General features: G+C 36.7%; 3 protein-coding genes and 3 long non-coding RNA genes across 16 annotated transcripts in view; 2 read left to right on the top strand and 4 right to left on the bottom strand.

Annotated features, from left to right (window-relative positions):
- The window catches only part of eif4ba (eukaryotic translation initiation factor 4Ba), a 19,310-nt gene extending 16,568 nt beyond the window's left edge, over positions 1 to 2,742 (bottom strand). For all 4 annotated transcript variants that reach the window (XM_065286230.1, XM_065286231.1, XM_065286232.1 and 1 more), the window contains exon 1: positions 2,686 to 2,742. In XM_065286230.1, the coding sequence (XP_065142302.1) occupies positions 2,686 to 2,698 (13 nt within the window). In that variant the 5' untranslated portion in view covers positions 2,699 to 2,742. The remainder of the gene's footprint in view (positions 1 to 2,685) is intronic.
- Positions 2,743 to 39,816: 37,074 nt separating this feature from the next.
- Positions 39,817 to 46,827, bottom strand: LOC135775764 (uncharacterized). 5 transcript variants are annotated; one of them, XR_010543932.2, is made up of 10 exons: positions 45,777 to 45,886; positions 44,613 to 44,673; positions 44,329 to 44,487; positions 42,454 to 42,513; positions 42,313 to 42,357; positions 41,471 to 41,548; positions 41,307 to 41,360; positions 40,893 to 41,068; positions 40,680 to 40,783; positions 39,817 to 39,997 (listed from the first exon to the last, which is right to left on the bottom strand). It is a non-coding gene; the product is annotated as an uncharacterized lncRNA (long non-coding RNA). The 5 variants fall into 5 exon arrangements; XR_012335635.1 differs by having other exon boundaries at positions 40,680 to 41,068; XR_010543931.2 differs by lacking the exons at positions 39,817 to 39,997; positions 40,680 to 40,783; positions 45,777 to 45,886 and adding an exon at positions 46,785 to 46,827 and having other exon boundaries at positions 40,933 to 41,068.
- On the top strand, positions 40,150 to 44,472 carry LOC135775765 (uncharacterized). 4 transcript variants are annotated; one of them, XR_010543934.2, is made up of 7 exons: positions 40,150 to 40,274; positions 40,936 to 41,041; positions 41,298 to 41,380; positions 41,488 to 41,566; positions 42,466 to 42,531; positions 43,414 to 43,502; positions 44,342 to 44,472. It is a non-coding gene; the product is annotated as an uncharacterized lncRNA (long non-coding RNA). The 4 variants fall into 4 exon arrangements; XR_010543933.2 differs by having other exon boundaries at positions 40,177 to 40,274; positions 40,930 to 41,041; XR_010543935.2 differs by having other exon boundaries at positions 40,190 to 40,274; positions 40,945 to 41,041.
- Positions 44,965 to 50,004, top strand: LOC135775763 (uncharacterized). The gene is made up of 4 exons (XR_010543929.2): positions 44,965 to 45,287; positions 46,294 to 46,394; positions 48,317 to 48,402; positions 48,983 to 50,004. It is a non-coding gene; the product is annotated as an uncharacterized lncRNA (long non-coding RNA).
- A 2,086-nt stretch (positions 50,005 to 52,090) lies between these two features.
- krt18a.2 (keratin 18a, tandem duplicate 2) lies at positions 52,091 to 57,210 on the bottom strand. Its single transcript, XM_065286701.1, has 7 exons — positions 56,863 to 57,210; positions 56,101 to 56,183; positions 52,980 to 53,136; positions 52,713 to 52,877; positions 52,508 to 52,633; positions 52,200 to 52,425; positions 52,091 to 52,125 (listed from the first exon to the last, which is right to left on the bottom strand). Exons 1-6 carry the CDS (start codon positions 57,208 to 57,210, stop codon positions 52,201 to 52,203), a joined length of 1,104 nt encoding a protein of 367 aa, XP_065142773.1. The 3' UTR covers positions 52,091 to 52,125; position 52,200.
- A 1,878-nt stretch (positions 57,211 to 59,088) lies between these two features.
- Positions 59,089 to 62,431, bottom strand: krt18a.1 (keratin 18a, tandem duplicate 1). Its single transcript, XM_065249813.2, has 7 exons — positions 61,906 to 62,431; positions 60,642 to 60,724; positions 60,380 to 60,536; positions 60,134 to 60,298; positions 59,929 to 60,054; positions 59,602 to 59,822; positions 59,089 to 59,522 (listed from the first exon to the last, which is right to left on the bottom strand). Exons 1-7 carry the CDS (start codon positions 62,332 to 62,334, stop codon positions 59,408 to 59,410), a joined length of 1,296 nt encoding a protein of 431 aa, XP_065105885.2. The 5' UTR covers positions 62,335 to 62,431; the 3' UTR covers positions 59,089 to 59,407.
- Between the last annotated feature and the right edge of the window lie 9,658 nt (positions 62,432 to 72,089).

The raw sequence follows: 72,089 nt of genomic DNA, 5'->3' as shown, positions 1-72,089 counted from the left end.
AAGAAGGTGGAGTTATTGTCTACAAATGCCGAAGCGCCAGCTACAAACTACAGAGAGCGAGTGCGCGGCTGCGCGATGGTGAAAGAGCAACGCACGATGTAAGTAGCTAAAGCAGTGCTCACAGTATTGACACTTTTATATTTTAGCGTACCTTCACTGTCTTATGTGCCACCACTTCTCATGGTGCTGGTACTTTGCTGCAAAGAGTCAAAGAGCATTTCACTTTATGTGGCGCTGCGCAGGAAGTTCGGCAGCGAGGACATCAGAGTACCGCGAGAGCAAGTCAAAATGTTACAAAAGGGTCCGCCTTTACCTTTGCTATCGCGTGACTCTGATGTCATAAGCCGATCAGTCAGCGCCGCACCAGTCGAACACACAAAGCGTCAAGGTCTGGATGAAAAGCAGAGAATTGCCCGGATTCCACGCACGCAGATACCCTCAGAAAACAGCAATTTTAATCAACCATCACTCGCGTCACGTGTGTATGTTTGCAAGCAGTACAAGCCTGCGTGATGTTTGCGGTGACAGGTTTTAATAAAAGAGAAAAAGGTCAATTTATATTTGACATCTATAAACAATAATATATACGAAATATAATTATATGGTCTTGACGTACACATTATCTCTTGCTTTAGTTTAATATAAACTACTAATTTGGTTTATTTGATTGTGACAGTCCTCTATCACCAATCACAAATCATCACTTTACGCTTCTCTTTCTCACTGGATAAACTGAATCAAAGCTGCTGTCATCTGCAGTTATACATTTTACAGAGACCAGTATTCATTAGATTTTAAGAACTTTTTTGGCACTTTTATCAGAAGGAAAGCATAAGTGTATAAAACAATAGTAAAGACTCTAATCTCAGGCATTTAAACTCAGTAAAAGCTTTTATTTCAATTTAATTTCTAAAATATGATTCGATTTGTATTGAACCATTTTAACGCAGTCTTTTCCAACTATTTAACACAGAAATAGCTAAAATCCACACTATTATCAATTGGCAAATGGTTAGGACTTATATAAAAAATTATTACCACAACACCCCCCCCCAAAAAAAAAAAAAATCTCACTCCAAGCTGAACTCAGAAGTTGGCAGCTCTGCTTTGTAGGTGTGAGCAAAAATTGTTTTGGGTGTGTCTGTTTTGGGTGTGTCTTTTTAAATGCAAATGAGCTGATCTCTGCGATAAATGGATGCGCTGTGGCTGGATAGTGCAGATTAAGGGGCTGTATTATCCCCTTCTGACATCATAAGGGGAGCCAAATTTCAATGACCTATTTTTTCACACTCTTGCAGAGAATGATTTACCAAAACTAAGTTACTGGGTTGATCTTTTTCACATTTTCTAGGTTAATAGAAGCACTGGGGACCCAATAATAGCACTTAAACACAGAAAAAGTCAGATTTCATTATTTGTCCCCTTTAAATCTTCTTAATCCCAGCCTCAAGACATTCAGAAATAGCGTTTGTTGGTAGAATCTGTTAAACATAATTTTTTTAATTGAGTCCTCCAATTGGACGAAATGAACATGGCTGCACTTAAAGTGATAGTTCACCCAAAAATACAAAAAAGTAACGTTTGTAATCAAACTAATCGAGAGCCCCATTCACTTCCATAGTAAAAAAAAAGAATACTATGGAAGTGAATGGGGCTCATGATTGGTTTGGTTACAAACATTCTTTAAAATATCTTCCTTTGTGTTCATTAGAAAAAAGAAATTTATACAGGTTTGTAACAACATGAGAGTGAGTAAATGATGACAGAATTTTACATTTTGTGTGAACTATCCCTTTAAGAGGGTTTTGCAGCAAAAGACAGCCAAATTTGTTAAAATACCAACGAAATAATTAAAGTGACATTTGTGAAAATACGACATTTCAATTACTTACTAATAACCATGTCATTGCCAAACCTCCAAACAAAATAAATAGTGCTATAATATAACGTCACATATTGTAATCAACTGTGCAAGTCGCTTCGGAGAAAAGCGTCCGACTCTGCCAAATGCATATAAATGTTTATTCTGGGACAGTGAAGATGATCCAATAATTCAGTAGACAGCGCTAATAGCGCTGACAGTGCAGAATACCAAAAGTGAAAGCTTGTCGGGTAAAAATTTTGTTCCGGTGACTAATGAACTAGCAAAGTCAGTTAAGGTTAATGGTCATCTTATTAAACAAACGCGGTAAAATCTGAAGTTACAGCAGCCCCTCCCTCAACTCCGCGCTTGCGCTTCCTCGACTGTTTACATACGTTTAAAACGAGTGCTTATTTAGGTTGCTTAAAGTGCATGCAAATCTATTCTGCATTCAAAACTAAAAACTGAAAATCGTTACAATGCAATGCAAACATTCAGACACATGCAGGGCTGCACGAGCTTCGCTGAATTTCTGCTAAACAATTCGACTATCTATGTTTGCTGAAATGACACTGCTCCACGCTGACTGTAAAGAGAAAGTAAATAACCTGCTCCTTTTTGCCCTCAGCCGTTCACATACACAGCTGTTCTACGCAACTCAAGATAAAGCATTAAAATCCCGCCACGCGGCCAAATTACTCAATTCCCTTGTGCGATAATACACTACACACTTTTTCTGCTACTGTCACATATCTTGCTGGCAGAGAACACACATGACACACGCAATTTACCAGCCGGCCCAGACACAAATATAAAATCCTCACCTGACGCCGCCATGCTGGAGAACGAGTGCGTGTCATATCCCCGGATGTGGGCGTGGTCGGTTGTGTGACGCCATCACGCTCACGTCTAGTTTCATCCTTTCCATGTAAAAAATGTGCATTTATTTATACATATATTGTTATTTTTATTTAAATATTTGATATTTGATTTTGTATGTCTTAAAATGCATCATATTTGAGATGAAGAATGTTTTTCTGTTCATGTTTGTTCTTGCAATATTTTGTTTTAATTGCATATTTGTAATTTAACATTTTTTATTTGCTTAAACAATATTCTCTTTTTTTAAATAAATGCCAATAGGTTGGCTATTTGCTGTTTTTATTATAAGTGCATTTTAAAGTGTCCAAATACTTTTTGAGCCAGCCTTTATAGACATCTACATATTTGAACAAAACTGGATTTACATTTACCAGACACTTTTACCCTAAGCGACTTACAGTGCATTGCAAGGTAAACATTTTATCAGTATGTGTGTTCCCTGGGTTCAAACCCAATGACCTTTTGTGGTATACCACTGAGCTATAGGCTACAGGAAGACATATCATGAAAATCTGACTTTTCCATGTTTAAGTGCTATTATTGGGTCCACAGTGCTTCTATCAACCAATAGAAAAAGTGAAAAAGAACAACCCAGTAACTTTGTTTTGGTAAACCATTCTCTGCAAGCATGTGAAAAATAGGTCATTGACATTTGGCTCCCCTTGTGATGTCAGAAGGGGATAATCCCGCCCCTTAATTTGCACTATCCAACCACGGCACAGCCATTTAGTGTAGAAATAAAGAAAATAATTGAGTTTTTAATTACAACAAACCACCATCAGTGTTTGCCTTTCATCAGTTCATATGCATTAAAAAGGACACACCCAAAAATACTGACTGACACCTACAAAGTGGATAAATTATACCCCAATTATCTGTGGGGTATTTTGAGGTAAAACATCACTGGGGACACTAAAGATTTATTTTACATCTTAAAAAAAAGTATTGTGAAATGTCCACTTTAATTATAATACAAGTCATTCATTATTTATCCTTAATTTAAGGAGTTAGGACATGCATGTCCTATGCATGAATTTCTGTGCATTTTTTTTATTTATTTTTTGAAAAACATAAAGAATATACATAAATTCAGGGAAATAAAAGACAAGTTACAGATAGAGTTTAACTTGAAGACAATTGAGTAATAATACAAGGAAAAATGAAAACAAAAAAAACAAAACAAAAAAATCAATAATTGGTTTGGATAAGGTTAAACTGTATAACAGTTATAAACTCAACATCGGAGTAAGAAAAGTGCATAATTTAAATAAAACCTTTGAATAAATCATCATAACATTTCAAAAAAAGTGCATATTTTTTGTTTTTTATAAGTCTAAGAGATGTAACAATGGATCTTATTTCAGTAAGAAAAAGTGGAAAATACAAAGGGGATTTAAGCCATTTTTGTTTGTGTATGAAAAATTTACCATATAAAATAAAAAAGTTAACGGTATTTTCAAGAAAAAACTTCTTAGGATATTCATAAAAGAAGATAATATCTTTGATAGTGAAGCTATGGGTCATATTTACAGGGTTGAAAAGAAAGACACTTAAATCAATCCAAAATTGATGAATTTCTGTGCATTCTTTTCTATTTCAACCTGGGACCGACAAGGTGCACGTGTCGCCCAGTCACGTGCCTGTTGCAGTGAACGACACAGCAGACATTTTTGACATCTTACCAATGTAAAAAATATAAATACTACTCTATTAACTACTCTACTAAAATAATGAGAGTTTATTCCACCACACTGCCATTAAAAATACTGGTGAGTGTTCAGATTATGCCCAGGTGGGTCCTGATGTTTAATTTTGTAAAACTTTTACATTTTTTTGATTTGATCTTGACAAGTGACATTAAAGCACACCAGCACGACTTCGACTGATTCTTGGAAAACGCTGATTCATTCAAGAAAATAAGTCTTTTTTTTATTTTCAATTAATACCGTAGTGCTGCTCGACTACAAGCAGTTGGCTTTATTAGGAAATATTTTGTTGACGGGGCAGAAATTAACAAGGTTCGCTAATCTTGCGTCTAAAAAGTAAGTTATTTATTACTAACTTCTTTTTTATCGGACTGTTGTATAAAAGCAGTTTCAAATAAGTGTGTTGTGATTGCGTTAATTAAATTAATTTTAATTTAAACACATCCGTCGTTTTTTTTTTTAGATTTTTGGATTCTGGCTGTTGGCTGAGACCACCGAGGATAAGTTGAGGTAACGTAAAACACGATCATCACAAGATTTAATTTAGGATTTTAGGATATATTTGTTTATGTAATTTAAGGCTATATATTTTATTTTAATGACACTTAAAGCTTGTACGTTTATATGTTCCTGCAATGACCATTTCTAAATATTTTAAGTCTCTTATCTCTGAGGTAATAAGCATGTTCAGGAATGCATTTTGTTTTTCAAGCATGTCACATTTCAGGACACTAAAAGTCTGCCTTTGCTGTGTTTGAATGGCTGAAAGTCTAAAAAGTTTAATGAAAGATGAATTGTGTCTGAAAAAAGACACGTGGTGGCAGTGTTGTCATTGATTGGAAAGACATAGCAAACCGACACTGCAGTCCATTTGTGCTAGCATGAAAGCTAATATACAGTTTGATAGTAAAAGTGCAAACCAGATGTTAAGGGTACCTAACAAAGTCAATGAATGGCTGTACTAATATTTTATTTTACTACATCAAAAGACCATTCTTTCACCAACTCTAAAGTCATCCAAGATGGCTTACAATGAAAATAATTCACTTCTCACTTCACAATGATCAAGTTTTACCACATGACCATGCTTCATTTGGTTTAAAATGAACCAAACCACACAGGAGGAACCAGTAGAGAATAACCGGGCATGACTGCAGGCCTTTCCGCTTTCCTCATCGGTCTGTTGTCACCCAAACTTGAGAGCAGTAACCATAGCAACGGTTTCTTTATGCCTGATAAGTCACTGAAGGGCAAGGTCAGAGCACGTGGGAGGGTTGGGATGATGCCAAACTTCAGAGCATATCCCACAGTTCAAAAGTGATGAGGTGGGGGAGGCAGAGGTAACGCCCACCTCTTAGGTTTCATCTTTTTTTCAGTGCATAACCTCATAGACCGGATCTGAGAAAAAGCTGACCCAATTTGCTCAGTCTTTGTTTTTACAACAGATCCTGAATTAATTTCTATAGTGCAATGTGATTGGCTGATGGCAGTGTAATGGTTTCAGTTCCATTTATAATCTTTCATTCAGTGTTTGGTGTGTTATAGCTATGGCTGCCATAGGACAACTATTGTAGTAAACTTTAATATCTAGTATAGTAAACTGCATTATACCGTAGAATGTTACAAACACTGTTAATGTAGTCTACAGTATTCTGCATTATTAACTATAGTAAATACAGAAGTAAACTTTAATATTTACTATGGTAATGTTTTTATAGGGTATTACAGTAAATGCTAAAGTATACTACTGTATTTTAAGTAAATGTTAAAATTTACTATAGTATCTAGGGGGCAGTACTGCTGTATCTTTCCTCAACTTTAAAATTTACTATGGTAAAGTTCAAAAACACTGTAGTGCCAAGGAGGTTTACTATAGTTAATAAAGTTATAGTTAGTTAGAACTTTATTATAGTAAATTTAAAAAAACACTATAGTATCTATGAAGTTTATTATAGTAAATACTACTGCATCTTTGGTAAACTGTTATGTTTACTATGATAATATTCAAAAACTATAGTGCCCAGGCCGTTTACTTTAGTTTATTATTGTAAATGCTAAAGTATACAACTGTATCTTTAGTCAATTTTAATATTTACTGTGGTAAGGTTCAAAAACACTATAGCGTCTAGGAGGTTTACTATAGTTTATTGTAGTAAATGCTAAAGTATACCACTGTATCTTTAGTAAACTATAATATTTACTACGGTAAGGGTCAAAAACACTATAGTGCCTTGAAGGTTAACTACATATAGTTTATTATAGTAAATGCTAAAGTATACTAATGTATCTTTAGTAAACTGTAAACTACGGTAAGGGTCAAAAACACTAGTGCCTAGGAGGTTAACTACGTATAGTTTATTAAAGTAAATGCTAAAGTATACTACTGTATCTTAAGTAAACTGTAATATTTACTAAGGTAAGGTTCAAAAACACTATTGCCTAGGAGGTTTACTATAGTTATTATAGTAAATGCTAAAGTATACTACTGTATCTTTAATAAACTGTAGTATTTACTACGGTAAGGGTCAAAAACACTAGTGCCTAGGAAGTTAACTACATATAGTTTATTATAGTAAATGCAAAAGTATACCACTGTATCTTTAATAAACTGTAGTATTTACTACGGTAAGGGTCAAAAACACTAGTGCCTAGGAAGTTAACTACATATAGTTTATTATAGTAAATGCAAAAGTATACCACTGTATCTTTAATAAACTGTAGTATTTACTACGGTAAGGGTCAAAAACACTAGTGCCTTGGAGGTTAACTGTAGTGTATTAATGTAAATGCTAAAGTATACCACTGTATATTTAGTCAACTGTAAAATTTACTATGGTAAGGATAAAAAACACTATAGTGCCTAGGAGGTTTACTATAGTTTATTGTAGTGAATGCTAAAGTATACTACTGTATCTTTAATCAGCTGTAATATTTACTACGGTAAGGTTCAAAAACACTATAGCGTCTAGGAAGTTTACTATAGTTTATTGTAGTAAATTCTATAGTACTGTATCTTTAGTCAACTGTAATATTTACTACGGTAAAGTTCAAAAACACTATAGCGTCTAGGAAGTTTACTATAGTTTATTGTAGTAAATTCTATAGTACTGTATCTTTTGTCAACTGTAATATTGGTTCAAAAACACTATAGCGTCTAGGAAGTTTACTATAGTTTATTGTAGTAAATTCTGTAGTACTGTATCTTTAGTCAACTGTAATATTTACTACGGTAAGGTTCAAAAACACTATAGCGTCTAGGAAGTTTACTATAGTTTATTGTAGTAAATTCTATAGTACTGTATCTTTAGTCAACTGTAATATTGGTTCAAAAACACTATAGCGTCTAGGAAGTTTACTATAGTTTATTGTAGTAAATTCTGTAGTACTGTATCTTTAGTCAACTGTAATATTTACTACGGTAAGGTTCAAAAACACTATAGCGTCTAGGAAGTTTACTATAGTTTATTGTAGTAAATTCTATAGTACTGTATCTTTAGTCAACTGTAATATTGGTTCAAAAACACTATAGCGTCTAGGAAGTTTACTATAGTTTATTGTAGTAAATTTTGTAGTACTGTATCTTTAGTCAACTGTAATATTTACTACGGTAAGGTTCAAAAACACTATAGCGTCTAGGAAGTTTACTATAGTTTATTGTAGTAAATTCTATAGTACTGTATCTTTAGTCAACTGTAATATTGGTTCAAAAACACTATAGCGTCTAGGAAGTTTACTATAGTTTATTGTAGTAAATTCTGTAGTACTGTATCTTTAGTCAACTGTAATATTTACTACGGTAAGGTTCAAAAACACTATAGCGTCTAGGAAGTTTACTATAGTTTATTGTAGTAAATTCTATAGTACTGTATCTTTAGTCAACTGTAATATTGGTTCAAAAACACTATAGCGTCTAGGAAGTTTACTATAGTTTATTGTAGTAAATTTTGTAGTACTGTATCTTTAGTCAACTGTAATATTTACTACGGTAAGGTTCAAAAACACTATAGCGTCTAGGAAGTTTACTATAGTTTATTGTAGTAAATTCTATAGTACTGTATCTTTAGTCAACTGTAATATTGGTTCAAAAACACTATAGCGTCTAGGAAGTTTACTATAGTTTATTGTAGTAAATTCTGTAGTACTGTATCTTTAGTCAACTGTAATATTTACTACGGTAAGGTTAAAAAACACTATAGTGTCTAGGAAGTTTACTATAGTTTATTATAGTAATTGCTAAAGTATACTAGTGCATCGTTTCATGTAGGCTGTTAGAGTTTCAGATTGTTGGTTTATTTGGTTTGTGGAGTTTGTTTGTATGTTATGTTTTGATGTCACCCGGTTGCTACGAATGTTGTTTTCTCTTTCAGATTGACCTCGCTATGCTGCAACTATGCAAATACTGTAGGTCTGATTTCCATGTAATGCTTTGTCATCTCTCTCCCATTCTGTTTCTCCTAACTTGCATCTGAGCTTACTGACAAAGTGTATTGTTTTAGTGTTGTGCACACAGTGTAGTATAATTGAAACAAATAAGCGAGGGATTCTCTTGAGCCAAGACCTGCTGAGCAATGGAAAGTTTTAAAAAGCGTAAACCTTCTTGTTCCTATTAAAATGCAACCTGCTGTGTTAGATGTCTCCATGGTTGCCAGGTTGGTTGTGTACGGAGTCAGTTGACTGTTTACCCTCTGGGTTTTGTTTGACCACCTGAGTGCTTTGTCAATGCTGATGATAGGAACTAAAGACCTGATCATGCAAAAGAGATGACAGGCCTGTCTATAGAAAGAATACAACTTCCATCATCTATCACAAGCCCATTAAAAACGCACACATTTTGCTCTGACGGTTGAATATGCCAACAGAAAAAATAAAAGCGGAAGGTTGTAAGATCAGTGAATCACTGTCAGGTGTGTCTCTCCTGATCTCTTGCTGATCTGTGTACTATCTCTGTGTAAACAGCTGTCTGTCTGTTTGGTCTGCATTTAAAAAAGCAAGCACAGGACAAAGTGGTTTAGTGTAAAAATTGCACATGACACTATTACGTCTTTCAGTTCCTTTTTACATGACGTTTTTATTTCTTTTATAGTATCCGGATGACACAACCTCTTGAAAATGATGATGAGATAATGATGATGGTAGGACAGTGGGGAAGATGCTCAACACAATGCTTAACACACACATGACTGTAGCTTGTTAATAGCATTTGAGACATTTACATTTTTGCATTTGGCAGACACTTTAATTCAAAGCAACTTCAACACTTCATTCAAGGTTTCATTCATTTTTTATAAGCATGTGTGTTCTAGTGGAGGCCGGTGACTTCTTTTTCGAGGGCGCACGATGCGAAGCTTGTCACAACATGTGTGTGGCTCATGATTTCAAAATATGTGTTTGGTGCGTCATGTAAACTTACGTGCATCACGTCACGTGTCATGTCATGTCAAAATAAGTGCCTGCTGCAGACGCGTCAAAGGGGTTTATGATAAAAGAGACGCTCACATTTGCAACATACTCTCTTATCTCATGTGTAATAATCAGTGTTTAGTCTTAAGTTATTTTCTTGTGAGTATTTTGTAAACGTGAGCACCACTGGTGTGTTCAGTGAGAATCAAACCGCCTGTGCACTGCAAGCGCAATACTTTAAAAATACTTTATATTAAAACCTTGGAAAGAAGAGAGAAACGCCTTGACTCGTGTTTAACAGGTGCTTTTAGACGCGACTGTAAACGGACGCTGAATTAATTACATTAATAATCAAACGAATGCGAAAAGTAAATAAAAATCTTTTATAATCTTTCAGATTATGTTATATTTTTGACCACAAATGCGGGCCGCAGAGAGGTGGAGGGCGGGCGACGAATGGCCCACAGGCTGGGGAGTTTGAGACCACTGATTCATAGCAACTTCTCACTATGAAGAAAGTTAAAATTAATTGTAATTTCAAGTTGATTAAACTTAAAAATTTAACCTCATCGAGGAATTTTTTCAGTGTAGGTGAACTTAATTAAAAAGAAAGTGAAACATTGTATACTGCATTGTTCTTTTAGAGTCCACCACGGGGACAAAAGCAACTGTTGGTCAAAATATTTGTTGATGACAAATGTGTATAATGTGACATGGAGGCTGTTTACACTTGGCATTAACATGCGTTTTCGTAGATCGGTTCACAAGTGGACGAAGTTAATGCCAGGGGTGCGTTCCACTCCAGTTTTAGACACACACTCGCGAACTTCCCTAAGGACTTCCCCTCGGGGGAATCCCTGTCGCCATTTTGAAGTGCGTTCCACTTCGTCAAGTGGACGAGGGAAGTTTGTGTGGACAGACCCTCGCTCCCTCGATTTTGACAGAGGGAGCGAGTCTGCTTCATATGTACACTTCATGCAGCTTCATATCCCACAATCCAACACGATTGTGACGTCACTTCAGCAACTCGCGCTTTGCACATGGAGGGGGCGGTCTCCACTTTCCATGTGATCAAGGGCTTAGGGCGATCCATTTGAACCTACTTCAAGTGTTTCAGCAGTAGTGGGCACTCGTACAACGTAAGCAATGACGTACATCCGAGTGAACGAGACTGAGGGAAGTTAGCGAGGGAAGTTCATAAAAAAACGAACTGGAACGCAGGGCAGGTGTAAACGGTGTTCGAAACGTTTTGAGCTCGTCCACTTTCGACCACTTTCAACCACATCAGAGGTAGTTGAAACCACTTTCGATTGGATCGCTTTGGAGTTGCGGAACGCATATGTGGTTGAATGTGTTCGAACAGCCACACGCGACCGCCTTCTCTCCACCCATTTATCTAATCTGAGGTATTAAACACAAGTTTTACGTCTTTTTTTGACTTCTGGCGTGAACATACGGTGAACAGCGCTATTTTTAGTCTTTCATTGACTAAAAAAGCGTCTGATCTCCGTAGTTTTGTTTTGAAAAGCGTGTGAAAGTTGCGCGATCCTATTTCATCAATTGCGATGAAAATTCAGAGAAAGCTCTTACATACACACGTACAAAGCACTGTGCAGAACGTTTACTTGCTAAACAAGCAGTGGACTCCGACATAATATTAGTTTGCGTCCATATAAACTCATAATTACTCCCGCTCGCGTTTGAATGACAGCAGAGAGACTCGCCCACCGTCTTTCAGACCACCCCTCACAGTGTTCAGGACAGAAGCGGTCGAAAGTGGACAAAAGAGACAGATTTAAATACCAGGTGTAAACGCAATGTGTCTCTCTCGTCCACTTGTGATCCGATTGATGAAAACACATCTTAATACCAAGTGTAAACAGCCCCATGTATTTAGACTTCCGGACATGTCATGTGTCCTTGTAAACTAAAAGGCTTAACTTTTTTATGGTAAAGTTTCCTGTGAGGATTAGGGGTAGGGGATAGAATTTACAATTTCAGTCCCTCCAGAAAAACACGATTATGCGATCACATGATTCAATGCATAATCAGCCAAAGTCCGCATAATATGCAGGGGCCGCATTTTTTAAATATGCCGCACTTTTACCGCATAAATTGCAGATTTCTGCTCGCAAAATATGCAGGGCTTTGCATGATTTCATAATCCCCACATTTTTGTAGCAAAAAATGTTAGGAAGTGACTTAATTACGTGATGTGAACATCAATGTTAAGCAGCAGACAGTTTTTGCAAGGTCATGCAATTTTGGTAAGTTCCTGCAATTTCATCGCATAAAATTGCATAAATATCATTTATAGCATTTTTTCAAGAAAACGTGCCACAAGATCAAGGATTTTTGCCCGCAACAATCACAAAAAACTCCATGTTTTTCTGGAAGGACTGCAATTTGTATAAAAGTCATTATGTATATGCTCAGCAAGCAATTTTGTGTTTTAATGATGTCTGGTAATCATCCAAACACAGTTCAGAACAACAAGGCAAACTTTGGGCGTCTAACCATAGCCCAAAAATCTATTAAATTAAATAGATAAAAAATTAAACCAAACATCTTGTAATCACTGTTGACTTTGGAATAATGGAATATCATACACGTTATTTTTGCAAAAACGACATGCAACCAAATTCAAGCTTATTTTGGCTAGAAGTGAGTACTCCTTGTCAGACTATATCACGTCTAACCTACACAGTGAACTGACGGCTATTGCTTGCTAAGTGGGGAGTCTCCATAAACTACATATACAAGTGTGTGTGTGTGTGTGTGTGTGTGTGTGTGTGTGTGATCTGATCATTAGTTCGATAGAAGTCTTAATCTACACTTGAAATACCTGCAGCTTTGATGGTTTCTGGGATCTCTTAAGCTTATCTTCATCTCTTATCAGTAAATAACCCTACATGCTCACTCATACATAAACGGTTAAGCACATTTTCCCAGTAAAGCAATATTCACCCTCATAAAATAATCAAACAGCTATAAATGGATTTATTTGGAAAGACAGTGACATAAAAACGACAAATCATAAGGAAAGATTTAGCCTCTCGCCTTTATCTTAGACCCCTCTATAATTCACACGTTGACAGTTGTAATGAACACACAAAGCCCACAAATGTGATTGCTGTCACTGTCTTTTATTAATCTCACATTATGTAATCTCTTTCCATGTTTACTGAAAACAGTGGCTTTAGTAAGCTGTCTGTGGTTATTTCACTCATGCTCTTACCAATTAACCAGGGGTGGTTAACTGACATGGGTTAATCATTGGTCAGAGCCATTGTTGAAATCTAAACTTTTCTGACTTCAAGACCACCTATTGTACGCAACAATATTTGAATGCCCCACAGTAACAATTTCTACAATTTCTAGACTTTCACTTCGGCAGAACCCTTTAAAAAGGTCCTAATATGTACCATATAGGTACAGATATGTTTACATTTGGTAGCAGTACCTCTATGGTACTAATATGAACTCTTTAAAGGATTAGTAAATTTTCTTAAAAAAAATCCAGATAATTTACTCACCCCCATGTCATCCAAAATGTTGATGTCTTTCTTTGTTCAGTCGAGAAGAAATTATGTTTTTTGAGGAAAACATTGCAGGATTTTTCTCATTTTAATGGACTTTTTAATAAAACCCAACATTTAATACTTAACTGAACACTTAACAGTTTTTTTCAACGGAGTTTCAAAGGACTCTAAACGATCCCAAACGAGGCATAAGGGTCTTATCTAGCAAAACGATTGTCATTTTTGGCAAGAAAAATAAAAAATTATGCACTTTTATACCACAACTTCTCGTCTAGGTAACGACTAACGTAAATGTGTAGTGACGTAGAGAGGTCATGTGTTACATATATGAAACGCACATTTGCGGACCATTGTAAACAATAAACTACACAAAGACATTAATTTGTATCATTCGACATACAACAACGTCGGAACGGTCCTCTTTCTCAACACTTGTAAACACTGGGACGTAGTTTCGCATTCGTCCTCTGTGACCTCTTGACGTCATGACGTATTGCGTGGGGTCACGTTGGCGCATCACGACCGGACCTAGGCGAGAAGTTGTGGTTTAAAAGTGCATATTTTTTATTGTTCTTGTCAAAAATGATAATCGTTTCGCTAGATAAGACCCTTATGCCTCGTTTGGGATCGTTTAGAGTCCTTTGAAACTCTGTTGAAAAAAACTGTTAAGTGTTGAGTTAAGTATTAAATGTTGGGCTCTATTAAAGTCCATTAAAATGAGAAAAATCCTGCAATGTTTTCCTCAAAAAACATAATTTCTTCTAGACTGAACAAAGAAAGACATCAACATTTTGGCTGACATGGTGGTGAGTAAATTATCTGGATTTTTCTTTTAAGAAAATGGACTATTCCTTTAAGGTGTATTTCTAGAAATGATAAATACCACCCCAGTGACAGCTGGGACCATTTTTTATTATTTTTCTGACAGTGAATATTCTAATCTAGAGCTTGGCATATGATGTATTTATTAATAAAATAACCAACCATTAAGATAAAATTATTATTATTATTATGCTTGTTTTGTTTAACTTTAAATAATATTAAGTCATACTGAGGCCCCATAAAGGTTTGTTGCAATAGCTCATGGTGAAAACAACACCAGTACATGCAGCTGAGCTTTGAATTCAAAACCAGCATGAATGATTGTTTTGTAGTTGTGCTTTCTTTAAACCAGGAAGCTCTTTTGATCCAGATAGTAAAAGAAAAATATAGGTCATTAGAAAGGTTTAATGATTTAAAAGGTCTTACACTAACAATCCAAAGAAAATCCTTTCACCAGTAGATAATGCTTTATGTACTGTGAAGACCTTTTCTCATGCTCGGTTATTTGCATTTGTAATGTTGTGTCAACATCATAAAGGTTCAATCAACTCTATTATTATATGGTTACACATGCATCTCAGACATGCCAGGAACTCCACAGACATAATAAATGCCAACACAATCTCACGGCAGTTCATAACTATTTTATGAGGTGGCTAATTCATATGAATTTTGTACAATCTGTTTTTGACACAATGATATTAGGTGGGGCTACATTTACATGCGCAGTTTACATCATAGTTTTTCTGTGAGATCAGGTTGTGCACACATGGCCTTGCTATGAACTATGCATACTGACGCATTTCAGTTTAAAGACGTTCGTGTGTAAGGGTGTTCGTATTTCATGTATGTATCCTCCCGTGCTTACAGAAGCTTTCATTATCAGGAGAGATAGATTTCAAAACTGAGTCATGCACAAATGCTTACGTATGTGGATGCGGATCAGTTTACTGAAGTTTAGGATTTTTGTTAGTATTTAAACCTTTCAAAACACAAAAGGAAATTGAAATCGAATATTTTTATTATACATTATCATACATTGCTATGTAAAGGCAAAATTAGACAAAAAGACTCGTATTGACCTCTAGCATCTAGCAACAAAGGAACATCCTTTCCAAAACGATATAATGGCAGGACAATTTTCAACATGCCGTTATGTCATGATACAGATTTGGGTGGATTTAATGAGATCATGATCCACACCCTTGTTCAGGACAAGGACTAAGCTCTTTTAAAAAAGTTTAAATTCAAGATGATCCCACAGCATCGCATTACATCAGTTCGTCCCTATAGCCACTAAATCACGTCTGCCGCCCAACCCTTCACACCACCAGGATTTTACAAACCTGTGATGTCATAATATCGGATGTTGACATAGCATACTTCAAAAACAAGCATGATCTCATTGTGAAACATGGAAAAATCTTTTGTTAATGTAAACCCCAAAGGTTCTTACTATTTTAAAGGTAGATCAAGATATTAGTGTGATTAATTTGTATTTGGCTAATGGCTGATTCATGTTTCCACAGCAGAATTCCAAAGAAAACAGTTATGTCTATATGTGCAACTCAGTTGGCAACTCAAACACGTGCACTTGTAATTGATGACGGCCATTGAATTATTCGAAAATAATGCACACCCAAGCAGAGTTATACCGCGGGTGTGCATTATTTTCAAATTATTTTAAGGACTGGATTCAATTTTTCTGCTTATACCACAGTTACCACAAACAATGGCTTTGGTGGTTATTGTAAAGGGACACTCCACTTTAAAAAAAAAAAAATTATATATATAATTTTCCAGCCAAAATAATAATTCAGCCGATCTCTGGGTACCACTTTTAGCATAGCTTAGCATAATCCATTGAATCTGATTAGACCATTAGCATCTCGCTCAAAAATGACCAAAGAGTTTCGATATTTTTCCTATTTCCAACCTGACAATTGAAAGTTATCATGGGGACTATTTTCAGGTGCTGCATAATATCATTGCGCCTGCTGCAGCCAAGGTACGGCAGCAAAGTCCTTGCTTATTACGCCAGAATGAGAGTAGTTCCTAGCCATATCTGCCTAGAAAATCACAACTTTTAATTTTCCGTTGGTCTTAGTACACAATGTAACTACAGAAGAGTCAAGTTTTAAATAGGAAAAATATTGAAACTCTTTGGTTATTTTTAGCGCGATGCTAATGGTCTAATCAGATTCAATGGATTGTGCTAAGCTATGCTAAAAGTGGTACCACCAGACCCAGAGATCAGCTGAATGGATTCCAAAATGGTAAAACTCTAGGGAAGCTGTGAAATGAGCCTATTTTCAAAAAAAGTGGAGTGTCCCTTTAAGACATTTTAGAGGTCAGGTGTGCATTTTACATAAAAATATTCTCAACCAATCCGAACTAAGCATTCAACAGCCCCTAGGTATAAAATCTCTTAAACCACACACGGTCAGAGAAAATGGTCAAAAAGGACGCTGTCTATTTGGCAGTACTTTGTAAAAGGTCCCAATACATACCTTTGAGGTACTAATACACACTCTTTGGTACCAAAATGTACCTGAGGTATTAAAACAGTATGAACTCTTTTGGTGCAAAGGTGTACTTTTGAAAGTGTACCACCCCAGTGACAGCTAGGGATATTTTACCATTTTTCCCTAAACTAACCCTCAGTGACTTAAACATTCTTTAACTAAAACCTGACTCCTAATCTAATGCCGACATTACGTTTTTAAATGACTTCCACCTTCTCCATTTTTATAAATGCAAATGCAACAGGTCTGAAGCACCATAGCTTGGCACTGAAGGTCAGATGATATATTAACCAGGACTATGCCCCGAGATGGTTTGTGTAACATTAACAGATGTTTAAGATAAGATGTCATGATCTGTGTTCTAAAACGTTCACGCGAAATGTTAAAACTGGCCAGTGGAGGGTCAAACCTGAGAATAAGCATTAACACATGAATACTCCAAAGACGAAAAGCTCTTAGGTTAATCTTAACTTTTTATGACGGCATGATATATGTTTCTTATCTTCATCTACCTTTCTGTGTCACATTTTTACTTTCATATTTTAGCTTTGCTTCCATTGCTTTATTTAATCCCCATGTGATTTTCATTCTCTGTCTTATGAGAAACCCTGCCAGCTCTTAGTCCAGTTATACAACATTCTGTTAATGAGGCATGTGTACTCGAAGTAGTTTTGATATCACCATGACCAAGTTCCTGTACATTTGCCAAATTGTTGCTGAAGGTTCAATGAATGTTTAAAGTATTGATATCCGTAAACATGTGCGCAGACACCTGTCTCCTAAATAACTAAATATTTGCACACTCTCAATACCTGAGACACACACACATTAACTGATATCATCCAGACCTTACCCTTAAAAGGAAGTCAAAGGATACAGGCCATGCGTTTTATTTATTTTAACATGACTTTGGAATCTGAGTTTGAAACATCAGGTCATGAGGCTATCAAATCCATACAAGCCTCCACCTGCTAACAAAACTGCCAACTGAAAGTATCTCAGATGAAATTAATATGTATCTGATGGTGTTTCTTACACCTGAGACATAGCGGCACACCTTTGTTATATAGCTGGATGTGTTTTGTTATAGAAGATTTGTTGGTTCAACTTAAAAAAGTAAGTTACCTTAAAATTTTGAGTTAATTCAACTTAAAAACATTAGTTACCTATAAAAAGGATAAGTAATAATTGTAATCTAGTATTTTTAAAGGGCACCTATTATGCAAAATCCACCTTACAAAGTGTTTGGACATAATGTGTGTTGGCAGTGTGTAAACACAACCACCCTACGATGAAAAAAATCCCCCTGCTCCTTGTTTTTAATCTCCATTAAATCAAAGTAGTCTCATTAGGCATGCTGTTTTGATTCTCTAATCAATATGAGGTCACATTGATAAAGCCCCGCCCAATTACAGTCCTGCATTACCAAAGTTTCCACCCTCAGCGAGTTGTACTCTGTCCACTAGATACTATTGTTTTAAACTGTATTAATCAGATCTATTTTAAATGAAAGCACTCACTGTCTGTTTGTGAGGAAGTAAGGAGCTGTAGCTTATTTGCATTTAAAGGTACAGACATTAAAACGGCATGTTTTTGCTCCCACCCACCCAAACATTCTGGGCACACCTAAGACTTATAATACATATTGTTAAAAGGCCATAATAGGTGCCCTTTCAGTTAAATTAACTCAAAACTTTGAGGTAACGTAATTTTTTAGTTGACCAAACTTTAATTTTTTTAAAATGTACATTTAGAAAAAGGTTATTATTGTCATATTACTCAGCCAAAGTGCCGTACAATACACTTAGTGGTCGTTTACACAACAATATTTTCGAAACAGTAAAACAGTAACATTTTATGTGGCTTGTCTGTTCGTTCACAGGACAATGGAGTTTTGAAAAATGACACCTTGTCGTCAGGGTTTAAATTGGGCCGGGGCCGTCCGGGGCTAAGCCCCGGCACATAGGCTGAAGGTCGCGCTCTGCTCTTGCCAGTGTACCCGCTGCGCTTGTGCGTGTGTACTCGCTGCGCTGGTGCATGTGCACTGACGCGAAGGGAATAATGTGTTTTCATTCATTATGGGGCATACTCACCAACGCAAGTTCAACGATTTGCGTGAGCAGATTACATACAAAGTCAATGCAAAGACGCAACCAGGCGCGTCCTCCACAGACGCACGTCGGCAAACTAGGTAATGAACTTGCGCTCCCTGGGCGGTTCAGCGCAAAAAAGGAGGCGTGTTGCGGCGCAAACCATGCCTGATGCTATTTTTCAGTTTCAAAAAAATATTGCGCCACTGACCAGAGAAAAAAAGTTTAAAGTCAGTTGCGCGTTGCCCATTGTTCATTATGCTATTTTAATGGCGCATGCTTGACCATAATGTATAGCGTGCACAACGCGCATACACTTTGCATCTAATCTAAACAGATGCAACAGTTATTTTTGCAAATCATAAATTGTTACACTTTAAAATATAACTATTGTATAGTTTAATAAAATAAATGTATTTTGAATACACAAATCAAACCTAACTATATGATTGTTTTATAATCAGAGTAAGGACGTAATCTCAGTAAGATGTTTACATGACTGGAGCTAACCTCTTTAATCCTGTTTACATGCAGTTTTTATTTTCGGATTATTCACACATAGCCCAATGCAGAGCACAAATGATGAACTCACATATACCTTCCACTGTTTTCATTTACTTGTGTTAAAGCAACACTATGTAGTGTTTTTACCTTTAAATAATGTCTCCAAAAGTATTTCAGTGATAGAACAACTTTTAACTGGACAAATTGTACTGTTGCTGCAACCTGAGCAACCTCCTAGCTGCTACAAGCACACTCTAAGTGGCGGTGGAGGGTAGAGCACACAGCCCCGCCCCTCCCCCTGCCTGCAGAAGAGTGTCTGATACCAGGCACTGTTGCGCTTTTCAACCACATGGGGGAGCTGTAAGTCATATTTACATGGAAACTACATAGTGTTGCTTTAAATGACAAACACACTCTTATGGACCTATTTTGTTATTCAGCAATGCGAAAGAAGACTTTCTATGACAGTACCTGTAACAGTTTTATACGCTGCCGCGTTATTTGAACTGTTTCTGGATGAAGGTAGACTGCTGACAGTCATGTTGACAGAGTTCAGGGAAAACTTCCCAATGTCAAGGTTTAAATTTATTGCCAAAATCCCATTATAATCTCATTATGAGGGTGCAACGTGGGTGTAAACCTGGTCATTGCCATCTACTGGCCTGGCACATGTAATACATCATATTTAGTCGTCTTTGCGGATCCGTGTTATTTTTAGAGCATTGTCGTGGGACCTACATCGTTGTCTTGTAAACATAGCCTTATTTTAGAAGCAATCTCCGCATAGCAACCTGGAGTTAAGTTAAGGCTAAAGGTGCAATGTTAATAGTTAACTTTGCTACAAACATGTGATTTACCCACAGTAGCCACTGTTAAAAAATATTTTTATGTTATCTTTAATAAAGAGTCCTTCAGTCATACCGCATGTCCCAGGGTCGCTCATAAGTAAGTGTGTCCTTATTTATACAAGGACAAAACAGGCAGAGACTCTCGTGTCTTCCTTTCAGGGCTTAGATGGTCATCATCCTCCGGCAATTTCTCTTCTGCATTTGTCATAATACCAAGCCTTATTTGCAACATTCTTCCCCTCCGCCCCATAAGAAGTAATTTCCCTGCCTCAAAGCATTGTGGGAGGAGACCGATTCAGTAGCACTGAAATCCCTTTTTTGGTCAAATCTGTGCCAGATCAGATCACAGGCCAGTGAAGATATGACATTGTTCACATCGAATAATTATTACAGTTTGACCCGTGACCCACTACTGTGTCTTTTGGCTATAGCACTGCAGTTGGACTGGAATTTTATATGTGGGCCGAGCAGACGACTACTGAGAGCTGAGAGCTTCTGCTTGTTATGCCCCATGAGGCTGCGTTAAGGCCTGGCTGGGGTTGTTTTTTTACATAAGGGTGGGTCCTGTTGAATCTCTTTTTATAACCTCTGGAAAGCTGAATTTTATTACTTTGAGGGGAAAAAAAACAAAAAAGCAGAATTGGCAGTTAACTCCAGTAATCTTGATGTGAATTGGCTTGGGCAATAAGGAGCTTTCGCTTGTCAAAATCTAAAGATATATTGCATTTAAATTTTTTAATAGCAGAGCTATAGGGGTCAAGATCAGGATAGAAAGACAAAAGAAGATGCGTGCATATATAGATAGATATTTACAAGATGAAGGGATAATGGCTAATGGTAAAGATGTGCTGACAGATTATCAAGGTTGTTTCAACACTTCTATTAGGGTCAAGTGTTTGTAAAAGAGGTCATTCAGTGGTAATGGACTCTTGTGAGGCATAAACACCCTGAGGGAAATAAAGGAAATATAATATGACAGGAACTTTTAACATCAAGTGTGTATAAGTGAATGAGTCAAGAATGGACACTGTAAGTGGCCTTTTCACTTAATGTGGTAACACTTTATTTCTATGGTTCAATTTAGACATTTTGCTGACTATTAATTGCGTTGCAACTTCTTGTTAACTACCAGTTATACAAGTTTTAGTAGACAATCTGCTTTGTATCTACTAAGGGCCCTATTATACACCCGGCGCAATGCAGCACAATGTGCGACACAAGTGTTTTTTGCTAGTTTCAACTCTGCGCAATTGTCATTTTCACGTTTAGCGCCACGTTGTTTAATTGCATTTGCGCCCAATTTTGTACCCATAGGTGTTCTGGTCTGAAAACGAGGTGTGTTCAGGTTCATTGTTGGCGCGTTTTTATTTTGAGGAAACTAAAATAGATTACCCAATATTGTTTTTGTTATTTCTTGAGGGCATTAGTAATATGCGCCTGTAAATGGGGTGACAACAGGGCTGGATTGGGAAAAAAATTTGGCCCTGGCCCAAACCGGCCCACACTACATACACTGCAAAAAATGATTTTCAAGAAAAAAAATCTTAGTATTTTTGTCTTGTTTTCAGTAAAAATATCAAAAATTTCTTGAATGAAGATGCTTTTTCTTGATGAACAAAATGACCCAAGAAAATAAGTCTAGTTTATAGACCAAAAATATAAAATTTAAGTCATTTTGTGCATAAAACAAGCAAAAAAATCTGTCAATGGGGTAAGCAAAAAAATCTTGAACATTTTTCTTATACACTAAATGCAAGAAAAATTCAAGAAAAATTAGCTTACCTTTACATTTTGCAGCGTCTGCCTGAAGAGCCTGCTTCTTTTTGTCGCGCAGTTTTTTTGCGCCTCCCTTGCGTTTTCTCCATCTCTCTCTCTATTTTGACACGTGAACTGACCGACGATGCACGCTCGCTTGCACGGAGACCAAAGCGGTGATTGGGCCAGCTTAATGTCATTCAAAAAAAAAAAAACTAATGGGCTGCTACTGAGTGGGCCGGTCTATCTAGGAAAAAAGGACGATGACTGTGCTGGTCAGTCATTGGGCCAGCTTAATGTCATTAAAAAACAATAACCAATGGGCTGCTGCTTAAATGTCAGTGGGCCGGTCTGTCTAGAAAAAAAGACGCTAACTGGGCTGCTCAGACTAAGATAGTATGAGATGTATCGGCCCAAAAAGTATGGCGGCCCACTGGGAAACTGCCCGGTGTGCCAGATGGCCAGTCCGCCCCTGGGCGACAATGCGTGTTTGCTTATCACACACATGGATGCGCAGCAGCACACAAACGTTTATAAATATGAAAAATTAAAGGATTAAAATGTAAAAGATTATTATTGAGTCTCTTGGAAATAAATGAGGACCGATTATGAGACGTTAGAAGGCGATGCTTTTCACTCACAGCGCAGTCCAAGTGCTAAAGCGTTTCGGCTCTTCACGCTTGCAAATTCTTTATCTCCTGTTTGTTACAAAGAGCTGAGACTCTCATTTGTTTATTGCATGTTACGCCCAAAACACCATTACTCATTATCAAAATAGGAACAACCCTTTTAGACTGATTTAGACGATTTTTGTCGTCATTAAATTAGCAAAAGTGGATTCGGAAACGCGCGCTTACTCTTTATTGTGATAATCCCTTAACAGACATCTACAACTGTAAGTAACTACATGTCCTAACCCTAACTCTGCCCCTAACAGTCTACTAATACACTCTTAAAACGGTTGTGTTAAAACAACACATTTTGTGTTAGTTTAGGGACAACAAATTTGGTGTTGTTTTTAGCGCATCCTGTGTTGTCCCTTTTATTTATTTAAACATAAAATCAATACAAACTGACTATAATAATGTGTTAAAATGACTCAGCATAACACAAAAAAATGTAAAAAATGAACACATCCTTTCTTAGTGTACACTGATGGCCAATGGCTGAATGACCAGCATCCTAATACAAAACAATAGATTTAAAGCGCACGCTCTGGACGTCTATCCCTAACATACTTGGTTTGGAATCAACGTGGCGCGGACTGAATAAGGCGTATACTCTAGTCCAGTGGTTTTCAAACCCTGGGTCGCGGAAATTAAAAACTGGGTCGCCAAGAAAGATTTCAAAAAAATGTTACTAAAATAATTTATTCAATTTTATTATAAAAACTATAATAATTACAACACACTTGAATAAAAGCACAGTAAAATATATTTTAAATACACTAAATAAAAAAATACTCCACCACTGTGTCACATGACCCATGTGCGTGCGCAGCTTACTGTATTAAATTCATAGACAGCAGATTAAATTGCGCACGGGGTCACAGACATTTTTTAAATGATGCCAGGGGAAATAAAAACTCCTAAATAAAAATGTGTTTGGTCTGATTTAACAAAATATAAATTTTTAATGTATTTGATTGGTTTGTCAAAAGTGAGCGCGGAAATGTTTAGTTGTTTGCTAAGCAAAGCGCCACCGTTACGACACGGTTGAGTTTTGCAGTAAGACTGACACGTTATGGTTCTGCTGTTATCTTTGAACTATTTTCGCTGCTGAAACCACAAAAACAGTCAACATTGCGTCTAAATGTAAGTGGCTTAATATTAATTACTTGTTTAGTGAACTGTCATGAAATCTGTCACATTTTCAACCGTGATGTGATGCTGCTTAACTGTATCATGTTATTAAAAACTTCACATTTTTACCGCAGTATGTTTAACCCACTTTGTCAGTGTTAACTCACTTTGTGTTTGCTGCACTTATTTGTTTAACTTAGCGTTATTACATTATGCACTTTAGGTTGTCATTGAGACTAAAGGATGCAGAATCATTATCGTGTTTTGGTGATTGTTATTGGCGTTTTAATCTAACGTTACTTGTCCCTGATAAGCGGACAAGCATTGATGTCGAGCCCTGCGACGTGTTTTTAGACTGCTTCAGTATAAGCTAGGTCCAATCTTTAAGACTCCTCCGTTGTGTTGCGTATGTCAGTTCTTCCTCGTTTTTTGCCCATTTTCATAATTAATGATATTATGAATTGCAGTGAGGTTGATCTCATTTGTGCTCCCTGAAAAAATGAAATGCCCGTCCGTGAATTTGTGTCTGGCGTCGGGTCTGCTCATTAGGTAATACATACAGATGCGCGCGTGCACGTTTCACCGGGCTCACTCCACTATGACGGCTTTCGGCCCCGCCCTGCTTCATGCTACTAGGGGGGGGGGTAGAGTGTGGGTCGCATAATTTGTATTTTTTTAAATTAGGGTCGCTCCTAAAAAAGTTTGAAAACCACTGCTCTAGTCTAATGAGAGTTAGTTTACATCTACAGGGGGTGGACAAAATTATATAAACAGCCATTGTTATAGTGGTTGGGATTATTTGTGTAGGCTACTGTGAAAAACAAACATTGTGGTTACCTTTGTTACTTTATATTGTCTACTGTTTTGATTTGACCAAGTTGTGCTCATCAAGAAGTTGGTAACTTGTCAGGTTTCCAAAGGAAGGGGCCAAATCATGGAAGCTCATTTCACAGTAGCATCTGTAACCTTAACAACTTGACTGTTTGGTGTTTCAAGATCAACGTTATTTAGTCTTCATAATTACGAGAATTGTGAGAAGCAGGTTCAGTACTCCAAGCTATCTGAAACAACTGGAAGATGAGCCGAAGGTCTGGTGCAAAGTTATGTCCAGTTAAACCTTTTTAATTACAGAGATAACAGCTTGTTCACTGGTGGTCACATTATTTTGTCCACCCCCTGTAGTTGCAAAGTTAATGTCAAAAAGTAAGTAAATGTCTAAAGTGGACTCACTTTATCAAAATAAAGTGTAAACAAGATGCGTTTTGCATCTTAAGTAAATTTGTTATGTTTTTTACTGGAAACAAATACTGCTTTCGAATGTTAAATTATTTTATTTTAAGGTCAAAACATGTGTCTTGCATGCTCCCTAAAATGCATAAAAAATGCTAGGTTATTTTTTAACCCAGCATTGGTTTAAGAAGTTACGTACCAATAGCCTGGCTCCGCCCTCCTACGTGCTTTCACTTAATTTTCAGTACTACGTCTGGGACTCTTGTGTAGAGTTTCGTTTTCTCCTGCAAAAATCTGCAGGTCCAATCAGCGAACAGAGGGGGGTGGCTAAGAACGATGACGTTGAGGTCGTGCGTCAGTTTGAGTTGTAGTTCAGGAATGGCATGGGAGAAAGACGTGAGAAAAGCTATTCGGTCCGTTGTTGCAAAACTGCCGAATATACAGAAGTTAAAGCCGGAGCAAGAACAATGTTTGCTAAGTTTTGTTGGTCTGATCATTCGGGCTCGTTGTTTCCGGACGGTTTCGACGTATGACATACGTCACGACCAAACCTTAGCGATTGGTTATGGCAGATTTAGAGTGACTCTGGGCAGATCCAATAGTTTTAAACTTCAACAGAGGACCCTCCTTAACAGAAGTAACGCTTTGCAATGGAGCGTGGCCAGACTCTCTGTACAAATGAAATGAATGTACGAGAGTCTGGTTGGACCAGGCTAACGAACCAAACCCATTGGGTTGTAATTTAATCTATTATGGGTTGTAATTTCAACCCAAAATCCTGGGTTGTTTTAATAAATTTTTGGGTGAAATATAAACATTTTCTGGATTAATTTAAGCTAACAGCTGGGTTTGTCCCTTTTTGACCCAAAGCTGGGTTGAAAATAACCCAGCATTTTTTTGTGTATCAATGGTCCAATAATTTGAAAATCACACTTCAAAACTGATTTTCCGGCTTAGTATGTTTGCTTTGTTTAGGAGAATTAGACGTATGATAATGCAAGAAATCTTATTTATAAGTATGCTATCTTTAAGACAGTTTAAGATATTATCAGTACATTGCTTTTTTGAAAACGGGTCATTTTGAGGATTGCTGTGTGATAGATGTGAATACTGAGTATAGTTCTCCGCAGTTAAGCCCACAGAGTTCATTTGAGGCTTTGGCTAACAACACATTAAAAGTTTTTACAAAGATCAAAATAGCGGCTACTCATTTTATTACATAACAGTTCTTCATAGCATGTGCAAGTGCAATGAATATTCATCCTCATGTCATTAAGTTTGGCAGCTACATTAGTAATGACATTGTTTAAAGGGTTTCCAGGTTTGGTAGAGTAAACAGACTACCGCTCTTATACACATACCTCAATTTATTTTACACTTTGTATTGAGGAATGAGTCATATAACACTGCGATACCTATTTGTCAAATAAGGGCATAATCGTAAAATAAGCAGATTTGACATTTGACTTCTGTTTGACTGTTTGTCAAACGCCATATAAAATACATTCAAGGTTAATAATACATTTTTTAAGTCTTGACCCCTATTTCACTTTTGACTGCTTCACTCTCTAGATGGTCAGATATAGAAGTTGAGAAGCATGTTTTGGATTTTACTACAAACACAAGTAAATACTTTCTCTGTTTTAATATGCACAGATAAGTAACTCTCAGTATATGCAATGTGATAAGCAAATGTAAAGAATGCGATAAGTAACTCTAAATATATGCAATGGGATTTGGGTGCGGGACTATCTGTTCATAAACCAAAAAGGGGTGGAGAGAGGATTTGCTTTGTGGTCATACTATGAATAAGCTTTCCGTGATTTAAGAATAGCACTACCCACATGGAAAGAACCTATATGTGGATATATGTGCATATATGAAACCTATATGCAGCTTATATGCACATATATGCTGCATATATACAGCATATATGCGCATATATGAAACATATATGCAGCTAATATGCACATATATGCAGCACATATACAGCATATATGCACATATATACAGCATATATGCAGCTAATATGCACATATATGCTGCACATATACAGCATATATGCACATATATGATAATATATATGCTGCATATATGCAAAATTGAGGTGCATATATGTGCATATACAGGCCATAAATTATGTGAATTATTAAATAAAGTTATGATGTCTGCACATTTAAAACATTTACAAGATCTGTCTAGGACATGTATAACAAAATGGTTTAATTTAACAGCTACTGTTCAGTGTTATTTAACAGTGACAGTAGCGCAGATGGTAGAGTGAGATGTCTAATGATCGGAAGGTTGGAGGTTTGAATCCCAGCAGTGGCATGTGGGATTGCATTTTTTTTGGTGATCGGAAGGTTGGAGGTTTGAATCCTGGCTCCTGCAGGTGCAGACTGTCATTGGTTGGACCTTTATTTATGTTTAATTTATTAGCAGCTACAGATTTTAATAATTTTACCAATATATAGGTTAACATATATGTACATATATGTACATATAATATAGGAAAACGGCCAATTTTATATATGTCACATATATGTAAAACCTATATCAAAACCTATATTGAAACATATATGTTTATATATGTTTTTTCCATGTGGGTAAAACTATTCTTTATATTGTATGCGTGTAGTCCTTGCCTGTACAATGCTCACTTGTTAATGTGTATTGGGGGTTGCCAGGAGATTATGTGGTTGCTATGTAGTACTGAGTGTTTTATAGCATGTTTCTGTGTGGTTGCTAGGGAATACTGGATGGTTTCTAAGACATTTCTATACTGTGAAAAACCATCGTTAAAATGTTTTCCCAACAGAGGTAATAAAGTAACTCAAGCAATGTCTTAAGTAGGAAGAGAGAGTAAATACTCAAGTGTTTGTCGAAACAATTTAACATTTAACAAAGGTTTAAAAGTTCCCAGCATGCATTGTGGCAAGTTTAATTTGGAGAGTTTTTTTATATTACTTGTTTAGTGTTTACTGGCTAAATACATGGGTGTTGCTCCAAGTAAACATGCATTCAGCACCAACTGTTTGAATATTTATTTGACCAATGTTTTGGTCTCTCTTAAGGGCGATTTATAGTCGTGCGTAGGTCCTACGGCGTCGGTTTTCATTTATACTTGTGCATCGCCGTCCGCGTCGACGTGCAAACACACGCGAAACCGCTGGTTGGCAGTAATCACGCGTGTAACCACAGTAGCAGCAGAAGTCGTCACAGAAGAAAAAGCTAAGCAAGTTTACCCACAAACAAAGAAGAAATAGCAACTTGTTGTGTATAATTTGAGAAGACCAGCAATGATGGAAGTAAATAAACAGCGACTTATGTTGACTCCTCAACTTGGCTCATCTTTGTTTTCACCGTCTCAAACGGAAATACCTATGACGCAGTTTTTTTAGTAAAAAGCTACGGCGTAGGACCTACGCACGACTATAAATCGCCCTTAAGGCTACGTTTACACGTGGGCGGCTATTTTCATAAACGGACATTTCAACCTCTTCGGTTTTAAAAATAATATCGTGCACACATGTCAGTTTTCAGAAAAGCGTTCAGTTACACGTACCCGTGCATATATGCCGTCAAGAGAAGCTCAAGCCCACGTAAGCCAATCACCGGCGGCGCTGGTGGTGACGCGGACTGGTCCTTTGTGTTAAGGCCGTTTCACACGGTACGCGGCAAGCGGCAAAATCGCTTCAGCTTTTCTCTTGTATTGGAAGCGTTTTGTGCAGCATTTAGTGCAAATATGTTTATCTTCAACAGCGCCTGTCATGAAGTGCTGTGTCCGGAGAAGGGACAGGATTTTGGGTGCACAAGGAAGGCGTGTGGACCAACTCCGCCTCACCTCTGTAACCGCCCCCGTTTTGACGCTTTCCGCACATCTCCTATTGAAAAAGAACTAAACACTCGCGTTTGCCGCGTACTATGTGAATCGGCCTTTAGAGGGAGGAGTTGTTGCAGTAGGTGTTCGATGACGTCATAGTACCACAAGAGCAATTCGAAATTAGACCTCTACGTGTGATTTCTCAACTCACTCTTGCGGTACGTTGACATCATCCGTCTGTCGGTTCTTGCAGCGCCGCATGAAGTCAAACACGCGTAAAATTGCTGACCTCCGAGCACTCGTCTCTGCTCCTCGACATAATGGAGCAGCTGTATTTGCAAATACAAATACACAAAACGAGTTTGCACAAACATAAATGTGATCTTGGAAGCGTTCAGAGTCGCAGTCACATGTAAACATAGGTCGCACTTTTGAGGTAGGTGCGAGCTCTGGGGCATACTCTGTGTCGTTGCCTGCTTAAACATCCGTTTATCTCAGTTTACATGCGACCGTGCAACCAAAGATTTTCCAGATCTCCACTTTGGCCAGAGTTTTTAGAAACAATCGGTTTCAGAGGCGAGTTCTCGGTTTGCGTGTAAACGAGGGGCACAAACAAACTTAAATCTCTCAGTTTTTAAAAATAACCATGTACGTGAAACAGGGCCTTAGAGGGATAGTTCACCCAAAAAGTGAAAATACTGTCATTATTTAATCAACAATTAAATCATTTATCAAACTATCCCTGTAAGTTAGTATATAATAAAATAGCAAAGTAAAATTAAAACTTTAAATTAATTGTTTTTAATTAAGAAACAAAAAGATTAGTGTGGACTTTATATCCGTAGTTGAATAAACTCAGAAATGCACTTGTATTCATTTTTTGTATTGAACTTGAAACTACATTGCGCAATTAAGCAATAAGGTACGAGAGACTGTGCTGTATCGTGAATAAGTAACGGCTGAATGGCGTTGTTAGGCACGACGCGAAGCGGAGTGCCTGCAACCCCTTCAGCCGTTACTTATTCACGATACAGCACTTGCCTCGAGTACCTTATTGCTTTTATAAAACGGTTACCACACAATATTAAAGTAAAAAAAAATTTGTGCAACTTTCATGAAGTTAAATCAATAAAAGCATTCCTTCCGCTAGAAAAAATTGTCCCTGAATGCAAACAACAACATGGAAGCGCAAATAAAAACAACAAACTGCTCTCAGACTTTGTCTCATTATATGTTTATGTGTTGCTAAGGGTGTTGCTAAGGGCGCAGTGATATTAAATAGAACCGTTGGGTGAAGCGGTCATAGCAGTGTTTTATTGTGAATAAAGCACACCTATTGACCAATCAGAATCAAGGATTGGAACTAACCGTTTTATAATACTCAGTAAATTAAGTTTGGTAAATTACTTGGCCAAAATGTAGTAAACGTAGTCACAATGAAATTGAAATTAAAATCCTTTATTTTTATATTGTGTTTTCTTTTTTTTTTTACAAATGACTTATCTGTGAGCTTCATAAATGTATGAAAATACATGCGCCCTCATAATCTTAAATCAAAAATGCAAATCTCCTTCCCTCCTCTAGCGATGTGTCTTTTTATCTTCGGTAGTGAGGAATGCCAGGAGGATGGGGCCTGGGAAACGCTCCCAGCGATGGACGAATTTAAGTCCAGCTTTACCTTTTTTCCTCATTTCAGAAACCATTTAACTTGAATATAAGTCACGACAGGGAAAATAATCACTACTTCCATTTCATTGAGACTTTTAACATCTACTAAAGTTTCCTTGAAACTTAAACTAAAATATTTTTTACAATGTCATTTGTTTTTTGGGTTGGTTGCTAGGGCAACATCCCTATGAAGTTTTGGTGTATATGGTTTGAATCCTTCTAAAATACTTCTGCTTTGTTTATCTTAGTGTTGTCTGTGAGAAAATTCCCTGGGCTAATAATCCCAAATCTGTTCATTTAAGGATTTACAGTACGGCTTTGAACTTTCAGGCATGTGGTCCATTAAAATGCACTGATCATTTCAAATTATGCAACCTGCCTTTTACCCTGCAACCTGGCAACATGATCACACGAGACAATAATTTCACGTTGAACTCCTTTTAACCCTGTTCACACTAAACCCTTTTATTGATGGCACCCCTGGCATCCACCCAACCACAAACACATAACTTAAAGTCACTCTTCTGTGGAGGTGCACGATAAACAGGCCCATATTGTAAAATCCCCTTTCTGCTGTTAGAAGCAGGGTAAAACGCACAATGATTTATCAGACGCCACAGTCTAGTCTATTACTGATGTTAGAATGGGAAGGAATATTTTGTACACTCTAAAAGTGGGTTGTTTTAACCCATCTTTGGGTAAAATACAGTAAGCACTGGGTTTAAAGTCCCCCTGTAGTCAATAATTTCATCACTTTAAACTCATATTTGAGCATTATAAAAGCATATCTAATACATGTGACAGTAATTTCTTCATGCTTTAAAACAACTTGATTGTAACTTTACACCCTTGCCTCATTTATTACATGCAAATTAGCTCTTGCCTCTACTCAATTGTACAGCTCGGACCATAGATATGAATATGCAGATTAGTCCCTGCCTACATTCTTTTGTGCATAGATATATATGTAAATTGATGCTACATTCTGCAGTTTTAGTCCCATAACAACTAAGTCTAGTTTCACAAATGCCTATGTGAACTGCGTATTTGCAGCACTAATCTTTTAGCGCTGATGTGTGAGCAGCACAGAACCAGAGCTGAACAGCTGTGCTACAATATTTTCAGCGCAAAATGTATGCAGCATCGATAGATATCTATGAGTCGAAATACTGATCCACGCTTTTAACTGTGATGATGCAATCGGAGAAAATACTCAGCAATAGTGTTGAATGTTGAATTTGTACATGGTTTGTCTTAAAGTATAATAGTTGTGTTCGAGATCATCCGGCGCTGCGCAGACCGATCGGCAAAGTTTGCCGCTTGCAGTCGAGGGGGTAGCTGAAGACGGAGCCGTCAAGCCGGACACCTGCTGCTTGCCGTGTATTAAACAAACCTTTTAATAAAAAGTTACAACCAGAAACATTTTATATAGAATATTATAATTGCTGCTTATACTGTATTATTAAAATAGAGCTTAGTATTTTCATTTTTATTTTATTACACGACACAACATAACATATTTATGCATATTAACGTGTTTTTTTCTGTTATAAGAACATGAATTTATAATGTTTATTAGTGGAACTGAAGGTTGGATTAAACTTGAAAGCACGTGATCGTTGTCAACAGTGAGGCAACCAATCACGAAGAGCTGTGTTGTCATCACAACTCCGTGCAGCCGCTCTGGACAGTCATGTGCCTTCAGCGCCAGCTCAAGTCGGACAAAATTAATAACCGGCATGCACTGTTTCAAGTCAGCCGCCGATCGGTCTGCGCAGCGCCGCATGAAGTCGAACTGTAAACCGCACACCTAACCTGTCAAATGTCTTTAAAATAGGCACCAAAGCGATGTTTGTGGTAACCGTGGTATAAAAGGAATAACTGACTCCGAATTATGTAAGGAATATTTGACGACGGGCCGTTGAATTATAAGAAATTAAAGCAACACTATGTAGTTTCCATGTAAAAATGACTTACAGCTCCCCCATGTGGTTGAAAAGCGCAACAGTGCCTGGTATCAGACACTCTTCTGCAGGCAGGGGGAGGGGCGGGGCTGTGTGCTCTACCCTCCACCGCCAATTCAGAGTGTGCTTGTAGCAGCTAGGAGGCTGCTTAGGTTGCAGCAACAGTACAATTTGTCCAGTTAAAAGTTGTTCTATCACTGAAATAATTTTAGAGACATTATTTAAAGGTAAAAAAACTACATAGTGTTGCTTTAATGCACACCCAAGGTGGTAATGCGGCACTCCGCTGGTGCATTATTTTCTTATCATTCAACGGCCCGTTGTCAATAATTCCTCACATAATGCTTACATTAATTACATAATACTTAACATATGAACTTACTCTACATAATGTGAAGAACGATCTGTGAAAATATAATCTTGATATTCACTATTGACTGAGTACGGCCATGTCAAAGATCAAAAAGAAAGTTAAATCAAACTTTAATGCTACTAATCTCATCATCAGATTATGACACCTTATCTTAAATTTCACAGGCAGGGTCACATACTGTATTTCTGTGATAAATCTGTTTATCTTTCATCAGCGATTCCTCTCATTCACAAATCTGATGATTTTGCATAGTAACTGCAAATCATGAAGTCCCACAATAGTGTGGTTACTAAAATGCTATGCAGTAAAAAAAGCACAAGAAGATGAAGTATGACTGTATAATTTTGGCAGGAAATGCCCCACCCACTGTAGTTTTATATAGAGCACTTTTTGAATAAGCGAACTGTTAGTGAAGTACCAAATGCTGTCTCTTGTTACGCTATACGTCAGCCAGAATTTTGTTTCCATGGTGGCACCACAGTCTGGTTTCATGTGTTGCTGGTTGCCATGGTAACGCTTGTTAAAATTTCCTTTGGGTTTCCCCCCTAAATTAAAACACACGCTGCCAAAGCGGTTGTCTGTGTGCTGTTCTCCACGTTTCGCTCTGATGGTTAAAATGCACATAGGAAAATCTAATGACCATCTTGCTTTCTCGTAATAGCCACTCTTTCAAATTTTTGAAGGTTTTAAGCGGTCAATCCTATAAATCACTATTGAGAGATGCTGTACTGTAGGTCTTGCTTAATTGCACACTGTAAATATAGGTGAATGCTGTTTGTTTGTGATGCAGTAGTATGTTATTGGTGGTTTCAGAAATTCAGACGGCCCAAAAATGTGTGGGATTGTTTGTTTCTGCAGCTTAATTGGTATGTGCATTATGTAAGCAGTTCAAAGGTTGTGGGTTTGAGTTTCAGAAAACATTTACTGATCAAATGTATAGCTTAAATGCATTGAAAGTTGCTTTGGATGAAACTTCTCTTTTAAACTTTGGTTAGGTTCAGGTTAGGGTAACCTTACCTTTCTCTTTTGATCTTCACCATTGAATTTGGCACTTTAGTGAAATATGAGAAACTCCGAAATAAGTGGATGCAATGTAGGATGTACAGTAAAAACTGTATATAGGATTTAAGTATACATACATTAAGCTGTCCGTTGTGTGTGCACTGGAGCTTTAACAATGACTTAAACATTACTTTATAATCGAAGCTTTTGCATTATAAGAAGAATAGAGGGCAATGCCCATCTTGATCACACAAAAGCAAAAATGTGTGCTGAACAGGAGAAGAAAGGGGGCGTATGACTCAGGTCTTATGAAAGCTGCACCTGTGAGGGATATCTGATGGTAATCTTCTGTCCAGGGAGCCCAGACATGTGGAACTGGAGTTATGAGGGCTTTTATAAAGCTATAAAATCTTACTGAAACACAGTCCTGTTGTTGTTTCTTTTTTGTGTGTGTTGTTGAGCCTTTTTTTCAAAGACTAATGCACAGAGGAATCGGACTTTGTGAAATGTGAGCTTTAATAGGTGACACCTGCTATTATTTATGCTCAAATGTGTTAGGGGTTTGTTTTAAATTCTATGCTGCATTCAAGACATCATTTTAGGATACTTCCCATCTAAAAACTGGAAAAACGTCTGGATTAAGTTCAATTAAAAGTTTAGGGGCAGTTTCCCAGACCATTTTTAGATGAATCCAGGACTAGTCCTTAGTTATATTAGGACATTTAAGTAGTTTTTACAAACATATGTTCAAATTAAAGGAATACTCCACTTTCTTTTAATCTTTTTTCGTTAAGTTCAAAAGAAATTAAGTTTTATGAGGAAAACATTCCCTGATTTTTCTCAATTTAATAGTCAATTTTTGGACATCAACAGTTCACAGTTTCAGTGCAGTTTAAAAATACAGTTTCAAAAAGTTTTACAGTTTAAAATGCAGCTTCAAAGGTCTCTAAACGATCCCAAACAAGTCAGCCCAAACATACATTTTAGTGTGGAACTAAGCCCTTTCTGGAAGACCGCATCATAAAGTGTTTAGTAACATTAAACGAGTGCCGTTCCAGACTTTATTTCCGGGTTGAGGTGGAAAATATCCTAAATCCGAGTTGTATGGAACGCAGCATTAGCTGAAAAAAAAAATCTGAAGTATATTTATAGGGGTGGATTCCCGGACAGTGATTTGCTTAAGCCAGGACTAAGCCTTAGTTTAATTAGGAAATAAAACTACACTAACCCAGGCCCCTGGGTTTAAATGACCCAAATAATGGGCTGTTTTAACCCAACTGTTGGGTTATTGTTAAAGGTACAATTTGTAAGATATTTGCAGTAAAATATCCAAAAACCACTAGTCTGGTGTTATATATTTTTTCCAGCTGATAACTAACAAAATCTATAATGTTTTCAACTACTTGTAAATTATGAGAAAATTAAGAACGGGGCAGTGCAGTCGCCTGTAAATGACGTTAATATCTACGTTACCTTTTGTTACCGCCTTTACTGACGTAAAAACCACATGACAACAGTGTCGTGGACAAATGCGGAAGTAATCGCGTCTGTCGGGCCACTCACTTTTTTATGTTAAGTTTGTTCATCTGAACACTTAATTCTGTGCTGTGTTAACAAACCATCGTATTGGACTAATACTGTAACATCTATGACTAACAATTGCGTTTTGAACGTTACATGAAACCTTACATAATGAAAAAAGAAACGATGTCATCAACATTTATAAAACTTGATCATGTGTAACATGATTTCTCGTTCCCGTCTGATTGATGGGCATCAGCGTTTGAGTTAAAGACAACAAATCCCATCAGTCTACGCTGCTTTAGAGCATCATTAATCTACGTCATTGTTATTGATTTGATCTGGCGCCCTCTAGCAGCGCGGATTTTACAAATTGCATCTTTAATCAACCATATTGGAACAACCCAGCAGTTGGGTTAAAACAACCCATTATTTGGGTCATTTTAACCCAGCAATGTGTTCTGTCCAGTAGTTACCCAGCCGTGGTTTAAAAACAACCCAGCATTTTTTTGAGTGTAGTTTTAACAAACATGCCTTACTAAAAACATTACTTGCATGCATTTTAAGGCAAAACGAAGGGCACTGATGTATTTAAAGATATGTCAGTGCATGTTGTTTTCAGTTTGGACAGCTCTTACATTTATTTTAGTCAAGGACTAGTCTAATTCCTGTCCCGGAAACCACCCCATAGTTAGGAAAAGCATAGTTAAACTTTTTTGACTTTGGCCAGAAAGCAACCACATAGTTTCCACACTTGTTACCACTTAACAATACCTTAGCAACCATGCAACCCACCTTAGCAACAGCATAGCATTGCACTAAAACCCACACTGATAACCTTACTTGCAGCATAGCAAAGCCCTGACCATCATTTACAGCATTATAGTATAATAGCGATGTGTTTGCATGTGCATTCAAGCTTCTTTTTTAGCTTTTTTAATAAAATGCTAAAATCTAGCATTTTTAAGAGATTTGTGGGCATATCAAAACTTATGAGGGCATAAGGGAAAGAGACAATATCAAAACTTTGGTCATTTGATTTATCCATATGCATTCCTTGTGTTTAGGGAAGCATAACTGCACATTTTAAGAGTCACTTCAGTGTTGTAGAAATGCATGACTTTCCCAGAATTTAAAGTAAACAGAGGATATCAAATTGCATAACTAAACCATAAGAGAAAGCACACCACAAGGTCATGAGACTGCGTACAAAGTTACTTTACCATGTGCTCAGACAGATGACATAAAAACACTTAAGATTGCCTTAACCGTGATTATGTTGGTTTTAATTATATACTGTATTGCTCAATTGCTGTCTTGTGCAGATATAGTGGGAACAATGGGGTTTTGTGAAACTGTCTGGACAGAGAAAAACGAGTTGAGTGGGCAGCACAGAAGGCTAAGGATTCTTGTCTAAGCATGTGGCCTTTTCCAAATCTTTTCCACTCACCTATTCATTCACAAGGCAATGAAAAGTCAGGATAAGAGGGAATAAAGTTTTTAAATCAATCATATATTTTAGGTTTTTAAATTAAATCATTTTTAGATTTAAGGAATTATGCAAGTTTTATTACATTACTACTATAATTTTTTTTTAAACTTCTATTTGTATTTAGGTCAAAGCAGATCATTTTACACATCAACGCTGCTTTTCCATCTAAAACGTTGCCGTGGCTTCACGCAAGCCGGCAGGATTTTCCTTTGCGTAGTCTAGTCCAGCCTACCATGACGAAGGAGGACTTGAGTGGAAACAGTGTCTCACGGTTAGCCGCAAATTCCCACTTTTACAGGCCCACAGTGGAACTTTCTATACTTAGTCACTTTGTGCAGCCATGGGCCTTTTCATTTGATGGTTCATGGGGTTTAGCTCTGTAAGTTTGTAGAAAAATTATACAAACGTGCCAAAAAGTTTAGCGGGTGTTTACTCAACAGAAATAGGAAAATGTGGCATGGAGGGTTAGTCAGTAAATGCAGACTTACTGACTGCTGAAACACATGGATTCGATTACTCCTTATACACTGCACTGTAAAAGCTGAGCATCAAATGCAAAGGACGTTTGAAACTGAATTCGCTTTGACTTTTCTTGATTTTTAGTATTGTTTTCTGAAAACTAGTACACTTCAGTTGTATGAAGCTTGTTTGCATTACATTAAAATGGCAAGCTGATCAGTGTTTAATTTATAATGTTTTCAGATTCTAGACAGATGATGATCACTACCTACAATGAATATTACGTGTATATACAAATATGAATAAAGAGAACCTGCTTATATTTAAAACGGATGCTTAAACCACACAGTTTCCAACTTAAACTAGAAAAAATTTGTGTTTTGGCTGTTATTCATACACACAACAGTAGCAGTGGTGCCTTGAAAATGCACATTTTTGTAAATGGGCTTCAAAGTGCGAGTTTGCAAAACTACAAAAATGTGAATTTGTGAAAATGGTGACATCATGCGCATGCATATTATGGGCCAATTTGCAAATAAAGCACTATTCGGACGGGATTAGTTTTCCAAACAACGTTTGAGTTTCAAGGTGTCCCCCAGGACGTCTGTGTTTTTATGTACCGATTCGGACGGGATTAAAATGATGCAGGCTATTCCAGAGATGGGAGTGTCTGTTTCATGCATTTGGGCGTTGCAGAAGAGCACGTGCTCTGGATACACGTGTTTGCAATGTTAAATATTTTGCTTTAAATGTAAAATTATGACAGAACATGTAATTTATTAATTTAATTTTAACAAATCAAAATAAAATATACAAATCCTACTAAAGTAAAGTTAGCCTACATGTTTTATATTACTGTCTGCTTATAATAAACCCAAAATAATGAAGAAATAATGATTAATACAATTTAATATCTTTATTAATTAACATTACCATTCCGGAGTTGAACAACTTTGAACGGAGTTTCTTATAATGTTAATGATATATCAGTGTTTAGTCTTAACAGTGTTTGATATTCAGCTCGTCTTGATTTAATTATTTTATTTTGCCGAATGCGAAAAAACATCCATATCTGAATGAATGGGACTCAGGAAATACAATATACGCGCATTAGTAAGACCTTACGGCAGATCACGTTGGCCAAAACACGAAATGAACCGCGTTTTCGAAAGATATTGCGGGCAAACACAGACATTGCATCCGGACGGGATTAAATTTCTCAGAGGACCTCTGAGTTCGGCGAAAAACAGTAGGTAAATTGCTCTGGAATTCTTACGGAGGTCGTTAGAGAAAAACACAGACATGGCCGATTCGGACGGGATTAAAAACACAGAGGACCGATGAGAAGCAAGAGTTTCTCAGAGGTCCCCCTGTAAAACTAATCCCGTCCGAATAGTGCTTAAGTGTGATTTCAGAAATGTGCAGATGGGAGTGGTCATTTCTGCGGATGATTAAAGACGCACGTAAAAGAACACAGGCTAAAAAGTCTACCAAGAGCAAAGCAAATTTGCGTATCCCTTACGAAAATCCACCATGCTTTTACTACAGTTAAACAAAAAAAAAAACGTATCTATTATTTGTTCACATAATCATTCACATTATCATCGCAATGGATCGTAACAAAAATTTACATATTCGTCAGCTCTATTAATTAATGGTACAAATAAAAGTAAATTGATGAGTGAAAACTTGCGTGAATCACATTACGTGAATCATTTAAATACTCTCCTCCTATAACTTTTTGCGACTCATAGGGAAACTCTCTTATAAATGCATATGCAATAAGATCAGTCGCAAAAACAACGAAGTTTACGCATTTACTTATTTTTCACTGCATGTTTTTTTGTAACTTGCGTAGTCAGACTAAAAGGTCTGAAGACCATGGCCACTTTGAATGGCCCAGAACTGCCCAAGAGGCCATATGACCGACACGTACAGTACTTGTTAAGCAACTAATCACGTTTTGCTTTGTGCCACGTCATGTTTTGGGACGAGGAAATGTCTTCACAATAATAGACGGGTCTGAAACCAGTAAATTATTCATTCAGTCTCTGAAGTATGGCAAACAAGATAAAATATCTCTCTTAGATCCCAGATAGCACACGTACGTCTCAGATACGTATCTGCGAGGTAATCACTCAGATTTCCATTCCGTCTGGAAAACGTATTATAAAGGTCGTTTGCCCATATGAATTACCTATCTGAGACGTACGAGCCCAGCCGTTTTGAAGACGCTTTTAAGATCTTTTCAAGACGCTTGATATTTAGAATGATAGTTAGCAGATGTTTCTAAGATATTTCCAAGATGTTTCTTAGATCTTTAAAAGATCTTTATAAGAGCTTTAATCGAGCTCTTTCTAAGATGTTTCTGAGAGCTTTAAAAGACGATTAAAAGATCATTAAAAATAAATTGCTCTAAACTACATATTCTACACAGTTATACACACATATTATTACAATATATCATTGACAACAATTAAAACAGTATTTTCAATAAAACAGGCAGTTGATTGCGTAAAATTTATTAAAATTAGACGAAGGAAAACATTCATAAGATGCATATTTACACGAGTGTATGCAAAAAAGCAACGTTTTTCTATAACATACAAAGAAACACAATATCTTTAAATTAATCAAATGCTTCCTCGGGCAAAGAACATCTTTTCCCGATTTTCCGCGTCTCCTTCAGTGCTAGACGGACGGATTCTTCATCTGCAGCAGCTGCATTCTAAAAGAAACCATTACAAAAATAAGGAAAAATTAATTTTACAAACTATGTCATGTGTTTTCTTTGTTTCCTCAATATAACTCTGATTAGAATGTCAAACAAAGATAAAATCATCCGTATTAATAGTCAATATCGTGTATATTATTAATATGAGCGTCTTTGCGTTAAATTCGTGCTACACCACACCATGCACTTATATCGACGTCGCAATGCAAAAGAAGAAGGGCAAGAAAGAAACCTGTCCTGGTCTGGCGATTTAAGGGAACATTTGTTTAAGGTATGTAGTAATAATACATTTTAATAATGCTGGGTGTGGGATCAGTTAACTAGAAATTTCGTTGATAATAAGCAATGTATGTACAGTAACTAGCTAGTTCACGTTAGATATTTTATTCACGTGTCTGTGGTTATTTTAGGTTTTTGATAGTTAATTTCACTGATAGTTTGAGCCCGTGTAAATTTCTTAAAAAGCTGTAATTATTATTTTATTTAACATTATTATGTTTGCTGTCAAGACTGATATTTATTTATATATATATTTATTGACGTTGATATGTAAACTTAACCTACTCAGTTGTACTTGACTAATGCAATAATGACAGGTCCACCTGTTTAAGTATATTGTAAAACATTTGAACATAACAACATTTGGACATAACATACACACATTGGACATGCATACCTCGCTTGTGTTTCCGCCTGCATCAATTTAGTTGTATAGCTGCATTGCTGGTTAACACCTCTGGGCAGATTCTCCATGTTCTTCTTTTATGTGTAGCTGCTCACCTTAAACAGATACAGTACATTGAAGTAATGTTAAAACAAATTAAGCCCTATAATATTGTTTATGTTTACAATAATTGGTAAAAAGTTTGACGGATAAAATGGTTCTTACCATTCTCTATATAAGCCCCTCTGTCTGTTAACTTTAGTTTGAGCCTGTCTAGATCTTTTATCAGTCTAGAAAGATGTTGGAGAAAAGACATCATCCTCTTCTATAATCTCCATCTGTAATTGGACTAACAACTGGACCAGTGAATGCAGGTGACTCCAAGATTGTCTCGTTTACAGCTACAATATCAAAGAAATAATTGAATTGAGGCTTTTTATATACATTTAGTATTTTTTATTAAAATTCATAATGAGCATATGTATACATTGATTTAAAACAGTACTCAAGACTGTAGATTTACTGTGAGGTTTTGAATGTTGGACAGATTATCAGACCTGCATCTGCCTCAGACATGTTGATGTTTAGCTAATGACGATTTTAAATACATTTTTTTTTTTTTTTTTTTAGGCAACTTACTCTCCATTCGACCTTGCAGGTCACACCATGGTCTCAAGAGGGAAAATGAGTGCTCTATGGATTGAACAGAAAAGGTAGTATTAAACAGTGTTATGTTGTATTTAAATGCCATGAACAATGCGTTTATGTTTTCTTCCTAATTATGTCAACAAATGCTCTCTTACCTTGCATGGTACTTTAGGTGAATCAAAACTCCAACCATCTGTATGAGGGTCTGGATGGATAAAGGATGCCCACTGGAGCTGGAAATGATGGATCAGGTCATTTTCATTTGTCACATTTACAAAGAAGCACACTCTAAGGATTGCGTTACCCTTTCTGTGACAAATACACTAGACAAAAGTATTGGGAGGCCTCATTCTAATAAACATGTTTATTTATTCCAGTATGTCCAATCAAAACAAATATAAATGCTATACCATATAATACCACTACAAAGAATTTTGATTTTTGTTGCAACAGTTTTGTAAGTGCCTTTTTCTGTTCCGAAATGACTACAGCTTCTTGTACAAGTCATTTATAGGTTTAGGTGATGAGTTTTTGGCTAAAAACCTTTGAGTCATATCAAAGGTGTTAGCTGAGTTAAGGTCTGGGGTTTATTCAGACCAGTCAAAGTTCTTCAACACCAGACTGAATCACTAATTTTCTGTTTGAACCTTACTTTGTTTGTAGGGTCATTCTTAAGTTGGTATTGAAAAGGGCCCTGCCAAAACTCTTGCTATAAATTTAGCATCAAACGGTTTTTCTAGAATATCATATGCTGTAGCATTAAGATTTGTGCTCATGGAAATAAGTAAAGTATTTAAACCTGTTTATTAGAAGGAGGTGTCGCAATAGTTATGTCTATATAGTTTATGTTTAACAAGCCAAAATAACTAGGGCTGCTTCTTTTTAAGAACTATTGGGTATTTTTAAATCAACCAGAGGAATAACAGTCCTTAAATGTATAATGTACTGCAATAATTTTGTAATGATCAAACGTGAGGTCAGATTCTTGTTAACCTACTGTGTTCTTTCTTGATGGTTAGCCGAGTGTCCCAGGACAGAAAATCTGTTTCGTATGGATCAGAGTCAGACATTAACATCTAATATGTAATATCTAGTGATATGTTTTCTTAGATAATGCTGTGAACAAATGCTCTTTTACCTTGAATATTAGGTGGATCCACACTTGAACCATCTGTATGATGATCTGCACCCACTGGATCTGTAAATGGTGGTGCAGGTAAGTTTCACAAGTAAACAAACTCAAATCCTATTCAGACCATTCATGATTCCAGCAATAACCAAGTTTTTTCGTAACAATAAGACTGCATTTACAATGCAAATCTTAATGCACAGATCACATTTTTTTGACTATATTCATTTTTTGTTCTGCTCTTTTTATATTTACATAAGACACTATTCATATCTGATATCGGTGTTACAATAATTTTTCAAAACTACAGTTAATATGAGTGTCATGATTTGCACTTGAGTTTTGTATCGACTTAAGCCAGGGTCACTGCCAATTTAGGCATGTTTTAATTATGACACTTAAACAATTGTATATGTACTTCGATAAAGGTTTTTGCAATCATGGAAACATAAGTGAATCGCAGACAGCATTCTTCTTTTACGAATGTAAAATGGCTGGAGTAGTGATGTCACTAGCTAAATTAATTTTCATTTGACCTCCCCCACAGAAAGACACAGCATATCATTATATCGTTGGCTCCGCCCACTGGTGTTCAGTCTAAAGTAGTAGTTGTTGACAATCATAAAGTTGTAATAACAGTAAGATTGTGATGTCAGACAAACATTGTGCTGTTGCTGGCTGTGGGAAATTAGTGTCTTTGTAAGGGTCGCAAATAATTTGAAAATATTTATGTTTCAAAATATGCCCCCCTACCATGAACTAAACTGGACTGTTGCAGAGACCAAGTGTAGTAGGGTACGGAGCGCTCACACTAGTAACACCAAACTTTGGAGGTAAAACATACTTTGGTATGATACAGTATGCATAGTGTGAGTACCCCATAATTTTACTGTAAACCATGCCGCTCCTTAGAGCTTATTTCTATGTATATTTTAAACATTCTTCATTCTCTTGTAATTATTTTTGCAGGTTTCTGAATTGATGTCAGATGCAAAGCAGAAGCTTATTTTCTGCCAGTTTGGCTTCATTGTGGAAAAATGCTTGAAACTAAAATGCAGGTGACATTCTTTTGTTTATTGAAGCTATGACAAATAATTTGTCTGTTTAGTTAATGTTTTATACAGTGTAACTGTACCTAAACATTGTTCCTTGAGGTCCTCTGCTATTCACATTTTGTATGTCTTCCTTATTTAACACACCTTATTCAAATCATCAGCTCATTAGTAGAGATCTTCATGAACTGAACTGAGGCTGTGACCAAATGTTCACACTTGTTGTCTTTGCACTAGACTACTTACATTACGGTTTTTTTGTATTTGGCCTAGGTATTCTAGTGGGCGTGAAGATCCCAAGCGTGCATGTAGAATTATTCATCCGATGGGACACACTTAGCATGTGTAAAAATTTCAATCCAGGTAGTGCCAGCAATTTGCACCAAAATGTATTTGTGTTTTATTTACTACTTTTAATTTATATTCAACATTTTTACGTTTTTCTGTAAATAAAATGAACACTCTGAAATGAACATTTGCTTATATCAAACTTTTAGATGCAGAATTCTTTGCTCCTGTAAAAAAGCTCTTTGTTTTGAGTATGTAGATTTATTAAAGTGTATTATTTATTCAGTAGTCCCTAAATAAACGACACAATGTTTACAGATGTCTCACAAAATGCATAACAATAATGCAGTGAACACCATAGAAATGTTAACATACAATTAAAAGTCTCATGCTTTACATCCAGAACATGATGCACGATAGGATGCACAAAGTGATATTTGGACGCAGCCTCAGTCTGTCAAATCAAAGAGACATACAGAATGCACAGAGCAGTGGGACTCCATGAACAGAGTTGAGAACCACTGCTGTAACTCATTATGCTTACCTGACTCATGCAGAATTCTGGCCTGGTGTTTGGTCCCCCTTTCTCTGGCTTGTGTCTCCATCATCATTACACTCTTGTCAGTGTAATAGTATCGTCGTCTGCGTACCAGGACTTTGTTACTCAGCTGTCCCTTCTCCTTCAAGCTACATTTTTGTCAAGCTGCAACAAGTTGGAATACATAATTATTAACGTTTAAGGATTTTGATGTATGAACTATGTAACAAAAGCAAAAAATGTATAGTCATTCTATTAAGAAATTACCTTTTTGTTGTTTGTTTACTGACCTTTCAACCATATTGCATTTATAATTGATCATCATACCTTTGGTCTACTGTTAACAGGCTACTGTAGAAAACAAAGTCAAACAAAAAAGAGAGAAAAAAATTATAAATGCTGAATGTGTCTCATCTTAAATACATTGTTGTTGTTTTTGTTTCATTGAATTTGGATGTTTTGATGATTTAAGGAAAATTTACGTAGCATATATATTGATGTTTTAAATCAGAGTTTGTTAATGACACTTAATCATTAACAAACATTTAAAAAGCTTTATTACAATACTAATTGATAATATTAATGTAATAATATTGTTTTGTAACACCCTAAATCACTGAGCGCACAAACCCTGAACCCTGTTACAAGCATGAGTGGTTGACTTCATGCAGACATGCGCAGACATTGAAGTACCGCGAGAGTGATTCAAAAGCCCACGAAACAGTGTAATCACGCGGTACTGTGATGTCATACTGGTTAACGCTAAGCCACGTGAAGCCGGACACAAGGGCTACACTAATCTTTGGGCTGGAGTAGCCTGTGGTTTTTAAGGCTTCGTGTCTCATCGCGTTAAACGATCGCAGAACGATTTATTTCTCTTTTTCACCTCGATCTTTGGCCTCGTGTGATTTACCAAAACCAACATGTGAAGTTACAACGCTGACGAAGGAGTTTCATCAGTAGAGGTAAGTAACCAACATTATGTTATGCATGTAGTGGATCTAAAGATTGATTGTCGTATATGATCATTCTTTTTTTGGTTTGTTTGTTTGTAACGTTTATCAATGCAAACCAAAATCCATCTGCAAATCCTGAAGGCAAGGCACGTTGAACATGTAGTTAACCGTTTTCTCAGCGGTGGTGGGGTAAACATTTGCTAAGTTAGCCTAGACCAGCCCCTGTTTAACTTAAAGTTACTTGAGTTATAAAATGTATCAATCTTCCCGCCCGACTTGCTTGGAGTAAGTTAACGTTATGTAAACGACCGGTATTCACAAGAAGCCTTAAAGTTTTATAGCGAAGTGGTTTGATAATTAAGTTAATATATTTTATCAGTTGTATTAGCTATAAAGTTATTTATATCTGTGAATTAATTCGTATTTTTATCAGTTTCTAACAACACGTACATGACAAAAGGCTAGCGTAACGTTAATAACGTACGTTAAGTTACTTACCAACACGAACAAACTGAGTCTGACAGACAAATTAACTTAAAGCCAACAATTAAAAAAAAAAACATTATAAATTAACATAAACGTTATGTTTACGAATTATATTATTTACATGTTAATAATGATGTTAAATGCGAAGAAAATGTTGAAGTGTGCCTGAGGGAAAACGGTCATTGGATGAAAATGGCGCTCACGTGACGTACGAATGGCCTCGCGACCACTGTCTATGCTCGCGACCAGCTCGCATTTGCGCGACAGAAGGGTTAACTTCCTGCTCCAACCTGCAACCATTTGAATGCAGGGATAATAACAAATAACCAAAGTTTAATAATATTGCTGGATTTTTTATAATGGTTAATAAATGATGCGTGTAAATTTACACATATTTATTACGTCACTGACATTGTTTTTTATTGCGTTTATTTCTTTTATATTGATTGAAAATGAAAACCTTATTTAATTTACCTAAAATTTGTTTGTGTTTAACACTGATTTATGTTGTTTTTCTGTTTAATATTAGTGTGTCCTGGTAAACGTGTGCTCGGAAACATGCAGATTACAGTATTTACAGAGCCGACCTTGAGTCACCCACTGATGGATAATCTGTTTACCTAAAAACAGGTAATGTGAATTCATTATATTTGCAATGTTTATACAAGTATATAATTTCACAAATATTAAATATTATTAACAATTATTATTAATAATGTACATATTAAATTATATTATACATGTTCAGTTGTTCTGTTAAGTTATTTGAAGGATATGCATGGTAGATCAATTAGATTATCTTTCTCACTAGCTATAAGCAGCATGCTATATAAATGTTCCACTTAAAGGTGTAGTGGAGGATTTTCTCAAATTTAAAAAAAAACCGCCGTCTCCGCTTTAAAAAAAAAAATGCAATTGCGCAACACTCCAGATTGACAACTAGGAGGACCAATAGTCTTGATGATCCACCCGGAAAACCTAAATTCTCTGCAATACCTTTAATGTTTAATGCTCTTTTACCTTGATTGTTAGGGTGGTGTTCATACAAAGCAACTTATTGCTCATCTGTTTGAGAGAAAGTTACTGCTGGGGCTCTCCTGCTAAAGTTGTCTTAATTCTAAAAAGAAAATAAGTCATTTAGGCTTAGGTCATAGCAAGTTTTGAATGAATGACTTCACAATCTGTTTTAATAATGTTTATTTACAATGTATTTTATTCCACTTACCTGAATCGTGCAGAGGCTTGATGTTTAGTCCACCGGTTGTCTTCTCCAACCTCTGAGTGAAGCCACCACGAGTGGTCGTGTTAACCAATTTTTTTTAATTTTAGTGCACAGTGAGTGTGTCTACATAGTCTAAACGCTTAATAAACTGATAACGTGTAAGGTCATTTAAATGCATAAAATGGTTTTCTTTTATAGGGTAAAGCCCATAAATGGCAAAAACTGATTTGCACAGGTAGTTTTTTTGCTCTTAAACCAGATTTTAACGTCTTTTTTGCCGTTTCGTATGTGCGTATGTCTCCACCTGTGATAGATAAACTTCACAAATAAAAGTAAATTAAAACGCTTGAAACATGTTAATGTAATAAGCTGATTTTTATAATATCATAATAAGATAATTGTCCTCTTATTATGTGCATGTAAACATACTCAATGTCTTTGTTTATCCTTTGTCTCAAGTCACACTGAGTGTGAGAAGTCATTTGTCCAGTGCTGTCGGGAAATCTATTGATAACTGCAATTCCTTCAGTCTAACATGATGGTTGAATTACACACAGATAAACTCCCACTTTATAGACCACAAGATTTGAGTTCAGGCAGATTAAGATAGTTGATTGAGTTTAGTTGACAACATCAGCAGCCATATCACCCTGTAGCCCAAGACAGCTTGCCCACTGAAGCTAAGCAGGGCTGAGCCTGGTCAGTACTTGGATGGGAGACCACCTGGGAAAAACCAGGTTGCTGCTGGTAGAGGTGTTAGTGAGACCAGCAGGGGGTGCTCACCCTGTGGTCTGTGTGGGTCCTAACATCCCAGTATAGTGACGGGGACACTATACTGTCAACAAGCACCGTCTTTCGGATGAGACGTTAAACCGAGGTCCTGACTCTCTGTGGTCATTAAAAATCCCAGGATGTCCTTCGAAAAAGAGTAGGGGTGTGCCCCGGCATCCTGGCCAAACTTGCCCATTGCCCTACTAATCATCCCTCATACTAATTGGCTATATCACCACGTCTCCTCTCCACTAATAAGCTGGTGTGTGGTGGGCGTTCTGGTGCAATATGGCTGCCGTCGCATCATCCAGGTGGATGCTGCACATTGGTGGTGGTTGAGGAGATTCCCCCATTCATATGTAAAGCGCTTTGAGCACTGGAAAGCGCTATATAAATGTAACGAATTATTATTATTAATTATTATTAGTTGTTATTGTTTGGCTGTTGGCTCATATTATTATTGATTTTGACAATTTTCTTACAGCCCTTGTCTGTCAAAATAATGCAACCTCTGGTTGTAAAGCACATTTTAAACTGATCTTCTTCATTCTGTCACTAGCCCACCACAATCCATGTTTACCAGCTGTGAAAGTGCAGGCCAAAAATCTTCCTTCACCTGTGGGCCTCTACCCACATGTAGATAAGGTAATGAATTATTTGATTACTGTCGCTGTTTCTGTCACTGGGGCAAAATAACTGCCCTAGAGAACATGAAGAATAGCCAAAACTGTGGTATTGCGAAAGCCCTAAAAATTTGAGAATCTTGATGTTTCGAACACATGGTACAACCGCTTAGTAGGCATGGGCCAGTATAAGATTCTGGCGGTATGATTACCTTTAGCAAAAATACCACGGTTTCACAGTGTTGCGGTATTCCCATTGCTACACTAATTTTTTTTATTTTTAAATGGCAGGTAAAAATAAAGCCTTTAAATTATATTATATATAATATTTTCGAAATGTATATTACATGTAAACATCAAATCAATCACAGACCATTTTAGTGGTTTTGTAACCTTGACTGTTTAAAACCACGGTGTACCATAAAACTGGTAACCAGCCCATGCCTACCGCGTAGTATCTATTATTAAGGTGGTTGACAGGTCTGTTTGCATGTTATTGCATTGGTAATAATTTATTGTTTATAGTCCAATATTGATTGTGAGAATTATTTAAATTTCCTTAAAAATGTTCTAACATCTTTTCCTTTCTTTTCTTAATGCAGCACTTCAGGAGAAACCTGCCTGTGATCTGCTAAGATGCACAGATTCAACTCTGGCCCATTGTTATCCCAACACCTCATCTGCCATCAGTTTCGTTTAGTGTCGGTCTATTGCAAAAGTTCTTATAAACTTTAAATGAGACTTTGTGTTAAGCAGGGGTTTCCAAACTTTTCATTCCACAACATATTAAGCCCAGGATACACAGCAGGATTTTTGCAATCCAATAAGACCTTATCACACTGTGTGACAAGGATTGTTTAAACTTCAGCAGTAGACTGTCGATGAAGACACCTATTGCATCTGAAGCTGCGACATCTGTCATCAACATGCGCTAGTGGTAAACAAATACAGGTATGCAGGTCGTAGAAGCAAACACATTGTTGATGTGCGATGATCATGCTGAACTTCTTACACTGTCATAAAACTATCGTAGGTGTCTTTGGTCCCAGGGCTGGGAAAACAGACGTCTTTAAACCTCTCACACTGTATGAGATAGGACCACCAATTAAGAGCCACGATCACAGAAATCTCCACAATTGTTTCACGATTGGTAATCTTTCATCTGGGACAGCCAAAAATCGTGCCGTGTATTATGGGCTTTGGACAGGTGTAATCTTATAGTATATCAAAACCATTGCTAATAATTAATTGGACAAACCATCACTACAATGCAACACTCACTATCTTACGGTGCGACCCACAAGTGGGTCTTTACCCACAGTTTAAAAACCCTGAGTATGAGAAAGAGTATGTTGTATTGTAATTAAAGTCACATCTAAGTGTTATGGAACAGTTTGTCATTATATTCACAGTATTACATGGTTCTTTCAGCAGTTACTACGTTACAGTGCTCTCAAAGTGTCCTGATCAGCTTTGGGTCTTGTGAAGTAATGTAATGAGAACGTGATCAATAGCTTTGCAGTATTTTGTTACACTGTGGCTGTAATCATATTAACACATAGGTTAAACATTTTATTCAAATTTGGTAAACAAACTAGTCAATATAATTCATGCTGTGATGCTGGATTAAAACTGGTCAAATGATTGTGTATTGTGTTTTCATTTTTTTTATGAGGTTTCTTCATCTATATAAACATTCTCAATATCACCTATGGTTTGCTCAGAGTTTGTTCAGATGATTTTTAAAACTAAATGTTGTGAAAATGCAAGGTGTGTTACACAATTTCAATGGATGGCGTGGGGTCAAAAACTATCAAAAGTTTCAACCTTAGATATATAACTGTTGACAAACACACTTAATGTGAGTCACACCCAGTAATTATAATAAGCAGGAATTGCAGTAAGCAGGGTCACCTTAAGATAATCAGCTTGTTGGCAATTGTTTTATTTAATTAAATGTATAACTTTTTTCATTTCAGACTGATAAAACAGTCAGAGGGGCAGTGGCTGTTGGCAATGATGTTCTTGTGTGTTTTGTAATTGTTAATATTTTGTAGTCAGAAAGAGTATGAGATCACCTTTTCTTGTGCATGGTGCTTTATCTACGGTAAGTGCCTTTTTAACGTTTTGGATTAAACGCAAAATGTCTACATTGTTTTTTATTATACGTGATATGGGCTTTTATTAATTATATTTAATTATATTTTTTGTTTCAAAATTAATGCCAACCCTTAAAAACATGTTGACTATATTTTTTAAACAATTAAACAAGACATTTATTTAAAAAATGAAATGAGTTGGAGGTCTTTGCTGATTCGTCTGCGTTTGATCGGATTCAAGACCAAACGGAGATGCATTGCAGGCAGGTAGGATTTAGAATTTTTTTAAGATCTTAAATACGTCTTGTAGAGATATGGAAGACGTATTATTCAAAGACGATCGTCAGCAGATGTAAAGATCTTTACAAGACGTATCTGAGACGTACGTGTGCTATCTGGGATTTCACTAATTGTATCAAGCAGAACTCTTGGATGTCTTTTAAAGACTTTGTGCTGTGAACCCTGCCATACTTTCTGGCTTTGTGTTATTACCAGATGGATCATTAAAGATCGCAACACGCACGTCTCCCGGAAATCCTGTATAATTCAACCAATCAGAGGACGACTTTGGAAGCTGCTGAAGTTTTTCCAGAAAAGTGTGCGATATGCATAAGACGTTCAGCCAACGGTCCGAGATAAAGTCGTTTTTTTCAGATCCATGCGAATGTAGATCGTTTTGATCGTTTTGTCGCCTGTACCCGAAACTTTATAAACTTACCACCTTAATGTTTGTATTACTTGTAAGCTTTCGGCAGAATGATTGGCATCCCAACCGAAAAATCTGTAAAATTGGCAGATTGCTGTTATTCACTTGGAACTTACTTACCTTGGAAATCTGACCCATTGTGCCTTAAGGCAGATGCATGTGAGACTATGAGAATGATTCTTGTTTAGTCTGTGAGCCTTCAGTTTCGCATTTACAGTAGATAGACTTCCAAGAAAGATTTCCAGTCAGGAATTAAGGGGTTATCAATCATTTCTTTTAGCACCTTGCTAAAACTCTTTTGAGATTAGTGTTATAAAAACAATGCTTAATTGTGTTTGCATTGTACCTTTTCAGCTACGCTGAGTAAATGTTCTTCAGAAATGAAAGTAGAATTGGTTTGCTGTGCTGACATGTTAAAATGCTTTTTAGACATTGAATGCCCAATTTGTCACGCCATTGAATGTTTGACAAATGGTAAAACATCAAAGCTGAGATTCTTGTATGGTTTGAATTATGATGCTTGTTGCTTTCCATCAGCATGAAATGTTGTACAGCACTACTGAGACACCTTTAAAAGAGTTGTTTCAAATACAAGATGCCAGATTTCAGCAGAATGCATTAGAACAATAGCACAATTGTAGCCATAACTATTACAGAAGCAATAAACACGTAGGGGCAACAGTTTATTACCAACATAAATCCCATTACATACTGGCACAGATACAGAGCGTAAAGAACAGTGATTATACATAATTGAGTCATTTCAAAAACATTAAGGCTTATGAATGGTTGCCAGTGTTGGAATATAATTCATTTATCTTCATGAACGCCAGTGCTCTGATTTGTGCTTAGACTACATTTTCCTTTGTTTTGGAGCTTGTAGACACTGATTTCCCATCCACCATTCACCTTTATCTTCTTCTGTTCTCTGCTTTGAAAACTGGTAAAAGATTGATTTAACATCAATACAAGGCTTTCAAAAGTGGAAATAATAGACAAAAATGCATCACTCACATTACAGTAAGTCTTCTCCATCCAGGAGTCTCCTATAGGTGGCTATCTCAGCCTCCAGCTTCATCTTTATGTTCAGCAGGGCCTGATACTGCTGGGTCTGGTTTTGGATGTCATCACGCAGTTGTCTGAGTTCAGCTTCTCTCTTGACAATGATGCCATTGTATTGCTTCACCTGCATGGCGTAACGCTGGTTAATTTCTTGGAGGGGTTCTTCGAAAGATGATCTCTGTAAAAAGGCCAAGAGAAATAAGCTAAAGCTTTTTCAGAAGTGAACGGCTCCTTTAAGATTTTCAGATGGACTCTCTTACAGTTCCAGTCAGAGACTGCAGCTCTACTTCTAAGGACTGCATTTTCCTTCGGCTCTCGATGGCTTGTGTGTTGGCTTCCTTCAATGCAGCTGTGTTTGCAGACACTTCAACCTGCACCTCATTTTTCTACAGTACGTAGGAAGAAACACGTCGTCACACTCCTTAAAACATCCAAGATGAATATTTGTATTAGAAAACATCCTACTTTTGTATCATGCCAGGCTTTGAGTTCCTCCTGGTTCTTCAAGGTGATCTTTTCATACTTTGCTCTTATCCCCTCTATAATTGCATTCAGGTCCTGACCCTGAGGAGCATCTACTTCTACTCGAATTCCAGTCTGTGTGATTTGACTTTGCAATTCTTGAACTTCCTAAAAAACATCAGCTTTATGGTTTTACAGTACTACAACCTCTGAGCATATCAAAGTAGTCTAATTTAATCTATAGTTGACATAGTAAAGTGTGGAGTATACCAGTTGATGGTGTTCACGTAAATTAATGAGCTCGGCTTTCAAAACTTCAACGTCGTTTTCCATATGCAACTGGACCACGTTTGTGTCATCACGTATTTTCTTTAGTGCAATAATGTCAGCTTCAACACCCTGTCTTTGGAGAAGTTCATGTTCAAACCTATAAAAACAGAACAGTAGGTAACACTTTACTTGAAGGGGTATGCATAAGACTGACATGACACCTTCATAATCATGACATGACACGTGTCATGAACATGAAGGAGATTTTATGCACGTTTATAACAACTGTCATTAGGTGTAATTTGTTCAATTATGTCATTTTTATTGCAAAGATGACATTGTTTGAGATGTCTTTGTTATGACAATTTGACATAAGCCAATACATCATAACTTGTCATAAATCTGTCATAAACATGACATAGCAGAATAATGATCAAACTTAAGAAACTACTCAGCTTTATGGGTTAACATTACATTAAGCTGTCATTGAAATATCATTAAGTGTTAATACTATGTCAAATAATTTTAAATACTTTAACAAAATGCGACAGACATGTCAAAAGATTATACTTAAATTTATGTATGTGCACAATACATAAAAAACTGACAGCTAACATAACTTTTTATTCCTCACACAGAGGGTTATGAAATTTTCTGACATAGAAGAAAAAACTAACAAAACATTTCATCAATTTAATTGACCCAACGCTGCATGGCTTAATCCATTACTGTATTGTTTTCATTTAATTTTAAGTAAATTTTGGTCTCCAAATACAATTATATATATATATATATATAAATTTTAATTATTATTATTGGATTTTATTTCTTAAACCCATGGATATATATATATATATATATATATATATATATATAATTTTATCAACTGTAATTATTATTATTATTATTATTATTTAATTATTGATTTTATTTGTTAAACACATGGAGGAAACTAAAAAAATAAAACATTATGAACTGAAGAATATTCATGACTTTGTTCTAAAACTATTTGACAGAGTATTAACACTTAGTGACATTTTAATGACAAATTAAATTTGTATCACTTGTAAAAAGTGGTCAGTTATGTTGTCTTGGTAATGTCAAGTTGTCATGACAAGTTATGATGTATTGGTTTATGTCAAGTTGTCATAACAAAGACATCTCAAACAATGTCATCTTTGCATTAAGAATGACATAATTGAAGAAATTACACTTAATGACAGTCAGAGGTGGACACTACTTGATTTAGTTACAATTTCCAAGCATCTGTGCTTTATCAGAGTGTTTGTCTTGGGAAAAAAATCACTTAACTAAACAATTTTCACTGTATTCTAAAGCATAGAATCATACTATGTATTCCTTTTATATTGCATATTAAAATTGATTTAATACCTAATTACATTAAAGTTGTGTACTTTTACTTTTCTTGAGTAAAGTACAAAAGTACTTTTTACTTAAAGCTCACGTAACACATGCTGTTTCTGCATTTCTAAAGTTAATCTATAGAGTAGTATGACATCCTTTATATCTCCGAAGAGTCTTTAGTTTAATCAGATTTATAAAAGAAAGATTAGCTTTACCGAATCTTTCCGATAACGTACGAAAAAATGAAGAAGGAGGAGTTGCTACCGCAGGAGGAGCGAGTACGAGTCATGCAACACTATACAACACTTATAACTTATGATTCACTACATGTTCTTGTCATTTATATAATATGCACGCGCCTATTTCCAACATAAGACAGAAGTCTTACTTACCGCATGCAACTCATGACCCGGTTGGGAAAATCCAGCGCATCAAACACACAAGCAAAACGCCGCTGCTACCCTGGATAATAAACTATATCCATTATTTTCATAAGGCTGACTTTCATCTCCTTACATCCAAAAACACAACTTCATCTTTCTTGCCATTGTTAAGTTTTAACAAAGCTGTCGCATGATATGATGTTTGCAAGTTCTAGCGTCTCCCGCTGATTGACGGGTGCGCAGGGCCGGGAGAAGTGCCCATACAAAAAAGTGATGCGTATATAAACCCCTGAAACGTCAGCTGAACCTGTAATCGAAAAAAAACGTTCCGAAACTTGTACGAAGCCTGGTGAAGTGCATTCGGCACAGAAATACTCTGTAACGCACCCAACTGCTTTTTTGACACTTTGCCTACGTTTAGCATGAGGAAACAACTCTATAACTGTGTTAATAAGTCAGAATGCTTGATATACCATTGAACCACCCCTTTAACTCTTTCCGCGCCAGCATTTTTCATGATTTTCACAAAACTTTAATGCCTTCCAGAAAATGTTCTTCTTTAAATATATAAACAAACAATATATCAGATGAAAAAAATGACATTCTTTCTCTTTCACGTGAGGCGCTACTTCCGGGTTGTATAAGTTGGATAATAGCGGTATTGCGGAAAGACGGAAAATCTCGGCATTGGCTGGGAAGCGTTTTCTCTTAATTGACGAGATAAATCGTCAATGGCGGCGAAAGAGTTAAGTAAAAGTAAAAAAATTACTAGATGTTTAATGTACTTAAATATTAAATATAAACCAAAAACTTGAAATTATGAAATGTAGTGGAGTAAAATTTTTGATGATATGCTCTGGAATGAATGTTTTACAAAGAAAAACACTGATAAAATACAAATACTTGAAATGTACTGCTATGTAGAAAGTAAAACTACTTAAGTAGTGTCCGCCTGATGACACTTGTCATAAACGTGTATAAAATCTCCTTCATGTTCATGAAAGGTGTCATGCCGTGATTATTAAGGTGTCATGTCAGTCTTATGAACACCCCTTCAAGTAAAGTGTTACCAAGCAGGACATTATTGATGTATACCCAATTACACATCCACATTTAAGCATATGCATATTTTATATATATAAATACTTAATTTTGGGCCCTGTTAAATAGCTTGACAAAGTCAGTTTTCTTGTATGTCCAATAGAAAAGTTGGGGCAATCGAAGAACTTGCCCTTTGTTAATGCTTCATGGCTATTGGTGGTCAGTAGCAGGTGGTATTAGGGTGAGGAACATTAACCTTTGCATTTAAAGGTTTATTATGTCAACACATACATATAGATCAGGCTACATGGACTAATAACGACCAAACTTACTTGATTCGGAAGTCGTCAGCAGCCATCTTGGCATTGTCGAATTGAAAACCCAATGTAGCATAACCTAAGGTAATCTCCATGATCTAAATGAACATATAAGAATAAATAACATCTGGCTCTGTGCAATACAACACAAGTACCTCAGAGGTACACATCAGTAGCGAATGTACACACATCTGTACCTAAATGGTACACCACAATGAAACCACCATTGACAGCTTGTGACCATTTTTGACAGTTTTTTTTTCTGACAGTGAACCTATTGTTAGATTATTATATTAATGCATTTGGCAGATGCTTTTATCCAAAGCAGTACATTCAAGATCTGCATTTAATCAGTATACTGTATGTGTTTTTCCATGCGATTCGAACCCAAATGCTTTTGTGCTGCTAACGCAATGCTCTATCAGTTGAGCTTCAGAAACACATTATTACAACAGAATGCCTCTAGTGGATGCTCCCACTGAACGATGCAGTGATATGTCCCAGGAGAAACGTTTTTAAGGTTATTCAGAAATGTAGGCAGAGATATGTATGGCGAAAGACCCTTTGTTAAAATTTTCCATCGATTTATTCTGTCATAATTATTTCTGTCATTTCGATTTCAATTTTTTTAGAATATGTAATTGATGTTTAATAGATTATTCAATGCAATGTATATTACAAGCTGTATATTTAATTTAATCATATTCAAAATTTGTATTTTGTGTAAAAGACAGTGCAGAAGACCATACGTTATAGATGAATAAGTCATTAGATTACCTCCTTGCGTAGTTTTTCAATAGTGACATAATAGTGACTATAGTCATGAGCGTCAGGACCTTTTTTCTCCAGAAACTGGCGAATCTGCACCTCAAGCTGACTGTTGGTTTCTTCCAAGCTCTTGACTTTCTCTAAATAGGAGGCGAGGCGATCGTTCAGCATTTGCATGGTAATTTTTTCATTGCCGACTCCATGGCTTATTTGTGCGGATTCAGATCCAAGAAATTCCTTAGAATAAAAACCTCCTTTCCCGGCACTCGTCCACCAATCCAATGTTGGCCTGAAGATGCTGGGATCATCTGAAGCCATTCGAATAATTTTCCTATTCTGAAAGTCGTCGTTTTGCATTTTAGGTTATTTTTCTACAAAGAAGAGATCTGTGAAATGGAGAACAGATTCAACTACTGATTCGGAAAGGAGTCTTAATGGGACACTTGTATATGTACCCAGGATGTAATTGGTGTTACTCATTTTATCTTTAGACTCTGGACTTCTGCCCCACACACAGTATTATTATAGCCAGGGTATTAACTAAAATAAAATAGAAAAATTCTAATTAACTGTGCCATAATTTCTGATTTCAAGTGACCAAAGTGACTTTGACCTTACTTGATAACTCACTGATAGTAACCTTATGTGTTAATATTAAATAAGATCAGGCTGTGACAGAGTTAACTGAAAGTTTACCCAAAACTTTCCTGAAAATCTTTCCCTATTTTAAATCACTCTTATGCCGTTAACTGTGTTTGACTTTATTTTTACATGTGTCACAATCAGTGTTTTTTTTTGGTCATTAAATGTAGAGTAAGTGAATGAAGACAGGACCTGTCAAACTCCAAAATGAGCACCACAAAAGTATTATAAAAGAAATCCTTATTATATTCCAAGTTTTCTGAGTCATACAGCTATTCATTGATGTTTAACCCACAGCTCTTTAAAACCCGAGAGTTTTCAAACACATATTACTGAAAATGCGTCCCTGGATCTGTCCGGGATCATTTGATTTTGGTTCATTCAAACTGCCAATGATTTTCCGGAATCTGTGGGTGCATTAACACACATCCTGTAAAGATCCCGTAAAAACACATGTCCTCATTGTTTTATGGGACTTTACTAGTTTTCATTTTGAAGCTTGGCAGTCCCAGTATTAATTTTTTGTTTAAATTTGTGTTTTCTAAAAATGAAAGAATGGTAATTTTTAAAGAAGCATTTATTTAAGTAGCCATTACCCCTTAAATGCATAAATGTTGTAAAAGCCATCATCATTACATATTTGGGTATTTAACAACCCGCAATGTATATCTAACACCGATCTCTAAACGTCCTTATTAGTAAAAACTGTCCTTATAACCCATTAACAATAACTACATGATAAAATAAAGCATATGTTGTTATTTTCTGACATTTTATTTATAAAAAAAATAGTAAACATTAAAATTATGCACTAATAACATTCCCGGTCTCTAATGACCTGAAATATGCAAAGTGAAGGTTGAACCAACTTAAATTACTTAAAGTAGTAACATCTAAAAAAAAAAACGTTTTAGTTGATAAAGCTTAATTTTTTTTTAAGTTTTTCACCTTAAATTTTTCACCTAAAGTGAGAACATTTAACATAATTTTTTAAGAGTTATCAATTGAGTAATTTTCTTAGATAGATCCAACTTTTTACAGCTTCTGATTTGTCAGTTTCTACTAAATAATTATTTAATTATGTATTTATTAGGGCTGGGTATAGATTAATCTAGATTCATCTCATACAAAATAAAAGTATTTTTTTGCATAATATATGAGTTTGTTATGAGTGTAAATATTATGTATATTTAAACACACACAAACATATATTACATTTATATATAATTTAGAATATATGAAAATATAAATAAATATATATACACATGTAAATGATTCTTAAATGCATACATGAATGTGTGTGTATTTATATACATAATAATCACACACAGCACAAACTCATATGTTGTGCAAAAAACCCAGCTCTAGTATTTATTGTGATTTAATTTAATGTACGTAAATAATGACACTTGGGGCGGTTTCCCGGACAGGGATTAGACTAGTCCTGTACTAAAATAAAAAGTCCTGTTTTTTATTGGTCCCCTGTCCAGTTATTTATTATTCGTGACAGGTTGATCTATTTGCTATTCAGAAACATGACATAAATTTCCGTAGTTTCCATAGTTTATTAACATTAATGACAAGAAACAAAGATTTGCTAAAGATTTTATTCTTTTATTGAAAAGGACAAGACCGAAGAATTTCAACACAACATAGAAACTAAATGGGACAATGTGGTGATTGTAAACAATCATTACGAAACTAAAGTTCCAATAAAGTTATTTGACCTTAAAGTTTGGCATTAGTATTTAAAATTTTAGAGTTTTTATAAATTAGCTTTGAAATGTTCATTGCCTAACTGCAATAAGACACTAACTGTATATTAATGCACTTTGGCCTTAAAAATATCTAACTTTTGTTTAGACAATTTTAGTATTGGCCCATGAGGTGTCTGTGTTGTATTGTCTAGTGTTCAGAGGTTCCTCTCCTTGGTCTCTGTGCTTGAAGACACCACCTTCCCGTCAACCAGCGTCTGTGTGACAGTCATTACTTTCACCTTCTTCTGCTCATCGAGAGCATCCTGAAGTCTAGAGAAACAAAGAGTTAAAAAAAAATGCAAATTGCATCTACAATTTTTTTTACTTTAGCGCATCTCTGTAGGCTTACTTGAAGTCTCCGCCATCCAGGAGCCTCCTGTAGGTGGCAATTTCTGCCTCCAGCTTCATCTTGATGTTCAGCAGAGCCTCGTACTCCTGCGTCTGGTGCTGGATTTGGTTGCGCAATTGCGTGAGCTCAGCTTCCAGCTGCACGACGATGCCGTTAAGATGCTCGATCTCCATGTTGAAGCGTATTTCTGTGTCACGCAGTGTGCCCTCCAATGATCCTTTCTGTAGGATTAAATAGAAAAATGGAAGAGTTGATGGACGTTAAATTCAGAACAAGTGTGAGAGTCAATATAACCCATTTATTACAGCTCTCAGAGGACTAACTCACCAGGCTCTTCTGTGACTCCAGTTCGATCTCCAACGTCTGAAGTTGCCTACGGAGTTCGTTGACTTCTGTACGGGCGCCCTGGAGCGCCTCTGTGTTTTGCGTGACTTGTACCTGTACCTCTGAGATCTGAAAAGCACAACATTTCATATAAGTGCCAAAACAGTGCCAACATTAAAGAAATTCATGGAAGTTTTTTTTTACATACCTGTGTTTCGTGCCAGGCTTTGAGTTCTTCTTGGTTCTTCAGGGCCATTTTCTCATACTTGGCCCTCATCTCCTCCATAATTCGGGAGAGGTCTTGTCCCTTAGGAGCATCAACGTCCACCTGCACTCCAGACTGGGAAATCTGGCTTTGCAGCTCCATTACCTCCTATTGGGTGGAGAGATCGTAAAATGCATCATAAAAAGCAGATGTTTTTAAAAATCCGCAAATGTGCTGAGGTATACTCACATTGTCATGGTTCTTCTTAAGGAAGATGAGTTCTTCCTTGAGAGACTCGATCTCGCTTTCGAGGTTCATGCGGTTCATGTTGGTGTCGTCGATGACCCTCCTCAATCCACCAATGTCAGCCTCCACACCCTGGCGAATGGACAGCTCGGATTCATACCTGGAAAGAACACGAAGGGTTAATCACGTTGCATCCCAAGCAATGAATGTTCCCGTGAAGGTCAACGTGCGATAAAGTTTGTTACTTTTTAATCTTGTTACTCACTTCACTCTGAAGTCATCAGCTGCCAGGCGGGCATTATCAATCTGGAGGACAAGACGGGCATTGTCCACGGTGGCATCAAAGATCTACAACCATACAACAAAAGAGTGGTCAGTACTGAATCGGTCACAGAAGCGACCCTGAAAAATGTCCTAATCAGGTGTCAGATCTACAGTATCATCTTCTGTCCTGATATCCTGGTTTGCTAAGATAAGAGGACATGCTGGAGGACAAAGTCCACTTTGCTTTTTATAGGATAATCATTAACAAACAACCAGAATGTTGGAAAATCTGCAGCTGGAATGTTCAAGTCTAATCTTTTACCGAATAATTTTGTTTTGTACATTCTTCCATGTTTGCAGGCCTATATGTGGAAAATATCCATGGAACAGGGTGGATACTTATATAAGTTAAACACTACTAAGTATGTTTCCATATGTTATGGGGCGTTGGTTATCTATTTGCACTAACAATAGTCTCTCAATCAATGGTATTGTTTGAAAGATTGGAATATATTAAAATTTGTTATTTTACACGGGCTATATTTTTTTATTAAATAATGCTTTCCAACTCCAATTCCAATTCATAAAATGCCTTTTAATGGCTTTAAAGAAGTATTCAGGAATAGCAAATTTAATGATTTTATCTGCCTGTTTGTCTACCACACAGTCAGTAATACATGAAAGTCAATCAGTCTGATTACACTGTCTGGTTATCAGTGACCTGTTTGGTTTTAATTTCATCTAAAAGATATAGCTTGTGTGAAACCAACAGTAAGTTATCACAGGTCACTCAGTAATCAGTTTCTTTATAGCAACCATATCTGCATTTTGAACCTAAATCTTTGAGTACCTGTATGAATAAAAAAAAATTCAAAGGCACAATTGAAAAAAATCTGTCTCACAGCTGGTTACTTTTTGTACTTGCTGAACTCAGTCTAGCTCCCTCGACTTTTCCATTTCCCTTACGTGACTCTAAAATGTCTCATAAGTTTCCATCCGTTGGGAATAAACAAAGCTGTAGACGTAAACCAGTGCCAGGATAAATACAGGACGGAACTGCTTATTCACCAGCGTACTGGTTGTATAAGCAGGATTTATGTCTGCAGTCCCACAGAGACCAAGATTAGTCCACCGGTGACCGCCCTCCCCCACTTCCCCCTATTTAGGTTTCACTCAATGGTTTCTTGGTTCCTTGCCAATCAGTGTTGGCCATCAACTCAAGCACATTAATAATCTCATTACTTAAAAATCCCATAAATTCTCACCTTCTTGCGCAGGTCATCAATGATGGGCTGGTAACGGCTATAGTCGTGTACATCAGGACCTTTCTTCTCCAGGGCCTCTCTGATCTTCAGTTCCAGCTTGCTGTTGGCCTGCTCCAGGGTCCTCACTTTCTCCAGATAGGAGGCCAGACGGTCGTTCAGGTTCTGCATGGCCATCTTCTCGTTGCCCATGATCTCACCTGTGTTTCCGGAAGCATTGACCTGGATGGAGCTGGACATCAAGGGCGCTCCCAGTCCGCTACGGACACCTGAATAAGAGGCAGAGGAGATACGGGTGCCCTGACCTCCAGCGCCGCCATAGATGCTTGCGGCCCGGTAGGTGGGCATGCTGCTGGTGGTGGTCCGCTTGATTGACATCTGGGACAGCGGCACCTGGGAGGTACGCACGCTGTAGCTTGATCTGAGACTCATGGTCGCTAAAGTGAGTGGCTGAGTCAGTGACGATCTGGAGAGAGGTAGAGCTCAGTAACACAGCCAGAGGAGAGCACAGGGCAGAAGGGAGGGAGGCTGCCGAGCTTTATGAACAAACAGCCATTGGAGTCCCGCCCTCAAGCCCCTCCTTACAGCCAATCACGTTAATCTGTGGCTGAAGTCTGTGGCTATGGGATTCATGACTGGAATTCTGTTGTTTTAAGTGACTCCAACTTTTTGTGCTGAACTTAGTGAAATGTATTTTACATCCAGTGATTTGGGACAAGGGACTTAGTTGGTATTAACAAAAACAAATTTAGGTAACAGTTTATAATAAGGTTTTATTTGTTAACTTTAGTAAATGCATTTGCTTATATGAACTACCAAAGGAGTATAGTTGTTTTAGGATTTGTTAATCTTTTTTAATAGTAGTTAATACCAATGCAATTGTTCATGTTAGTTCATTGTGCATTAACTCATGTTAACAGATACAACTTTAGATTTTAAAAATATATTATATTAAAGGGATAGTTCAACCAAAAATGAAAATTCTGTCATCATTTACTCACTTTCGTGTTTTTACAAACCTGTATACATTTTTTTTGTTCTGATGAACACGAGGCAGATATTTTAAGGAATGCTTGTAACCAAACCGATCAGAAGCCCCATTGACATTCACAATAGGAAAAAAATCCAATGGAAGTAAATGGTGCCCCAGGTCTGCTTGGTTGCAAACATTCTTTAAAGTATCTTCCTTTGTATTCAGCAAAACAAAGAAATTGATACAGGTTTGTAACAACATGAGAGTGAGTAAATGATGACAAAATATTAATTTTTGGGTGAACTATCCCTTTAATAAATGCTAAATTTAATATGAACTAAGATTAATAAACGCTGTAAGAGTATTGTTGATTTGTTAGTGTTTGTTAGCTGAATACATTATTATCAAATATTTCCCAAATTTAATATGAAGTTAATAATAAATAAATAATAAAATATATATTTATGCTACATTTTGCATTCGTGTAATATACAGGAACTGCCGAGCAATCGTTTCCAGGGAAACCAAACTTGTTAAAACACTTAAGTGTGAAATCATTACTGTATGTTGACATCATCATTACTTTACGACGCTGACATCATCCCTGTATGATGCCATTTCGAAGTTGCACAATTTATTATCTCTTGTTTTGCAGAGTTGACATTTTCACACCTGAGTGGAAATAATCTTTCGTGTTGCTCCAGGTTGTGCATTCTTACATCTTCTTCTTTTAACCATTATACTAAAATTATCAAAACTGATAGGATTTAAAAGATTTAACCTAGTTTATCAAAGCCTTCAGGTCATGATATTTGATCACTGAAAGGGTTTCCTGGCTGCCACACCTTTTAAAGGATGTGAATGCTCGTGAAGAAACAATTAGGCTTGGCTACTGAGTACACAAATGTAGAAACAATGAACTAAAGCTAATCACAGAAACCTATCTGAACCCCCTTGAAATTTTAAACTCAGATCATAGATTCTCTCACACAATCGGATTACACCCGTATCTGTTTCACAGGTTTCAACTGATACCACACATTCTCTCAAGACTAAATGTTTATGTTTTTATTTGTGTGTGTGTTTAGAGAAGTAAAACGAAAAGAACAAGAAAATATGCGAGGTATTTCAACTCCCAATTGAGTCGGAATGCTTGTGTGTTTTCAAACACAACAAACTGACCCTTTACTTTTTTTATACACTTAAACTGACCCTAAATGGCCCCAAACAAGTCTGCATCAGACAAATCTAGTATGTGTGAGTGTTTGTCGGTATACGTGTGGTGATTCATTCTTATCCGCTGTGTTGGAATGTGTTTATTTGGTTGGAAGCACACAGCAGTGTTTGATCTGTAAAAGTGTGGACCCATGTGCTTATTTACTCGTACATAAAAAGATTATTCTTGCTGCAATAACCTGTCATTTAATTGCATTTATACTATCTTTACAGTATGTGTAGGTATACATTTTATTTAAAATAGTTTAAAGATTAGTTTGTTCGATTTTTGTTGCCTTTTTGTTTATCTGGGTGTGTTTGATCATCCTAAAGCTTTTAATCATTTTTCCTGAACCCACGTTAATCAGTGTTGTGGGTTGCCAGATCCCTTTCTGCTCCACCCGTACAGGATTAGGAAACTATTGCATGAGTTATGATGGAGGTATGACAACAACAAGCGGGTGGTCCCGTCTAAACTCATCTGGGCTTTTATCTAAGGTGTGTCCTCAAAAAAACACATTAAAAAAACAAACATGCATTCAAATTACAAACTGCTCGTGCTATATTTTACACTCGGTTTTATCAGGGAATATTTTTGTTCAAGTGAAGTAAGAGAGATGTGTTGGTCCATTGTCACCATTATGTTAATTATAGGCAAACGCCGGCCACATTGCATAATCAAATAGGGAGATGGAGAAAGGTCACACAAGGTTCTTTGGATTCAAGCCAAAAGATTAAAAGACTTTTATTTGTATGTTTATTTTACTACCAATGGAATAAAGTACCATACATGGGCAGTTTTTGGGTGAATGTGCATGCCTTTGTGTGACTCATTAAGTGTAAATGAAATGATGCTACTACTAAAAATATTGTATATTTTATCTCTTTAGTAATAAGTATTAACTAACTTCTGTTTTGTATGTTGAAGGGAAATTTTTTAAAAACTACATTTAAATAAGTATTGTGTTTGGTTGGATGACATCATAAGGCAAGTTTAGATGAGGTTTCTAAGCCATGCGTTGGTCAGAGACATTTGTATGCGAAATACCACGGGCCCGGTGCCTGTTTTTGCACCTTACTGATGCCAGTACAAAATTCCGGAGACCTCATTGTTAATGAGTAATATGATGCCTATTTGCTGCTATCTTCAGTTAACATAAACTGCAACCTAAGCTTTTTCTTATGTAGGCAGACCATTTCATAAAGTTGTAGAAGCGAGCCAAATGTTTATTTTTTCCAGCTTATCAGCACTGAAACAACTGCTTGCCTGTAACCTTGATAGTCTTGAACTGTTAGGCAGTAAAAGACTGACTCAGGTTAGATCCGGTAGGAGTGGTGCATCCGGTCAATAAAGATGGTGGCTTAACTGTACTATGATTTTATTAAATATTACAGCATCAATATATTTTACAGCATACATGGTAAATTATTTTTAAAGTCTTTTTTGTGCTATAATTTTTTTGAGTGAACCAACTTAATATGTTAGATATTAAAGAGATCCATCTTTAATTTATTTATTTATCTTAATTGTTTCTCCGTAGCAGCAATGTAATGAAAATCAAATGGAGACTCTGCATCTTAAGAAAAAAGACTTGCTCTAAAAAAATCCTGGTATATTTTCAACCCAGAGTTGGGTCAAATTGTACAAACCCAATGCGTTCGGTTGTTTCAAATTAAAATGCTGTGTTGTTTAAACCCATTGTGGGGTCAAATGGAAACAATTTCTGGGTTAATTTAACCCAACGGCTGGGTTTGTCCCTTTTTTGATCCAATGATGGGTTGAAAATAACCCAGTGTATTTTCAAGTGTACACTGTAAAAATGCCGGGTTATTTTCAACCCAGTATTAGGTCAAAAGGGGAAGAACCCAGCCTGATGGGTTGCAATTTAACCCATGCTGGGTTGTTTTAACCTATTGTTGGAACACATATAAACATTTTCTGGGATAATTTCAACCCAGCGTTGGGTCAAAAAGGGATGAGCCCAGCAGCTGGGTCGAAATTAACCCAGAAAATCGTTAAATAAATTAGATTTTTAAGTATATAGTCTGATGTACCACTTCGAGAGATAAAGCAAAAAAAGTCTCAATAATGTCACAGACTGTGCTCAGATCTTTCAAGATAAAAAAGTTGACAATCAAAAGACTTCTAATCAAATTATTAATGCCAGACTTCACTGTAGTTAAGTAAGGGATAATGTATAGGCATCCGGTTGTTATCCCAGAAACAAGCCCAGACACTCAGGACCCGACGCAAAGTGGAGGGTCTTGTATCATTTTGTGATAACAGTCGGCTGCCTGTACATCATCCCGCTTATTACACAGCTATTTACCTCATAAGTAAGGTAAGTAACATTAAATATTAATTTGAAATATTGAATTAGCTCATTCTTAATGAATGCGCACCTTCCACAAGGAAAACCCATTTATTTTCGGTTTTAAGATAAAAAAAGATGTTCAAATGTCACAAACACACTATATTACCGAGCCCCTAAGGTGACATTGAAGTAAAAAAATCTATAGTTTAGTTTCACGTGCGCACGCGAAAGTATCACGTGCACATGCAAAACTAAACTTTATTGAATTTTTGCTCCATGTCCCCTTAGGGGCTCCATACTATTTGGTGTAATCATTAACCTGCAAATGTAGTGGCTGGCCAATCAGCGTAAGCCGTTTAATAAACTTAAATATAACACACCTGAAAACTCAGTGTCCTCTAATATCATAGTGCATAAAAGTTTTCAAGTTTTGTGTTTTTTTGCTGATATCTGGCAAATCTGAAAGTTGAGCAATCCGAAACCTTTCCCGTACGATGACAATGTGTCTCATATTGTTCTTGCCACTAGCTGTGACATGCCATTCAATGAGACTAAAGCATGACGCAGAATGTCCCAGATGTGACGCCACCTGGTTCAACAGATGGCAGGTGTCTGAAGCATTCTTCTGGACTGATACAGCACAACTAAACAGACAGATGAAACAAAGGTGAAGGAAATATGTTGGGTTAAGACGTGTGGGAGCTGTTACTGGATTTTTTGATAATGTGACTAAGACGCTTTGATACTTGCAGAGCACATTCCTTTGTTCAAGAGGAGGAAAGGGTGTGTGGCTGTCCTGTGAGTCCAATCTTTGTAAATCTGTTGCCATTTCAAGCAAAGTTGACAACTACTGACCTCAGATGCTAAACTTGTATTAAAGTTGTATAAAAGGTGCTTAAACTGAAACGTTAAAAGTTTCTGGATCCGCTATTCGCGCATTAAAATGTTAGGGGAGTGTGGGGAGGGGTAAAGCCCCCATCACGCTTCTAGGGTTTCATTAGTGGGTGCATGTGTGCTGCTGTGCAGTTGCTAGGGTGTTAGGACTTGTTATTGCTATTGTTAATGGTTGCTAGGGTGTTCTCAGTGGTTGCTAGGTGGTTTCTTACTGACCAAATTCAAGAGCTTAACCCAAGTCTCTGATATTCCGGTCACTACGCTGTCCTAAGAACGGGTACAAAAACTGTCACTGGGGTGATACCTTTATTTTTAACTTGAATTAAATGGAAATTTAAGGCAGCACAAACACATTTTTAGATTAAACCAACAAATATTTTTGTATTATAATGCAGTGGTTTTCAAACTGGGGGCCGCGAGATGATGCCAGGGGGGCCCCAGTTTTATGACATTTTATGAAATACATTAATTTATCATGAATTCTGTGTAATTAAACCTAAAAAAATAAGGCTACTAACCAAAAGCACTACTTTTTTGTATAATTTAATGTTTTTTATCAAAATGTTGAGTTTTAGAACAGTTTTTTGTCACAAATTTTCTTTGTGGGGCCGCAAAGGAATGCACCGTACACAAGGGGGGCCGCACGCTTAAAAAGTTTGGGAACCACTGTTATAATGTATTAGTACTGTACCTTACAGGTACATATTGGTCAGCACAGGTGCATATCTGAATGGTATTACATTTTTTTAAAGTATTTTTTAAAGCAATTTACTGCGAACCAAGATGTTTGTTCTCTTAGAAATGTAATATCACAGGTTTACCTAACAAGCCTCATGGTTTGAGGAATCAACTGCGTATCAAAGTTTAATACTTTGGGTGAAGGGTTTGTACAAAGAGCAAATTCAAGCATGGAAAATCACACGGCAATTAGTCCGAAGAATTCCCCCTTTTACGTAAAACAAGCTCCAAAAACACATTCCCAAGGCGGCAGGAAACAACTTTCCCCTTCATACGCTTTATTACTGTCTCCCCTGCCCTTTTTGGCAGGTCTTTGCGAATTGTACACACTATGTTGCACAATTGGGCTGGCTGTACAGCTGCTTGGTCTTTTGGATCGAGGCACATGCTGATTTATAATGTCCAGCGTACAGAGATTTGGGCTCGTACAATAGGCCAAGCAGAGGAGGGGGAGGAGTCATACGGTGGAAACACTTCGTGAATGAAAAGATCCACTGTTTACCCCTCGAAGGGCCACAGCAGCTCCGTCTCACTCAGTCGCTCTTAATTTAGGAGCGATTTGTATGCGTGTGTGCAATGGAAAGACGTGTGGAGAATATGTTCTTCCTTTGTGCTGAATGAGGAATTATCCGCACACCAGAAATGACTTTTCGTGCCCGTCTGTGACATTTACTGTAGGCGGACAGTGGCATCTCCACCACGTCTGAATTCCTCACTCTTCATGAGGTCTTAAAAAAGCATGTCAGATGATTCGGCGGCGGATTTGTCTGGCTGAGACTGCAATCTTATTACCCAGCATTCTTTGCAGTATGGCCGAGGGGCACTTTGAAGGAACAAGGGTGACACCTCTTTAGTTAGATCACTGAAAAGACTTACTGTTCGCTTCTTCACAATGACAACAGACACATTGTGCTGTTCTCAGCACTTCTGAAATGTCCCTGTCAATCTTTACGGGGCAAACTGGATTTTAACATTTTTGGGAAGAAAACATGATTAGTGCTTTAGGGCGATACCACAATGCTAAGATGGGTGGTAGCCATGACACATCTATGTTTTTCAGATAGTGGTTGTTGAGTGTTTTCCATACGGTTGCTAGGGTGTTGCTAAGTTGTTGCTAGGATGTTCTGGATGGTACATATAATACATTGATTTTGGCTAGAAGGGATAACGCAAATGCAGACATTTTGTGAGAGGCTGGGTTTGGGGGTAGGACAAGGATGAAAATCGCGGTTCTGGCTAGATAGCATACAGCTACTGTCTAAATCCTGTGAAATGTTGGGTTTAGGGTTAGCTTTGGGGGTAGGATTAGGATAAAAGCAGCGCTCATCCAGTGAGATTTCACAAGATTTTAGCGTCTGCTGTATCCCTTCTAGCCACAATCAATGCTGGGTTGTTTTAACCCATGGTTGGGCCAGAAATTATATTAATTAACCCAGACATTTTCTAGGTTAGTTTAAACAAAGGTTTCCCAAACTAGGGTTTGCGAATTAATGGGGTTCATGAGTTGATGAAAAACAAGTAATTACAATTAAATCATTGAATTTAAAAAATAATTTTAAACAAAAAATCTTTATAAAACATGCACTAAAAGATATATTTTATTTGTTTACAGTATTTTGTATGTCATCCGACCATAACACAACATTAGAATATATCAGAAAACTGAGAACATAACCAAATGAAGGTCCAATACAGGTAATAGTAACAATATCTAAGTAAAATACTACTGATATAAACTTTAAAACGGATGAAAAAGTTAAACATGCCAATGTGCTAATAAATTATTGAAATATTTACTTAACATCTTAAGGGGTATTTCATATATTAATAATTTAGGTCAAGGGGGTTCGGCTGACAAAAAAAGTTCGAAAACCCCTGATTTAGACCAACTGCTGGGTTTGATCTAGTCTCATACGTCATGTCCACGTACCATAGGCTAAATGTCTGATGCCTAAGGCCCTTTTATGGCCAAGGTGTACTCAGGCCATACACGTACATGCGCCATATACATGACGTGATTTTGTCATCAGGAGGGTCCATGGTCGTCTGCACACCCCATCTGCGTGCAGTTTTGAGATTATAAAAACAATTGAGACACTTCACTCCACTATAAACAACATCCAGTACACAATAGACAGCATTTGCACACACCATCATCTTGTCGTCTTTTATTTTCACTGTCTTCCAAGACTTTCAAGACTTCCAAGTACTACTTTACTTATCCAGAATTTTTGTATCTCATTTCAACCCTTAACTCAATTTTGACCAAATGCGTAGTTACTGCGCTTTGGCTTTGTAGGGCAGTATACCTAGCACTTTAACTGTTTTTCAGAAGATGTGTGCTACCTGGAAACAACACGGAGTCATTTGAAAGATGTCATGTTTACTTCGGTGACAATGTAAAGGGACACTCCACTCTATTTAAAAATATGCTCATTTTCCAGCTCTCCTAAAGTTAAACATTTAATTTTTACCATTTTGGAATCCATTCAGCTGATCTCTGGCGCTAGCACTTTTAGCATAGCTTAGCATAATTCATTGAATCTTATTAGACCATTAGCATCATGCTCTAAAATAACCAAAGAGTTTCGATATTTTTACTATTTAAAACTTGACTCTTCTGTAGTTACATTGTGTACTAAGACCAACGATAAAAAATGAAAAGTAGTGATTTTTCTAGGCCGATATGGCTAGGTGCTATACTCTCATTCTGGCGTAATAATCAAGGACTTTGCTGCCGTACCATGGCTGCAGCAGGCGTAATGACGCAGTGCCTGAAAATAGTCCCCTTGGTAACTTTCAGTAGCAAAGGACTATTTTCAGCTGAATGGATTCCAAACGGTAAAAATCAAATGTTTAACTCTAGGGTGTCAGGTTTGGTAGGACAAAACCTAGGCACAGACAACAGATGAACCCAAAAACACTTTTATTAAACAAAAACTGCAAAACAAAAACCAACAAGAACTTTGCAAACAATACACTTGACAGACTAGACTAACAATAAACTTGACATTAAACTCTAACTCAATACTCGACTCGACAAATATGTGACCAGTCACGGAAAGTAGGGACACAAGTCGGATCTGGGGTATTTAGAGTTATTTATAGATTCTGAAAGTGCAGTTTCTAAGCTTTCTAACGATGTGTAACACATGGAAATCTGATAAGATTTGTAGAAGTTGTGGCCATTTGAATGTAACACATTCAAGAAAGAGAATACTGAGAAATTTGAGAAAGAAAAAAGCTAACACTTTCCCTTTTCCCTGGCTGGAGAGACAATTGGGCTCATTTACATCTCATTTAGCGAAGCCATACCCCCTGTAAAGCCGTTGTGAGATACAGATGTTCTAGCATCATATGTAGTATTTTATTACAGAAGTCCGAATGAACAACATGCAAAAATAAACAGGACTTTTACCTTTGTGGGGATCACAAGTCGAATCCAGTCTGTTTCAGATGTTTGAATCATCCAATGATTTTTGTCCACAAATGCGTATAATCTGTGAAATATAGATATAGTCTATTGTTTACATCAGATTTCGCATGAACTTCTGGTAATACAATATAATATACAATCTGAGGACTATTTACATCGTAACATGTAAGGGTATCAGATTACACTCCGGTATTTACGTTCCGTCAAACACATGAACCCGCCTTCAAATTTTGTATTTATAATAGGGACGTAGTATAATAGATAATCCAAAAACAGCACTGTCGAAAACGTGAAGTCCTTAAGGGATGTTACTGATGGCTCGCTCGTTGCTCCATCAGCCAATGACTTCATGGAAAATATTGATAGACAAAACATGTAGCCAATTATATAAAGAATTCTACGATCTCTGTGTAACTTATGAATTTGACTTCATGCTGCGCTGCAAGACGTCAAACCGCGAGAGCGAGTCGAAATTAAACTACTCCGTAAGATTTCTTAAGAGCTCTCGCAGTACTTTGACGTCATCCGACTGCGGCGCCCCATAAAGTCAGTGATGCGGATGACGTACAATGCGGCTGACTGTTATTTGTTCCGCCCCAGCTTCTTTTATTTTTCT

Source organism: Paramisgurnus dabryanus, chromosome 21 (genome assembly GCF_030506205.2).
Source record: "Paramisgurnus dabryanus chromosome 21, PD_genome_1.1, whole genome shotgun sequence".
Lineage (NCBI taxonomy): Eukaryota > Metazoa > Chordata > Actinopteri > Cypriniformes > Cobitidae > Paramisgurnus > Paramisgurnus dabryanus.
Note: the sequence above shows the minus strand (reverse complement) of the source record. Positions and strands in the feature narration are given on the sequence as shown.

Coding starts and splice junctions, on each gene's coding strand:
- krt18a.2 (XM_065286701.1), bottom strand. CDS start 57,210: ATGCAAAACGACGACTTTCAGAATAGGAAAATTATTCGAATGGCTTCA. Junction 53,137..56,100: donor GCTGACGACTTCCGAATCAA/GTAAGTTTGGTC, acceptor CTGTTTTTATAG/GTTTGAACATGAACTTCTCC. Junction 52,878..52,979: donor TACGTGAACACCATCAACTG/GTATACTCCACA, acceptor GATGTTTTTTAG/GAAGTTCAAGAATTGCAAAG.
- krt18a.1 (XM_065249813.2), bottom strand. CDS start 62,334: ATGAGTCTCAGATCAAGCTACAGCGTGCGTACCTCCCAGGTGCCGCTG. Junction 60,725..61,905: donor TTGATGACCTGCGCAAGAAG/GTGAGAATTTAT, acceptor GTATGGTTGTAG/ATCTTTGATGCCACCGTGGA. Junction 60,537..60,641: donor GCTGATGACTTCAGAGTGAA/GTGAGTAACAAG, acceptor TGTTCTTTCCAG/GTATGAATCCGAGCTGTCCA.